The 72,089-nt window shown below is 34.4% G+C and overlaps 2 protein-coding genes, 1 long non-coding RNA gene and 2 other non-coding genes across 6 annotated transcripts; 2 read left to right on the forward strand and 3 right to left on the reverse strand.

The window, feature by feature from the left end:
- The first annotated feature begins 11,167 nt into the window (after positions 1-11,167).
- LOC141712291 (serine/threonine-protein kinase STY8-like) lies at positions 11,168-26,923 on the forward strand. Of its 2 annotated transcripts, XM_074515170.1 has the most exons (16): positions 11,177-11,608; positions 12,217-12,331; positions 14,528-14,640; positions 14,863-14,976; positions 16,437-16,512; positions 17,342-17,452; positions 17,833-17,883; positions 18,448-18,596; positions 18,708-18,815; positions 19,171-19,244; positions 20,712-20,887; positions 23,721-23,816; positions 24,352-24,432; positions 24,541-24,591; positions 26,413-26,553; positions 26,638-26,923. In XM_074515170.1, the coding sequence occupies exons 1-16, from the start codon at positions 11,427-11,429 to the stop codon at positions 26,665-26,667; spliced, it is 1,668 nt and encodes a 555-aa protein (XP_074371271.1). In that variant the 5' UTR covers positions 11,177-11,426; the 3' UTR covers positions 26,668-26,923. The 2 variants fall into 2 exon arrangements, with proteins under 2 accessions (XP_074371272.1, XP_074371271.1); XM_074515171.1 differs by lacking the exons at positions 23,721-23,816; positions 24,352-24,432; positions 24,541-24,591; positions 26,413-26,553; positions 26,638-26,923 and adding an exon at positions 23,223-23,706 and having other exon boundaries at positions 11,168-11,608.
- A 576-nt stretch (positions 26,924-27,499) lies between these two features.
- On the forward strand, positions 27,500-30,238 carry LOC141714223 (disease resistance protein RPP13-like). The gene is made up of 2 exons (XM_074517755.1): positions 27,500-29,038; positions 29,189-30,238. Exons 1-2 carry the CDS (start codon positions 27,635-27,637, stop codon positions 30,236-30,238), a joined length of 2,454 nt encoding a protein of 817 aa, XP_074373856.1. The 5' UTR covers positions 27,500-27,634.
- Positions 30,239-30,367: 129 nt separating this feature from the next.
- On the reverse strand, positions 30,368-36,111 carry LOC141712292 (uncharacterized). Its single transcript, XR_012571575.1, has 3 exons — positions 35,956-36,111; positions 34,165-34,220; positions 30,368-31,007 (listed from the first exon to the last, which is right to left on the reverse strand). It is a non-coding gene; the product is annotated as an uncharacterized LOC141712292 (long non-coding RNA).
- TRNAA-AGC (transfer RNA alanine (anticodon AGC)) lies at positions 32,825-32,897 on the reverse strand. The gene has a single exon. It is a non-coding gene; the product is annotated as a tRNA-Ala (tRNA).
- Positions 35,668-35,740, reverse strand: TRNAA-AGC (transfer RNA alanine (anticodon AGC)). Its single transcript has one exon. It is a non-coding gene; the product is annotated as a tRNA-Ala (tRNA).
- Positions 36,112-72,089: the final 35,978 nt, after the last annotated feature.

Genomic DNA, 72,089 nt, shown 5'->3' on the forward strand with positions numbered 1-72,089 from the left:
TAATATTCAATAAATAATATAAAGAGTCATAAGCCCTCGAATGAATATTCAAATAATATTCATTTAATAAAATAAAGAAGTCATAAGCCCTCGAATGAATATTCATAATAATATTCATTAAATAAAATAAAGTTATCGAATAAACCTTATTCGATTAATAGTTTTGAAAACTATAACCATATATATATATAAGTATATATATATATATATATTTATATACATATATACAAAATCTACTCGGGATCCTCGACTCCCGGTTTAGAAAATATTTCCACCTTTTGGGTCCCTATACTAAGGGTATATGCAAGTTACCGCTATCCTCTAGCATAGGTATTATCAACTGAATCAACAGATATATATAGCAAGAATACGAAACAGGCATGCATATATACCATATAACATGCTACAATATATCGCAAGAATTTGCTATAACAAATATGCATTTAACGCAAGATCATGCATATACACAAATACATCACAACAACAGTTATAACGGGTAGAAAACTTGCCTGAGCGACTTGGGGTGATAAAAGGCTCGGGACGAGTTTGGTAACCTATAAACAACAAGTAAGTTGGAATTAAACCAAAGTCACTTGTAAATCTATACTTTAACTAACTTAGACTCTAACGCTTATTCTGCGCTTACTGATTCGCTTAAGTCACTCGAGTACCCTCGGCTCCACCATTTTTAATAATTTAACCTTTACGAGTTTTAAGGCGATTCCTTCGCGAGTGTCTTACTAACTGTCTAACACACTTACCATAAATGTTTCATACATTAATTAACCCTTTTTGGTCTTTAACCTATGTTTTAAAGTAAGGCGAGGGGAAAAGTTTCGTTCGCGAAACGCCGTTACTTGAAACGGTCGTTTCTCCTAAACCGTGCATCGGAATCGAACGAACTACATATCAAAACGAAGCTCGTAACACGAACTATCTAAAAATGGCAATGGTCATAATCTAGCAGAGGATTCTCGGGTCCTAATGTTATGCACAAAAACAGTCTAAAGAAAATCGGATGTTACGACGGCTATGTTTACGCGATTTCCCAATTTAAAACCATTCAAAACCAACCCAATTCAACCTCAAATCAAACATACAACCAACATCCATCCTTATCACATCATATCAGCCCCAACCAATTCAATTTTAACATTCATACTTATGCCTAAGCTTGAATTTAACTATACTACATTCTTTTAACCAAAACAACAAGATTTACCATTCCATTTCCATACCATTTCAATCCCAAACTCTAAATCACAAACATTAAGCTACAATATCACCCTACTAATCAAAATCATCTTATAATACATAGGAATATAGGGTTTGGAGATGATATACCTTCCTTGAAGTGGTGGAAGGAGCTAGGAAGCCTTAAGAAACTTTGAGAAGTCTTAGGAATGTTTGGATCTTCAAGGAAATCAAGAAAAATTTCAAGTTAAAAACTTGAAAACACTATTCATTGTCTTCTTCATTGATTAAATGAAGAAGATTGAGAAGGAATTGATGGCTCAAACTCATGATATAGCCCTAACTAAGCATAAAGATGATTAGGGAATTATCTTACCAATTTAGGAGGCTTGGATCTTTGATTTTGAATTTCTCTCCCTTTGCAATAGTAAAAAACCGAGAGCATGAAGAACAAGGCCTTGGTTTCTTTTTTTTTGATTTTGATGAAAAATGATTTGCTTGGCTTGGTTGGTTTGATTTTGTGTTTGTTTTAGTAAATTACCTAGTTGCCCTTGATTTTGTGTGGTTAAAAAGCCACCACATCTCCTTCCTTCCCATGTCATGCCCATGTCATGTGGTGATGTCATCTTTCCCTCCTTGTCCTCTTCTCATTGGTTGGGTGACATCACTCTCTCTAATCCCTTTGATTAACTTCCTAATTGTTTGCCTAATGACCGCTGATCTGCTATACGGTTCGCTTAACTTTCGTTTTCGTTTATCGTTTGAAGGATCATACCCGGGATCTTATTACTTAGGTTCCCTTAACCTTTCTCAATACATTATATTCCTTTTTATGATCCTCTATTGTAATCCTTTAATTTAAATCCTTTTTATCCTGCTACCTTATAATCAATTATTTCCGTATCTAGTGAATTTCCGGGAAAAACCAAAGTGTTCGGAAATTGGATTCTGACGATCTTTACATACACTCATATACCATATAGAGTACTAATAAAATCTCAGAATATCCATAATAGAACCCCTACATAGTGTGGCATGAAAAGTTTTCTCATTCAGCAAAAACACTATTCATAAGGGTTTCAAAATTTTTCCAAAAATTGGGGTTATTACAATTACTGGAGCTAATAATATCATCAACATCTATGATCTGAGTATATCAGAAGAGTTGAAGGCAGCAGGCAAGAGCAGAATATCAAAGGATGGAAGATTTCTGAATATAAAAGCTGGCTCTTTATCAAGTTATAGGATAGGGATGTTAGCTAGATATCCTAAGCCAGATTTGCTGAAACTAATAGAGGCTCTAACTGACACCCCCATCCTAGAAGAATTGGAAATACTTGTGCAAATTAAGAACATGATTAAGAAAGAATTAGACAGCTCAGTCTTTACTTAATTATTGTAAACTGTCAAATATTCATTGTACAAATGTTGTATCAGCTTTTGTATTATTTTATTTTCATTCTTTAACTTGGGGTTAGTCTTGTTAACATACATGAATTTGTGATAAGCAATCTTCTCACAAATTGGAGGAGATTGTTGTGCAAGACATGCCTGTATTATAACAAGACTAAGTCATACTGACAACCCTAAGATTAGTTGTATTGTAACCTTAATCTGTAATTCATACTTGTAACACTTAATGTCTGTAAAATGTAAATGGAGCAGACTGGAGCATTTTTCTCTAAATAGTGTCAAGCCTAAGAATTCTATCTGGAAGAAGATCAAGAAGATCATGCCTCAGAAGAATTATGAAGAAGTTTTGAGTTGAATAAATCTGTTTGGTGTAAAATATTCTAAGTCAAGATCTCTACAAGTCACATAATTAGTGTTACAGAGAAATCATTCGAGAACTCCAGAATGACTTATCGAGAAGTCATTTAAGCTCCAGAGAGTACCGACGGATGAATAACATCTACCCGACGGATGAGCAATATCTACTCGACGGATGAGCAATGTCTACCCGACGAATGAGCAATATGTACTCGACGGATGAGCAATGTCTACCCAACGGATAAACAACATCCACCGGGTGTAGAGAACTCAGGAATTGCTATTGGAAATATCGATAAGTCAGATACCCATTCAAGAACTCAGAGATATCGACAAGTATATATTCATTAGAGAACTCTGAGTTATCGATAAGCCAAAGTCCATTAGAGAACTCTGAGTTATCGATAAACCAAAATTCACTAGAGAACTCAGAGTTGTCGATAAGTCAAGTTAACAATGAAGTTTCAGAGATATCGATAAGCCAACATGCCTATCGAGATGTCGAGTTCTCTACAGCTTAATTGGAGATCTCGAAGTGAAAAAATTTCTCTAAGTACAGAATTGCAGAACAGTTCAATATCCAAGGTTGCAAATCAACAAACAATTCACACAGCTGGATTGACAAGTCTACAAAAAGCAGCTTGAGAGATGTGCAAGATCAATGACAAAGATTAACTGACAGAGGAGATTAAAGTAATCACGGGATGCTAAAGATATGCTAAGCCATAAATGGAAGATTTGCTTTTCTATAAATAGAAATGACAAGTGACAGTTTAGAAAAACTAATAGCATATTTATTATCCGCCGTGTAAACCAGCAGTTAACTGAGTTATAAAGGTAACACTGGTCCTCTAGTTAAGTAGAACAATAAGAATAGAAAATTTGTGTGTTCTCTCTCAAGAAAGAAGCTAAGTTCTAAAACAAGAACTTAGAGATTTTGTAGCAAAACATTGCTTGATTTTTAATATAAAATTAAGTGAGTTTTGAAGATCTTTGTTTTACATATTTGCACAGCTATTTATGTTTAACATCCATTCTACTAAATCATTAACAACTACCAACTGCTAAAGCCTAAGTCGATCGAAAATCAAACATTTAAGCCAAAACACATTCACCCCCCCTCTATGTTGTATTCATACCTAACAAGTACCATGATCGGGGGCATTGTTCTACTCAACTAATATGTGTTTAAGCTTCCCGATTACCTATTTAGCTTAAGTATAGTACCATGATCGGGGGCATTGTTCTACTCAACTAATATGTGTTTAAGCTTCCCGATTACCTATTTAGCTTAAGTATAGTACCATGATCGGGGGCATTGTTCTACTCAACTCATATGTATTTAATAACCATGTTCAAGTAACGTTTGTAAAACTATGTTAATTCTTTACCTACATTTAGTGATTTAGATGTATTTTTACAATACATAATTGATGACATATTAATATTACTTATTTATTAACCTTTACTATAATTATTGTAACATATTTCTCAAACCGATCAACCCAAACCCAACCGAAATACAACTAATAGGATGGGATTATATGATAATTATTAGAGTTAAAAATATGTGAACACTATGTAATGGGGCTGGGTTATTGTTTATAAATCGCCAACCCTATCCGTGAGCATTACTAACTTAAGGTTCTGAATAATTTGTCGGAATTAATCTTTTATGAATGTAAATAAAATAGAAAACAGGTCATTTCATTTCATTTTATTAACATTTAAATTTTTAGTATTAGGGTCTCGCCTGTCCTAAAAAAATTAATATAAATGACACTTCATTTATAATAATAAAGAAGAAAGTGTTGGAAGTTAATTTTGAATCTTTTATACAATATGAGCTATAATATTATATCGAACCTTTATAGGAAGTAGCAAGAGCAAATAAAAAAAAAGAGTTGAGAGTAAAGAAAGAAATAAGCAAGCTGTTTGGTGCATTTTCATCTTTACCGAATGACGCTATTTATACGCAATACAAGCAATATGTACATTAAATGTAATATGAACTTTCTACTTCTATAAATCTAACCTTACTATTTAGGGGATCTTTACTTGTAGAATTTTTTTCCATTTTTCTATTTTCTGTTTTTATAAAATTTTCTAAAATTTCATTCTAAGAAAACAGATAGAATGTGTTCCAAATGCTAAAATAATGTATTATCAGTTTTCTGTTTTCTTAAAAATATTAAATAAATGACGATATAATTTGAGTAAATATATAGAAGAGTAACCAGTAAAATAATTTAAACATTTTACAATTTAATTGTATATACATATTTCGTTAACATGTTTAAAATAACGTTTTTAGATAAAATATAATTAAATATGACAAATAAAGTATAAAACAGTTTTCTGAAATGGGTTGAATAATGAAACTTTCTAATTATATGACTAAATATATACGATTTTGTAACTTTTAATAAATAATCCAATTAATAATTATATACAAATTTTTTGAATAATATTTTATGAAATAACTCATAACTAAGTTCTGTAAATCCCAAGTTTTGATGATCACACAATATAGCAAGTCATCTTATTATTATAGCTTGCTTTTAATACGTTCTGTTGATAATAACCTGCTGTATTATAGTTCTAACTTAGTTTTGCAGGTTGATAGATTTATCAGCATAATAGCAAGCTGCTATGTGATAACAACAAGCTGAACAGAGTCTGAACAGAAGCTGTGTTCTACCCGGGTTTTGAACTCGAGATTTATACAAGAGTTAGGAGTTATATATTGTGCATTCTCTGTTTAGTATATAATTTATTAAATGTTTAAACTCATTTAAATTTAATAAAATATTTTCTAAAATATATGAAGAAGATGAGAAGGATTCAAAGTCATATTTATTAACAACTTCTACTTTATCCCTAAATTATAAGAGCTGCTTTCTAAACGTTTTTCAACTCTAGAACTCCTATAGTTTTGCATCTGATTTCTCTTTAACGTTCAGAACAACGTTCACAATAACGTTAATGGAGAAATTCAGAATTATGGCCGTTATATCCTTCAATATATATATGGCTCATAGTGGTTAGAATGAGAAGAGCTAGGTAATTGGTTACATTGGTTCTCAAGTGCAAATGGTTCAGGAATAAAGGAATTCAAGGAGAGGAAGCTCACGAATTCAGAGGTTCAAGGAACGGATTGTTTGGAGAAGTCAGTGGGAAGCTAGTTGCAAGTTGCTCAAGGTTAAGGGGATAACAACAAGCTGTTTCAGTGACGGGGTAAAGAGGAGATATATTATTATTATGTAATTGTTTGTTTTTCAGTAATAATATATTCTCTTACCAAGTTGGCAAGGGACCAGGACGTATACCATTAGATATAGGGGTCGAACCTGGCTAAAATCGCTTGTGTCTGTTTTGCTTTTCTGCACTCTACTGTTTTGCTTCTGCCTGCTATAATTGTAAAACAGTAAGCTGAAATATCCGATAAAAGTTTAAAACTGACATCGGTAGCTATTTACACCTATTCACCTCCACTCTAGGTGTTATTTCAAGTTCTAGTCACGAGTCCCTTCTTTATTTTTCTAACATATAAGTTATTAGTTATTATATTATCAAGCTCCCTCTTATAATGTAAATATTAATATTAATCAAACTAACAAAATAATTGTTAACTAACAAAATAATTGTTAAAATAAACTATTTTGAAATTTTTTACTACAAATATGTATTATACCTTTTAATTTAAAAATATGTATTATAATGTTGAAAATTTATAAGTTCGATAAGTGAAGTTAGTAATATATTGGTTGTTTACTCACTGTTTTTTTTACTTTCTAAGTAAACTTATAAAATTGTTAATGGACCATATAAAGTTAAAAATAATAAAAATATAAAATGTTTTTTATATGAGAGATCCAAGCGGTTAGGTGTTTAACGTGTTTTTCATTTTTCTAAGCTTAGAAAACATCAAAATGTTGTTTTCTACACTTTTTGTATTTGTAGTTATAATTTGGAAAATACGGGGAAACCGTGTTTTCTATTTTTCTAGTTTTTTATTTTGAAAATTTTGTATTTGAACATGTTTTTTGTTTTTCCAATTTTTTTAGAAAAATTTTCTGGAAAATAGTTGAAGTAAACATGCCCTTAACTTTTGACCACATGACAATCAACTTATAACACTCCCCTTTGATTGTCATTATAGTGTAGATTATAGACTATCTCGTTAAAATCTTGTCAGATAAAAATCTAGTGGGAAAAAAAATCTGGCGAAGGAAAAAAAGTCTAATCTCCCCTATTCTTCAAAATTTTGTTGTAACAAATTATTGAGTCGATACATTTTAATATTAAATCGTAACTTCCCAAATATCGGATTCGAGAACGATTTCGTGACTAAATCTATAATATTGTCACATGATCGAAATAGGATTTGATTCACCGTTTTTTTGTGAAAAAAATATGTATTTAGTAGGTCTGCAAACAGGGAACTTGTTAGTCGGAGAATAGTGCGATTATATAATAAAATTCAGTGATGTTACGTTTAACTTATTTGTATTTTTAACTGCACTTAACATCCAATATCTTTGGAGATTCTTTCATAAACCTTATAATTATACTAATAAAAAAAGTCAAACTTTTAAATTAGGGCGGTTTAGTAATGAAAGAGAGAGGTGATAATTGACCCCAGCTATTGGGAATATCTTTAGATCAATAAATCTTATTTAAAAATATTCGTGAAAATTGAATCATTGTGTCACCTTATAAAATGTTTTGGCGTGTAGTTTTTTGAACTTTTTGAAGGGTTTAAATTTACTCCAACATTTTGCATCATGTTCCCTTTGTATCAACTTACTTGAGTAAAGTGTCATTTACGTCTTTTTACGGTATTTGCCTAAACCACACTACTAACTTCATTTTATTCGTAAGCAAAATTCTAAGAATAGAATAATTGTAACATGATTCTTAATTAGAACTGGATTCTTTAATGACACTACAGACTAATAATCTTGATTCTTGAGCAAAATCAAATCATAATAATCAAATGAAGATGTAAGCATGTAGCACAGGTGACTCGGTAATTTAAAACCAAATCTCAAAGTTGAAGCATATATTCTTCTTCATTTTAAATATTATACTGCTACTTAATTGTTAAGTCCTTAGTGCAAGTCCAACAGTATTCTAATGAGTTTTTTATTAATATTATAAAAATATTAACTTTTAGTGATTTAAGACATGATTTTGAATTTCAACTCCAACAATGATCCTTATCTTCCTTCCTTATTATTATTATATTAATAAATTTTAAAAGATATCGACAAAAAGTGGAACAAAGAAAGAGACAAATGTAAAAAGAAGAGAGAGAACTGAATTTTTTATTGCTAAAAATGTTATAAGAGAGCACTAGAATCCTTAAAGATAAAGAATGAAACTCATGTCTTAGTAATATAAGGAAGTACTAAGATATTATTGGAGTGCCATTTTTTGTCAAAATCTTTATAATTGAACTTAAGAGCTCATATAAGGTAGCTGTTGGACTTGGTGTTGGACGGACCTTTAAGTAAAGGAAAGTTCCAGTTACTTGTCTTCGAAAATTCCAAGTTGTATGTTGTTTATTCAGTTACGTGTGTTGTGCTCAAAACAGGAAACTAAAGTACTCCATGTTGGCCTATTTTCAACAATTTGAAATACTTACTTTACTTATTCGTTAATCTACCATTTTATATGCGGTCATTTTCCATAAAGGTATATTAATTTATATTTTAATTGTTTTTTTTAAAGTACGTCCTATTTGCGGGTTTCGATCAAATTTATTAGTTAAACATTTATTAATTTTAATCATAGATATACTCACCTATAATCGAATAATCTACAGATTCATCTTTTTTGATATAATATACGCTTATCATTTGACTGAATAAAAGTTTATATCGTAAATTTATCTCACACAAACTTATTAATGAAATTATTCAAAATTTAAAATGCATATTATAATAACACTAATGTGATGAACATGTCAATATTAACCTGATTAATTTAGATTATGTAATATATGAAATAGCAGTATTTGAAGAAATTCTCTTGTTATGTACTTCAAATTATTCAAATATGCACACAAACTTATTAATCAAATTATTCAAAATTTAAAACATATATTACAATGACACTAATGTCATGAAAATGCCAATATTAACTTGATTTTAAATTATGTAGCATGTGAAAATTATAGTATTCGAAATAATTCTCTTGTTATATCTTGAATTTATTAAAAAATGTAAGGGCAAGTGCACAGCACTATTTGCTTCAAAAGATAATAATAGCATTAATGTTATGAACATATCAATATTAACTTGGTTTTATATTATACATTATGTGAAGTTACAGTATTCGAAGAAATTCTCTTATTATATACTTGAATTTATTCAAACACGTGACAGACAAGTACACCGCACTATTTGTTGTGCAACTGGGTTTGAGTTGGAAATCTCAAAAGAAAATTAGTTAAAATACTTGTAAGACTAAATACATAATTTATCGAATTAAACTAGTAAATTAGTTAAAATATTAAGATTTATAACTAAATTTATAAATTACAAAATAATAGCAACATGAAACTTTTCTATTTATTCCGCATTAAAATAGTCCTTATAGTCTTTTGTCAAAACATCTATTTTAGATGTCGAATTTTAAAAAAATGAAAATAAGTGTAAGTTAAGTGAATTATTTTCAATATTTCTTATTATTTAAAATTCGAATTTTTAAAGTGAACAAAAATAAGTGAAAATAAATAAAAATTAAATATTTTTCTTCACTAAAAGATAAAATAAAAATACTTCACCTTCATATTTAAATAAAAAAAAATACTTAACATCCAAATCACCCACCTTCGTCGTTTCTTTTTAGAAACCCATAATGAAGGGTTGGTGGCCTTATATGTATGTCACTTTTGTGTAAATAATGGTCCAAATTGTCATCTTCAAAAATTAAGGCCTTATTTGTCACTTCATAACTGAAAATCGTCTAACGTTTTGATTTTTTTTTCTTAAAATTAAAACGGAACTTCGTGAACCGTTTTAGCACTTTGATTTTTTATATATATGGGCAAACAGAATTTCGTGTACCGTTTTAACACTTTGTTTTTTTTATATAGGCAAAACGTTAGATAAAACAACATTTTGGTACAAATATAACAAAACGACATATAAAGTAATGTTTTTACCTTTATTTTTTTAAAAAAATAAACAAAACACTATATCTTGTAAATTAATAAATCATAAATTAATAAAAAAATATTTTAAATTATTTCCTAAAACCCAAAAGGGAATTGTTAAACTCTAAAATGTTAAAAAATATTAAATTAAGTTACATTCTTAAATTTTATAATTATTTAATTTAAAATTAATATTTCTCGTCCTAGATTAAATTAGAGTTTAGAAGTCTAGGGTTTAGGGCCCTAAACCCTAACTCGTGTAACATTTATTAATTTTTTTAAATGTTTCTAAAACCCAAAAGGGGATTGGTGAACCCTAAATGTTAAAAATTGTTAAATTATGGTATCATTTATAAATTCTAAAAATATTAAATAAAAATAAATATTAAAATTATTAAATTAAGTTACATCCCTAAATTTTAAAATTATTTAATTTTAAATTAATATTTATGGTTCTTAGGTTTAGGGCCTAGATTAAATTAGGGTTTAGGCTGTATGTCCTCCACCCTAAACCCTAAATCGGTGTAACATTTATTAATTTTTTTAAAATGTTTTCAAAACCCAAAAGGGGATTGATGAACCCTAAATATTAAAAATTGTTAAATCATGGTATCATTTATAAATTCTAAAAATGTTCAATAAAAATAAATATTGAAAAACATAATATTAAATGATATTTTCAGACCCCTAAATAATACACTAAAAAAAGCTTAAAATAAAAAAATAAAACAGAAAAAACAGAAAACACAAAACGTGAGTTGAAGTCATACATTATAAAAAAAATAAGAAGCAAAACGTTACACGATATAGCGTTTGTATATATATTTTTTAAATTTAAAAACTAAAAACGGAAGTCGATATTCCGTTTTGCATGTATTAAAAAAACGGCTGACAATTTTGGATTTTTTACTGAAAAGTGATAATTTGAGCATTATTAATTTAAATAATAATAGTACGGGCCTTTATTTTAACGAAGGCCAAATTAAAATAGAATTCAAAATGTGAGTGCAAAAATAACGTGACAAGTGACAACCCTATCCATTACCTCTCTCTCCTCGTGCAAAGTGTTTCAGACAGTTTGCAAATTTACTTCATCTCTCTACAAAGAACTTGACAATTATAGCCAGTTCAAACGTTTTCCTTCCTGTCCCCACTACTCTCTCTCTCTCTCTCTCTCTCTCTCACACACACACACACAAATATACATACAAACAGAAAATCATCTTCCTCTCTGCAAAACAGATCATCCACTGATGTGCAGTTACTAAAGCATGTATTTAAAGCAACAAGTATAGTTATGGATTTAATTGAAGGAGTAGGTGAAAGCTCATCTCCTCCAAGAAGTGTTGGAAGTTTCGGTGGCTATAATATCAAAAACGATGTTTATACACGTTTACTGGACTCTTCAAACCATGACTTTATTTCTAATCCTCAGTCTCGTGAATTGTTTGATTTACACTTCCAGCGATTGCCTTCTAGGTATAAGATCTTTTCATACATTTGCATACTAATTTTGACTTCTATTCTCATTACTTTTGTTTTTTCTTCGAGTTTCGTTTCGGAAATCAGGTTTTGTTTACTATTTGCCTAAGCATTTAGGGAAATTGTAATGTGTTAGCCTGTTAGGTGTTGTTTTCGGATAAGAGGGTATTCTTGCGGAGTTCCATTTTGTTAGTTAATTGTTTGGTTGTTAAGCATGTAGACATAAATTGATGCTATGTTTGGAGTTACATTTTGTTTCTTGTGGAATATATCTAAGGTATAATGGTTCGAGTTTGTTATTCACACCATGCATTAATTAAGAAAAAACAAATTTGGTTGAACTCAAGTTTATTGTTATTTGTACATATGTTTGTACTTGGCAGTTTCTTTCTGCACAGTTTTTGTTCTAATGCTGTTTGTTCGTTTTACTTTACATTTTGTTAATGTTATGCTGGTTTAATTTTAATTATTTTTGCTATTTTTCTTCGGGAAAGTGTACTACGCACCTATATTTCTGTGAATGAGTTTATTGATATTCCTTTTGTGTTTGTTTCATTGACGATCAATTTGTTTATGTATTTATATCCCCCCCCTTTTTGACTCAGTTATGCATTAGATATCAATATGGATAGAGTGGAAGATGTGTTGTTGCATCAAAGGCTTCTTGCTCAAGCAAAGGATCCTGATAGTCGACCTGTTTTCAATGTTCGTTTTATGGAGGTATTGCGCATATACAATTGACATGTTATACATGTTTAATTTACAGTTGTATTGCTTTCCACTTCATGATACTGTATATAATTGATCTGTTATACATGTTTAAATTACAGTGGTACTGCTTTGCATTTTGTTTTGATATACTGTACCTAATCGCCGATTACACTATAATTTAATAGTAAAACACCGAGTTTATCCATTATGAAATGGAGGACTATCTAAGCCTGGCTAGTCTTTTAATGTAGTAAGAGTTTGCACAAGAAAGGAACATTTGGCAGGAACAACCGAACAAGCGAAAATTAGCTAGAGAATATTGTAAAACTTTTAAGGGTGATTTTATTGAATGAAATGCAGTGCATTTTCTTTTACGTGCTTTTGTTTCATACATGACTAATATGATAATATAATCTGTTTAGTTTGTTTGGAAATTCAAATATACTTAAATAGTTGAATAAATTTATCACACCATTTTTTGTATTTTTCATAATGAATCTGGTGCGGTTCTTTTGAAAATTAAAATGCAAGAAGAAGGTTATATCTGGATAATCTTACACTGTACAAATATTTTGGAATGAAGCTGTGATGCGGACAAAGTAATAATTAAACGAGTTTGTATTTAATACATATTATTATTCTTTTCATCGAGGTGTTTTACCTATATCTAGTAAGTAGAATATTAGTAATGTGTTAAATTATTACCTTAAAATCACAAAAGGAGTTGTTTCTTATTTAATTATGGCAGGTACTGGATTTTTTATTGGCAAGTAGACATGTATAATAATAAGATTTTTTTCATCTAAAGTTTACTTAGCTTCTAAGTTAAAGAATATTTAAATAACTCTTGTAATGTTCATTATTAATGAGATTTGAATTTATTTGAGACATTATGAGTTTTTTTCCATAAGGAATCTCACTTTTGATATATTAATGAGGGAAGATTTCCTATATTGCTAAGCGCAGGCTTCATGCTACATCAATTTGTATAGAACCACAATCCGCGGTACTTATTTTGAATTGTTGTTCTTAAATATTTTCCAAATCATTTGATATGAAGGTCTGCCACTTCGACATCATTATTCTCGAATGCTTTCACGGAGTCAACTATGCACGTGATATTTCCTGTTTGCGTCTAAAAGTTCATTCCACCCCATGTGGATCACCATTTGAAGATTATGATGTTGAGGTTTTCTAAAGGAAGGGAAAATTGTGTAGAAGCAATATTAACTTGGATATCATTATTTAGGGATAAATCTAATTTTGATTAATTATGTGTTTTAGTTATTACCTATATTAGGTAAATAGATTAGTAATTTTTTTTATTGTAATTATATCATGAAAAGAGATGTTTCGAATATTCATAACTATGGCAGTGAATTAGAAATTGAAACTAAACATAGTTTAGGGTCAGTGTTTCCCATGTGGTATTTACTTGGCTTTTTAATGTTTTTATAAACTAGTATAACACAATATGGTTGAGATTTGAATTAAGAATTTATGTGAGAATTCTGTGTTTTTCGTTGTGAGACATTGTCTCTTTTCAAAAAAATTTATCCGAGAAGAGTTCCCTAATTTCTAACCCTGGACTATGTCCTACACCTTGTGGTAGTTGAGTTTGACAACATTTGAGTAGCCAAAGTGAATATATTTTATGCTACATTTATTTCTAGATCCAAACGTGTATGCACATGACCAGCCTTTTCCTGATGTCATTTTCACGCCATATCTTAAATAAGTGCTTTGCCATGCAAGTATTCTTTAAAAAGTCTTGACATATGGAAGTGAGCACACGCGCACACACACACAGAAAGCATATTTGTTGAAATAAGCTTTTGTGTCCTTGCCGTCATGGCGGCTCATGCACTTGTCCACGCCTAATTAAATAATTTTTTATATATGTTTTTTGGAAATTTGAAGTATAAAATTATTTTGAACGAGTCCTCTTATTTTTTCTCCCTATTTTTTATATGGTTGTTGATAAGTATCTGCAAGAATTTTGAATATTAACATTTCTTGTTTGACCATTTTACAAAGTTAATGCTCAATCTTAAAATTTTTACATCATTATGTTGATCAGTATCAGTTGTGACCCTTTAAGACCCATCTTATTTCTGTCCATAATGAGATTCAAGGGTCACAATTTTCCTAACCTGTTGCTACACTATAGCTGTCATTTACATTACTCAATTTTGTGGTGGATAGGCATTTGACTCTGGAGCTGATGTTAATGAAGAAGATCAAGTTACTCTTTCCACATCAATGAATTTTACTAATGAAAGAAACACAAATGGAGGAATGATGCCATCACAAAACAGGTGTTTATTTTTTCTATAGAACTTATGTTTTTCTTCTTGTTATTCAGCTTAAATCTGATTTGAATGGAACACTCTGAAGATATCTGGACTTTGTTAACTGGGTTTCCCTATGCTGGACTCATTAATTAATTAGTTGTAGTTCATTGTCAGTTTTATCTCTTATTTAGTTTAATCTTATTTAGTTTATTTTGTAACAATAATTAATTCTATATCGAGAGACAGGAATTATGAAATTGACTTTGAATCTTGCTCTAAGCTTGAAGACCTAAATTTGGATGTTAGAAGGAATTCTACTGGCAAGGAGATGGCAGCTCTTGCTGAAGAGTTCCCTGGAAGGTATTATAAATAAATTTGTTGATAGCTTTCTATGAGTTCCATTAAATGAAAATTTAAGTACGGGAGCCCATTTTCTATTTAAGGTTAGGTCTGCCTCGAGAAAGCTGAGCTTGTTTATTACATGCTTGGATGGACATGAACTAGTATTACTTGTTTAGCGAATACTCTTATGTTCAGAACAGTGACATGTGATGGACATTAGTGTCATAATTAATTTGTGAAATTTTGATGTTACTTTAGAATGCATTAGCAAGATCATAAATCCGATGTCAACAATGTAGGTGAATTATATATATATATATTTATTTATTTATTTCTTTTAACAAGACATTTGCACACATACACGTACATCTATAATACATCTGTTTAACATCACAATGGTTTTTATGTTAAATAATCTCTTTACCATGAATTTGCATCTTCAGTGCAAGACAAGATTTTGAGTTAAATACACTGACATGTCAAGATCTTTTTCCTTCGTCCTGCATGTCAAATAAGCGTGTTCTGCAAATAAAAATTTGTTTTTTTTTGTTTTTGGTAATGATCAGAAGATGTAACTAATGATCGGAGAAGGGTATTCGGGGCAACCACTTGTGCTGCACTCCACTTTCCACCACCTTGTTTTATAGATTATGTTCTGCATGTCTAATTATAATTTATCTAGATTTCAGTGATGGTTGAAAATTGTTGATATATGGTTTTGCATGAGTACATGAGTACTTGTATGTGAAATTATGCTAATTATATTATATTTTTTTGGCATTTGGCAAGTATGCTCTAAAGTTCTGCAAATTATACAACGAAGTTATGCACATTATGGATAGTGTTACACACATTCTCCACCTTTTTTTTATTTAGTGAATGATTGTTATGGGGAAGATGATGACATAAAAGATTGTCAATTAATTTTTATATAATAACTACCGGATGTAATTTTGTGTTCAATCTAAACCACAAGATATAATCTAATACAACGGTTATAAATTAGGTCTCCATGGTCTCCAGATTAAATAGGTCTCCACATAACTCAACTCTCTCTCTCTCACACACACACATATATATACATATATGTACATACAGTTAGGATTTCAAGTATTCAAATGCAGGGTGTTAAGTTAGTGCAAGTATTTAGCAAACCTAAGGAGTAATGTCTAAGCTTGAGCCAACTTCAGCTTATAATAAATTTTCCAAAACGATACATTTACACTGTTAAGTTGCCCATAAGTGTTTTTTATGTGTGTAATTATTCCCTAGGTGCCTTTTTAGATTCACTGATTTGTTAGTTGTTATATACGAGAATGAGATATAAAAATAAACCTTGTTAACAACCACATCCTTTTTAAGTGAAATTTTATTTGCATTTCATGCACCTCTTAAAATGAAGTATGATTTTTTTTTTTTTTTTTTTTTAAATTAGCTTTACATTATCCCTTTCTAATATCTTTCTTTTAATGCTCTAGCTCATGCAGACAGGAACCTGTTCTGGTTCATGAAGTTATATTCTCTACTGTTGACAAACCCAAGCTTCTCAGTCAGGTATTTCTCTAGAATTTGTTATTTGGTATAATTATCATATTTTACTAAAAGGCTATTCAGATTTTCTACCTAATCTGATATTACATGTACCATAGATGATAGATCTATGAAGCTTTAGTTTATATTGTTATTTCCCGACTTGTTGAATATCATGAATGTGCCAAGATTCTTGAATATTTTTTTATTTACTTTTCGTTTTAGTTCTAATTAGTCATATAGGGGTCTCAATATGATTGTAAAAATAACAATACAATGACAGTTAAAAAACTTAAACCAAGCAATAAAACTATATGCCTTAAAAACTATTTCTTGCACATACAATTTGTAGGAACATAATTATTTTTTTTTATATATTAAGTCGTAGCATTTTGTTTTGCATGAGACGATATATAGCTGATCAACAATTTTTGTCAAAAAATAGTAGACATCTCTATAGGCTTAAAATGTTATCAGTGCATGTGTCCTGCAAGACGATTACTGTATATTGAGGACAAAATATTTTGAATGTCATTTTGAAAATTTAGGTATTTTTTTTCAAGTTCTATCAGTAAATATCAACATTTTATGCAATATTATAGGATTCTTTTAAGTATCATCATTGCCACCATATCAAAGGATGTTATATGCAATTTTTTTTGTCCTTGCTGATTGCCAGAAAGTTTTTGCAAAATCGAGTGATGTACATGCATATCTTAATCTAAACTAGGAAAAAGCTCTTGCAACACTTGTAGAAATGAGCAATTACAATATTCACATATTAGGATAAGTTGTCATATAATTATATTTGAATCACTTGCTTAATGTTACTTTTCATCTTTTTCATCTATAGCTATCTGCTTTGCTTTCTGACATCGGACTCAATATCCGTGAAGCACATGTGTTTTCAACAACTGACGGATATTCTTTGGATGTATTCGTTGTAGATGGATGGCCTGTTAAGGTATGTTCTATATCACATTTTTGTACTAAAACACAATCAATATGCTCTCGTGCAAACTCGCAATGCTTAAAAATGGAGTTAGCAATCAAAATTTTAAGAGATTTCTTCCGGTACTTTTATGTTGTAGTGATTTTATAAATTTTAAGCACAAAATTTTAGCCAGGGACTTTATAATTTTGGTTCTTTTGGAGAAGTTTTCACTGTTTTCCTAGTTTTTTGTGTGTGAAAAGATGCCTTTATATGTATGCATTTTTATTTTTTGGATTGTATTTATTTGCCAACTGAGTGCCAGTGGCATGTAATAGGGAAAATTTGAATATATTGCTTGATATAGAATATTTTCCGTGTCCATTTTTACTAATTTGCAGCATTTTAATTAGGATACCAAGGATTTGCATGACGCTGTGGTTAAAGCAATTGCTAAAAGCGAGGTACGGCAAATTGATATTCTTTTAGTGTTGTATTTGATATTGTGCTCATCTGTAAAACAAGGGTGGTGGAACTTCTGGGTAGTTAATATTAACAATTGTAATTGTCATTTTATGGTTGTTACCTTACACACACACACATATATATAAATAAATAAATAAAAAAATATAAATATATAAATAAATAAATATATATATATATATATATATATATATATATATATATATATATCCTCGACGAATACATTTAAGAAAAAAATGAAATCTTCGGTTAAGGTAGTAGTAGAATTCTTGACATTACATACTTGGTAAATTATTGCCTGGAATTAAATTTATATTTAAAAAAGCCTTGGATGATGTATCTATGTGTTGTTTTGATTAGAAATGGAAATATATGAACTAACATCGACTCACTTGATATGTTTCTACAATTCCCGTTACAATTGTGTCCTGAAATACGATTGTTAATATATCATGTATCTATGTTCTGTGTTGTACTGTTTAACTCTGTCTTATGTTTTATTGTTTAACCCTGCTAAACATTAACTAGTATTTTTAAATTTATAGCGCTCTTGGTCTGGTTCATCACATTCTCGGACAGCTACAGATAAAGCACGAGTAGCGCAAGCATCACAAGCAAAACCAGGGGACTGGGAAATAGATTTAAGAACATTGAAAATCGGTGAAAGAATTGCATCGGGATCTTGTGGAGATCTGTGAGTGATTAATTTCAATATGAACCTGAACTGAATGTATGTTGTTCATTGTTCAGCGGTCACCCATTCGTATTGCCTATCGTAACTGATAATTCTGGTTTTACATGAAAGGTTTCGGGGAATCTACTGTGGTCAGGATGTTGCTGTTAAGGTGCTTAGATCTGAACACTTGAATAACACATTGGAAGATGAATTTGTTCATGAAGTGGATATTTTAAGGTAAGTTACTTTTCAGTCAGAGTTTTAAAATATAATTTATTACAGTGATTTATGTTCCCTGTATTAATCACTAAAGAAAAACTGATGTATCATTTGCTTCACTAGTTAACAAAGTGTCTCTGTGTAGTTTACTTGCCCCAAAACAGGCAGTTTGTAAATAACGTTTTCTTGTAATCCTTCTATTGTCACGAGTTATTGCTTGTACTCTCCTTGTGCATGCAAAGTTCATTATCAATGGTCACTTCTGCTGTAAATGTGATTTTAACGACACATTTTTTATCATGAATTTTTGGAATATTTTTTAAAAAAATCTTACATTTGGGTGCCAAATTTTTATGATTGGGTTTGCTTGTAGGGAGGTGCAACACAGGAATGTTGTTCGTTTTATCGGTGCATGTACGAAATCTCCTCATTTGTGCATAGTAACAGGTATGGGCTTCTGAAGGGAAGCTTTACTCTTTGCTCTGTCCATATGCAGTTTACTTCTAGCTTCCCTGTTAAGTTTTATGCAGGATCACATATTTTTTCAAAAGCTGCTTCCACTTTGAAACCCATGTTGAAGTATGAGTAGTCTGAAACTTATATCACAAAGAGTTATCCATTTACTTCAATTTGTTATAATATGTTATCAAACCCTTCTTATTAAAATATGTAATGGATGCCATGTTTCAAGTGCCACTGAATCCTATTGCGTTACTCCCTTTCTTAAGTAAAACACTCATTCGTCAAGTAGATTAGTAGACTGTTGGCATATGAATTCCACATCTATTTATTGGTATAGGAAGCACCTTTCTTTAACAGAACCATGATATTACCCATGAACATGGAAAGAAAGCGTTTTCAGTTATGGCCCCATACGTCTGATACAAGTGACTACTGACTTGTAAAGGGTAAGGGAAAGTTTCTTTCAATTGCGATAAGCTAGTAGTGACTTGAAACTTGCAAGTCAAAAAAAGATCATTTTGATTGGTTCCTGTGACTTGCATGACCAAACAAACATGCCCATATCTATTGCCTAACGTTTCAACAAGCTCTTGTTTGTGGGTAGATACCTATTTCTTTCTTTTTTTTGTCCATTTAGTTTTTTCGTTTGTCTCTCTTCCTGAAAGAACAATGAAGTGAAGGAAAGCACATTTCAGACTTTTAGTAGTCACTACTCTCACTAGCTAAGTCAAAATGTTTGACTGAGGTGTTTATCATTGACGATGCTTTATCGTTTATCGTATCATATTTCAATTTTTTCCTCCTATTTCTTCTTTATGGCTTTGAAATATTATTGCTTTCATAATGTTTATCCTTTATATGAAGATTGATTGCTATTGATTATGAAGTGAGTGCGAGCAACGCGAGATGTTTAATGACCTGTAGAACGTAGATGCTACAGGTTATATGTGCATGTTCTGTGTTGCCTGTAGGCTGTTCTTATAGAATGTAGATGCACATGTTGGAGGAGGAATTATTATGATGTGATGTTAATAAGGACATATAAGAAAGTAGGGGAGACTATATATTATTTGGTGGAATTATGGCATAAAGTCTGTTCGGAGTGGAATATTAGATGCATGCATGTTCGTTAAGCGTTAATAAGAGTACGTTGACAGAATGCTGCACATATCAGAGTCGCATAGGTTGTAGCAGTTAGTTTTGCTTACACATTAAGTTAGTTTTCCTTCGTATTGTTGCCTTCTTTATCTTTTGTTCTTTCTTGGTAGTTCATTTGTATTTTCCTTGTGAGCTGACTTCTGCTCAAAAGTAATGTACAATAATTTTCAGACAATTTTACTGAGACAAGGTCCCATATGTTCAGGTTGAATTTAGTTATTGTTCTTCTTTTGTCACCCGACACTGTTTCCATTTATGCTTGAAAACGTAAGGAAGTTATCTTTGTACTTGCAGAGTTCATGGCTGGAGGGAGTCTATATGAATATCTGCATAGAAACCATACCACGATGGAGCTTTCGCAATTGGTGACTTTTGCAATAGATGTTTGTAGTGGAATGGAGTACTTGCATCAAAATGACATTATTCACAGGGATCTGAAGACGGCAAACCTGCTTATGGATGCTGAAAGTGTATGTATACATGCACACTCTTTTTCTTTTAATTAGTAATTACTGTTGATTGTTTTATCAATTCATAATTATTCATTTAGGAATCAGTGAACATGTAAAGTGACATTATTTTGTTGTTATAGTAGAAATGTTTGATTCACTATAAGATTGATGATATAATTTATTATTTAGCAAAATAAAGAGAGAAGATATAATCTATTGTCTACTCATATTTTAGGTACAAGGAGGGGAAACATTATATTGAAGTGAGAAGTAATCTCCATTCTAGGCTTCTAGCTATCTCAGTATTAAACATACCAAATGGTTAATTTTTAAAAACTCAATGTAGTAATTTTTTTTTATATATCTTTCACTCTGTGAAACTTGAAAAACAAAGGACCAAACTATTACTGCCAACACGGAAACACCTTATGACATGATATTAGCAAAGCTGCTTTTCTATACATAAACAAAAGTTATAAAATTTACCGGTACTCTTATCTCTGTGACCTAGTTTGTCCAATCTTAGGTGCTTTATTAGTTCATATTGCATCGTGTTATTTGCACTACTGGGAGCTCTTAACATAAAAGTATCTTTCCAAGTCTTCCAACATCTTTTGGAGATATGCTGATTTGCATGTAGGCAACGAAATAGTGCTATATCAGCTTCAAACAATAGATCTAGTCACAAAGATTTCGACTGCATCATGTAAGAAGATTCGCACTAACCAGTAAGCAATATATTCCCATTCAAATGGAGCATTAAAGAATCGATCTGGCGCCAAATGATAAAGTTGCCATGATCGGATGGCTGTATACCTGTATCCTCCTCTGTTCCCGGTGCAGTTTTGTCATGACCTTGTGTGAGTGCCCATTATTGGCACTAGGGTTCACCGGATCCCCTTAGGTTATGGGTGGGAATTTTTAATGTCAAGTATCATAACTACAAGATACTGTTGGTTAGTTGACAATTGTTAAGGACTCAGTGGCTTGAGCTTGAACCTGGGAAGCTTGGCAGAAGTTGTAGACATGTTGCCCATACTTAACAAGTTATTAATCTATCTTCCTTTCTACTACTTTTCCAACCGTATTATTTTCATATGATTTCCCACCCAGTATTTTTCCACTTCTGATTGAGAAAAAGCATGTTATGTATTTTTTGCCTACTTGCTAAAGTAAATTAACTATTCTTTTTTTTTGGCATATCAGAAGTGTGTACCTAAAATCCCTTAATGTAATCCTTATTTCTTGACATATTAGAAGAGTTTATATTTAAAATTATTAAGAGTTCTGATCCCCTGAGGACTATATACGTCTATTTCTATTATTTGTGGCAACAAAACATGTATGCTGCTTTATTCTGAAAATGGAATTCTTACTAAGAAAAATGAAAAACAATATATTTTCAGAATGATACCTATATTTTGAAATTGGAGATTTCTTTTAAGGGTTTGTATTCCCAAGTAGGACACTGTTACATTGTTTAGAAACATAATAAGAGCAAGTGGCAATATAAGTTACTAGAGGATCGGGCCTTGGATTCATGCAGTCAATGAGGCTAGTTAAAAAAAACAAAAACAAAGAAGTGCCATGTTTCCTGATTTCTACTTTTACACAGCCTCTGCCACTTTCCTTTCTACCGTATTTCAGATTAAATTCATTTCCTGGTGTGATTTAGTAGACATGATCCTGTCCAGGTCCACTTTTGTAAATCCAATCCAAACCTTCTCCCTAGACCACCCCAAAACCCAAATACCAATTCTGTATCAGATCACAATATGAACTATTAATGCAAAGATCTCCAACAGTCAATATTTCTTGAACAATTAGATATCCAAGGTATCGATATGTTCTGAGGTATTGCATAGAGACATAACGTGCAGGGTCCATTTTCTAACCTTAAACTTCGAGTCAACATGCCAGTTGTTCTATTTTCCAAACATCAAGCTATATAATGCTTTTTTCTAGGATATACATCTGATAAATAGCACTCTCACTCTTGCATTCCAGCAGTCCATGAATATGTCATCCTGCGGAATCATGAATCATTTGACCGAGTCATGTAATAAAATGGAAGCAATATGCTGAAAAGTTATTTAGCTGGGTGATTTGAACTGATGACTAATCTGAATGCTAAATAATTAAAACTGTTTAATTGAATGACTGGATGTTTGTCCAAAGTATATAGATGTTAGGGATTTTCACATTTACCAGTATGATGAACTAGTTGTTTAGAAGTATATTATGTATTGTTGTATATGCCCAATGTTTATTACTCTTTTTGCGAAATAAGCATGCATCACTCCAACAGTAAAATAAACCATGTAAAGATATTTACTATTCGTTCAATTTGTAGGGCCTCTGCCGTAAAATGAGGCTATGTGTCTGCATTTACTTCACAAACATCCTATGGCGGATGCAGCACTAGACTTGAGGGTACTCTGAATATTTTGTTGTTGAGGATGGGAACAAAACAATCAACTTGACAGACAACACTTGTTAAAATTTACTGCGTGTGAATAGGTTATATTAGAAATTAATGGTATAATGTATAAGCAACCAAAAATTTAGATCAAGATCTGAAACTCCCTTGGTTATGAGTTATGACTCGAATTCTGTATTCTGGAGAAACTCAGACATATTAAAATTTGTAGTATGTATTAGTATATGCAGTTAATATAGACCAAATCTCGGGGGATGCATAGGAACCTTTCGGTTTCATGTGGCTCCATCCCTGCTGATATTATCTTTCTGCACAAGTTTGAATTATATTATATATCCATTCTGGTTACTTTGTTTTGTACCTCTTAGCAACTTCAGGCATATTAAGTTGGCATCTTAATTTTTTCTTAAGGTTGTTAAAGTGGCAGATTTTGGTGTTGCTCGGTTCCAGAATCAAGGAGGGGAAATGACAGCAGAGACCGGAACATACAGATGGATGGCTCCTGAGGTCTGGTTCCATCTGATAGCGATTTATTGTGCTTCCTTACGCTAGTAGAAATATGAGTGCATGTGTCTTGATTAAATCATCAGCTCTTGTCATATACATGTATTTCCCATATCATGTAGACTGTTACTATGGTATATATTCATATCATATGCATTTGTTGATGCTCCAAAAATTCCACTTTCAATTTAGGTGGTTCTTAAATATGCTGATCCACTTTCAGGTGGTTCTTAAATATGCAGAGATACATTTAACTATTTAAGTCATGTGTCGATACAGCAGACATTGAGAAATATATCTAGGAAATGTATAATTTAATATGCAAGTACAATTCAGTTTTACTTTCTGTCTAGTCCATTTTACACTGCATCACTTGCTTTTGGGTGCATAAGGCAATTGAAATTGGGTCTATAATGTAATTGAGATCACCAGCCTCCGCAACCCCCTCCTGGTGCAACTGTGGTGTTGCAACACGTTTTGTGGTTCTATAATCTCCTTTTCTCTCTGGTATATATTGATTATATGCCTTATTTTGAAGGTCATAAATCATCTTCCTTATGATCAAAAAGCTGATGTGTTCAGTTTCGCTATTGTTCTATGGGAGCTTGTGACAGCAAAGGTATATATTCCCATAGTTTAGTCTAATGTAAAGTTGAATCCAATCGAGTTAAATCATAATTAATTAAGTAAAATAATGTTTACTAAGATCTCATTGTTTGATATGAAGGTTCCATATGATTCTATGACACCATTACAAGCTGCCTTGGGAGTGAGACAGGTTAGTACAGACACAAATTTAATCTTAATCTAAACAAATGCTATAATTGCCGCGACTGCTAATTCTTGTTCCTTATCCCTTTCGCAACAGTTTTCTTGTGACATTCTCTGTAAATTCCTTTTTTTTTTAAAAGGGTGCCATCAACTAATCTTAGACACTTGAAAATCTATTTACTCACTTCACAATCACTAGCTCAATTGTTTGGGGTTTCCAATGATAGGCATATTGCAAATTTTGTCTCTTAGGCTATGTTGGTCGGGTAGGATTAGAATCTTGGATTATATAGATTAAATCCAGTCGCTGATAATTACTGGCTTTATAAGTTCTCTGAAAAATTAAGTCTCATGTTTGGTTGGTTTAGGATTATAAAGGGACTGTTCATTGATTGTAGTATGTTTTTTTGCTAACATGAAAAAAATGAAAAATGCAATCCTTAGTTGTCTCTATTTCCATCTAATCCGTGTTCATTGTTTAATACATGATTCATTATGTTCAAATGTATGACTGTGGTCATTCTTTGCAAATTTGACTTGATATGATCACTAATTTCATAAAGTCCAACATAATTTTGGTAAAAAATAATGTTAAACATCTAAACTTCTGTTAGTATTTGATCTTTGACTTTGATGGCTACATGCGGCAATGACTAATACGTCGATATGGAAAGTTGTAATTATTTTATATTTAATTCTATATGTATATGTGTGTGTATATTTTCTTACTTCACTTATGTGAGATTTGAATGAATCAAGGCAATTTTGTTTGGGTTTGACTTCTTTAATCTTAAATGAAAATCAAGAAGATGAGATGTGAAGATTTTTAATAATCCCAATCATTTTGATATGTTATAATATAAAACCCACCTTTAGAATTGGGGTTATTAGTTCATTATCTACTTCATTCTTAGATACCCCTGATAGATCCGTTAGTATTACTCTTTCAGTCCTTATTTTTAATTACATATACATATAGGTACATATGCGTGCTTGTGTGTGAAGATGAATATTTGGTTTTGCATATATATGTTTATGTAAATGATTAGTTGGTGTTCTATGGATAGACGGTGAAGAACCCTAAATTGGGTTATGAAGAGCCCTGAATTTTCAATATATATGTCTTTGTTAATTATGAAGATATAAGCCATTTTACCGCGTGCACGTCACCGCTCTGTTAATTTTCGTAATAGTGGTTGACCGTTAAATATGTAGTTGACTTTGACATTTGATATCCATCCAATTGTATACATTTTTTTCAATGCTCGACACACACTTTAAGGTGAATATAAAGTATACCTCCATAATTTATTTTTTAATTTTTCTTTTTTTGTATGAAAATTCAAACATCAAATTTGTATTCAGAAGAAAAAAATTAAAAAATATTTACGGTACTATACTTTAGAGGAGCATTAAAATGCGTGCCGAGCCCCCGTCCCCCAATGTATACAAATCTTGGGGGACAGAGGAAGTATTATTTAAGAACTTAGTGATCACACCGAGTAAAATTTGCAAACAATGATCAACGTGATACGTATGGATGTAATGAGTCATGTGACTGATATTTGAACCAATCTGTAACTGATGGACCCTCATTTTTTCTGAAAGTATGTTGATCCTTATCAAAACCTTTTTGCGCTAGGTTTGAGTGTATCAACTATCAAGGACTCACTGGTAGTATGTTTATTCCAATGATAGTCCCTGAACTAGTTATCCCATTACACTTATACGAATCAAACAGGAGATGACTTTTTCCATTGTACTAACGCAGTCCCATTTAATAATTCACGTCGTGAACTCATTTTTTTTAAATGTTTACAATGCCTAGGGCCTTCGGCCAGATATTCCTAAAGATGCACATCCAAAGTTGTTGGACTTGATGCAGAAATGTTGGGAAGCTAGTCCAAGCAAACGACCGTCCTTTTCTGAGATAAAAATGGAACTTGAGAAGATCCTTCAGGAAGTTCAGGTACCAACTCTTGTGAACTATCGGCTTCATGCAAATATCATATTTAATCTTATAACCTTAATATATTCTTCTGTTAATTTGCAGGATTCTTCCAAAGCATCAAATGACAGCTGAATTCTTCAGCTGTAATTTACATAGGGTAGATCAGCCTCAGTTGTTTCTTATTCCCCCCTCTCCCTCTCTTATATAGATATAGAAGTCTAGTTGGAAAGTTAGAAAGATTGATACAGAAAGGCACATCAGGGAAAGAGATGGAGTGACTTGTTACATAGTACTTCCACAAACTTCTAAATGTTTCCGTTGTACAATCAGATATAAGATAGTGTTTTTTCTTGCAGTCAAAAGTGCAGTTTTGATAAATTTTTAATGAGTATTGTTTATCAAAAGCACCCAACATGCATATAACGAGTCTAGATCAAGAAAAAAACATTGCAAGATTGCACCCTTTGACAGACGGTACAACACTCGAGTTTTCTTTAAAAATATTACTTTGTACTTGGAAGTATTTTATTATATTTTTCAAGTACAAAGTAGTAATTCCTTACTTTTTAAGCTGTCATTGATTTATATCAAACTAATGCGTAACTTGAAGCTTTCGGATCAGTCTTTATTACCGCAAATATGATGCACACCTGTTCATCTCTGTTCTATGTTCGTAGACGACGTTAATTTAATTTGGCGAAATTTGGACATGTGTACGAGATCATATCATAGCGTTTTAATTACATAAAAGATTTTTTTATAGTGGGAAAATATATGAAATGAATGAAGGAGAGTAGCACAAATGAAACAATGCTCTTTTATTTGTATCAGCTTAACGCATATTAGTGCAAAATAACTTTCAAGAGTGTTTCTTAAATCCATGTTCCAATTAAAAAAAAATACATTTGACCGTAAAATACATGGCTTAAAAGTAGAGATCTCAATTAACAGGCTCATATTTGTCCACATATCCTGAGCTTTTGCACAGTGATTTGATAGTTGACCAGTTGACCTCTTAGTTAACGACTGTATATCATCCATGCTATCTTAACCTCTAAGTTTTGCAAACCTTACTTTGATTTCAACTTGATAGAGAAGAATGGTTGATGCAACTGTATCCTTTGCAATTGAAAAGCTCAATGATTTTCTTACTCAAGAAGTCAACACTAGGACAGGCGTAAAAGATGGTGTAAGGTGGCTCAAAGATGAACTGGGATACCTCCAATCTTCATTAAGAAATGCAGAAGCAAATCAAGAAATGAATAACCTGATCCGCTTGTGGAACGACAACGTAAGAGATGTTGCAAATGAAGCTGTGATTATCCTGGAGAGGTTTAGTGTGCTACAAGAAGAACATGCAGCTCCGAAACAAGGTTTTCTAGATCATTTGCGAAGCATTATTTGGAGCTGCAAGAAAGAAGCCAATCTTTATGATATTGGCAAGGAGATTGAGTTGCTGAAGAGAAGAGTTGTTGAGATCAAGAACAGACGAGACGAGTACGGTATTCCAAACATCATAGCAGATCCAGATGTGCAACGGAGGAGGAGAACATTACTACGAACAACCTCCTTTGAAAATGAGGTGGATGTAGTTGGTTTTAAGGATGATGTCAAGACTTTGTTAGCTGAACTTGTTAGGGAGGATCCATCCCTTGGCGTAATTTCCATTCACGGAATGGGAGGCTTGGGCAAGACTACACTTGCCAGTAACTTGTATCACTCCAGCGAGTTGAGCCATTTTGAGACTCGTGCTTGGGTGTGTGTCTCCCAGGAATATGACATCAAAGATGTTTTGAAGACGATGATAAAGTCTTTCTTCGGAAATGAACTCGATTCAATGAAGATGGACGAGGTTGACTTGCTACGGCACTTAAGGAAGTTATTGCAAGATAGTGACCACTATCTTGCTGTAATTGATGACGTTTGGGATATAGAGGCTTGGGAAAGAATTAAAAAAGCTTTTCCAGACAAAAATAATGGCAGTAGGATTATTGTAACTACAAGAAATAAGAAAGTTGCTGAGAGAGTAGACGACAGATGTTTCGTCCATGAACTCCGGTTTTTGCGAGAAGATGAGAGCTGGCAATTGTTTTGCAAAAGAGCAACACCATCCCATAATCTGGAGAAGTTGGGAAGGGAGATGGTACGTAAATGTCGAGGTCTACCACTTGCAGTCGTGGTATTGAGTGGGCTATTATTGCATAAGAAGAACTATGAGGACTGGGCAAAGGTGAAAGACCATATTTGGAGACATTTGAAGGGAGACTCCGTTCAGATCCAAGAAATATTGAGCTTGAGCTACGATGATTTGTCTTCTCAGATGAGACAATGTTTTTTATACTTTGCAAGGTATCCAGAAGACCATATTTTTCGAGTGAACAAGTTAAAGCTGTTATGGATTGCGGAGGGATTCATATCTGAAGCTGAAGAAGTAGATGGAGTGGTCATGGAGGATGTGGCTGATGATTATCTCAATGAGCTGATTAATCGCAATATGATTCAGGTAACAAAAATGTTTTGGAACGGTCATGTTTTAAAGTGTCGTATCCATGATCTTGTACGCGATCTTGTAATACAAAAGGCCACAGAACACAAGTTGTTGGGAATTTTCGATTCAAGTAAACAACATCAAAGTCCTATCCGTTTGTTGCAGGGACAATCAAGGCATGCCATCTACAATGGAATTGGTAAGTACTTGAAATTACTTGGGCCTAGTTCCGATGACTTAAAATTGCGTTCATTGGCAGTAATTAATAATAGAAATGATAGAGTTGAATTAGAAGAAATCAAGTTGTTGTACACTAGATTTATATATCTCAAAGTGCTAGATTTGATGAGTGTAAAATCACACGGGATAGGAGAAGAAATCGGTGATTTGGTTCTTCTAAAATTCTTAGGCTTACCAGATAACCTATGTCCTGAACCTATAGTAATTCCTCCAACTATAGGCAAGCTGAAAAAGCTACAAGTGTTGCGTGGTTCATCTTTTTCTAGTTACGAATTTCCTAGAGAAATATGTGAGCTAAAAGAGTTGAGACATCTGAGATTTCTAAAATTCCCCCAAAAACTATCTAGAAGAAGTTTGAATATTGGTAGCCACCCAACAAAGCTCCCGACTCTAGGTGCTATATGGTATGAAGATCTGATCCAGATTGATGCTGCCAATTTGCCGAACCTCCGTACTTTAGTAGTAACAAATAAATCAATAGCAGGAAACACATACACTTTGGACTACATAGGTAATTTAACAAGACTCCATTCAATTTCCCTCAAATTTCGAATTGCTGTTATTCCTATAATCAAACCTCTTTCATATTGCAAACGTCTCAAGTGGGTCTTCTTGTGGGGTAAGATTAAAGATCCATCAGACTTAAGTTTTTTGCCAGATTCAGTCACTAATTTGACACTAGTCAGTAGTGAGTTCACCATGGACCCAATGCCTACTTTGGGATGTTTATCAAATCTGACTGGCCTTGATTTGTATAAGGTGTATGTGGGGAAGAAAATGGTCTGCAATTATGATGCATTTCCAAGTCTTCAGACTTTGAGATTAAGATATCTACCTAATCTGGAAGAATGGCATGTTAAGGATGGGGCTCTGCCTTCTCTAAAAGCCTTTCAACTAGATCATTGTGAAAAGTTGGATATGGTTCCAGAACGAGTAAGATGCGTTCCTCCCATACCTGACATATACACTCATTAGTTTCTAAGTTGCAAAATTACTATAGTATTATTTCTTAGTGTTATAAATCTGATGTTGTTTTATTATAACCATACTTGATTCTGAATTTTTAGACATTATATATTACAGAAGAAATACGATTCTTTGAATTTAAATTTTTGAGGCTGGTTTAATACTTCTGCGGAAAGTTTTATAAAATCCATTTCTGGAGAAGGTTTAATAATTCTCCTCTAGAAAAGTATAAAATCCAGTTCTGCAGAAGATTTTATATAAAATTCCTGAGCACAAAAAATTATTTAACACCCTTTAGCTAATTGCATCATTAGCTGTTCAACCTTTTGTGGAATTTTGATCAAACAAGTGCATGATATCTTTTATCTCACTAAGGGAATCAGGAAAACATTTGGGCGGACTAACGACCTAGATATGGGTGGCTCTGCCATGTCCCATCAACATTTGGTTCACAGGCTTGGACAGGCTTGGTCCTAAAATATCATGTTTTTCTCCAGACAATTTAATTAAAACAAAAACTGTACTTTTGAATTTTGACAGACCAACATTAAAATGTAATCAATTGATCTTTTGGCAAAACAACTTATGACTTATAGAGAGGAGACTGTGATTTACCAGTTATCTTAACCTCTCTCCAGCTTGAGTTGCACAGAAAATGTTGCATATACCATTCTTTGAAGGATCTTTTCGTTCCCTGTCTCGAGATCAGAATAATTATTGAGCATCTTCCTGTCTTCCATACGAACTGATGGTCTTGCCATCAGCAGAGTCCACATACCTAAAGGAAGAAGATGAATAGAGACATACCTTCTAGGAGTCGATTTTCGCCCAAATAAACAAACAAAAACTAATTAAGGAAAAGTGGCAAGGTAAACTAAACTTTATAGAACATGGATTTGAGAGGGAAGAACAATAAGTCTACAAAGGTAAAAAAACATATATAAACAATGAGATGTCCATGATCTGTGCATATTTCATTACAGACATTGTAGTCTACAAAGTAAATTTTACATGCTCACTAGAAGACAAAATGCAAGGTATCACTTATAAAAACATTTAGCATAACAAAATATGTAGAATAGATTCTTAATGCTAGCAGGTCTGTATACAAATTTTATGTTTGCTAATAAAAGAACGAGTATTCAAAGCAACCACACCAGTCTGGTTTGCCTCTTGCACAGTTGAGGCTACTCGCTGATAATTGTCTGATTATGATTAAACAGATCTTAAACACCCATATGTGTATGACCAATTACCACCTCTTACTAAAAAGATAACAGTGGTGAAGTCAATAAAGGTACCTCAATTCTGTAGTCACCAGCCTAGTTTTGTTTAGAACTTGCAGTTACACATTTCTTAGGTTTGGAGAATCATTATCGGATGGCTATTGTTGTTTGAGTGAAGTCATTAATCAAAAGTTCAAAACAAGTTTAACCAAGAGAGGACCACTGCACTTTGATGCACAGGTACCCAGATCATGCAGGAAATTAGTAGGTTTATAAACTTATACCAAATTCTTAACGTCAAGTTCCAAAAAGTGTTACCGACATACTGGAAAAATTACCATAGCTTCCATCATTATTCATCACGATGTGATGAGTCTTTCCTAGCTTTAGGACCAACAAGCCATCAACCAAGATACTTACCGCTTTGACGTATCAACATGAAAGTATTGAAATTGTGAAAAAGAATGGAGATGCGGGGTATCAATCCCCGTACCTCTCGCATGCTAAGCGAGCGCGCTCTACCATCTGAGCTACATCCCCATGATATATAACATTTCTTGGTTTCTGGTCTAAATATTTCTCATACAGTTTGCCGAGTAAATTGAATCAGATTCAATTTATAATGTAATGACTAATAGCTAAACAACTGAGTTAATACCTTTTTAACTATTTTTTTTAGAAGTATGGCCTATAAAGCTTTAGGTACTAATTTCCACCTAAATTTCAAGGCCAAGAAATTAAATCACAAATTTCATGAGAAACTGGGAATTCAATTCACATGGATGCTAGAAAAAAATAGTGTCCGAGGGGATGAAGAGTAACAGATTTGTGTTGGTTAATATAGAACTAACCAAGAATAAGAATTATCTTATAATGCTAGCAAGTGGCAAGAAGCACACTGTCAAAAACTCACAAGAAGATATATACAAGAATCAATCAAAGAAAAAAGGTTTTTCATTTAGACCACTAACAAGTATCAACCAAGATCACGCATACCCGTAGACGCTTAAAAGTTGGATGATGCGGACTGTAAAGATGTTCCAATAACATTCATACAGGAAGAAAATGAACCAGCATTAACAAGGGAAAAAAGGAATGAAAAACCCGGAAGTAAATATGATTTTGACATCATTCTCGTATGTTTTCTCTAAAAAATTTTCAGGGTCAGTAATACAAAATCAACTAAGAAAAATACCTAATACCTAATATGCTTGAGAGTTGCAAGGCACACATGGAATTTAAAGGACAAACTCGTACTAAAAAATAAGGAGTATCGACAAGAGATGTCATGTGGGCCAGTAATACACAGAAACAAAGAAACAACATAGTCATTCGTCTATATCCCCCGGACCCTTGCAAAAGGATAAAATGGAGATGCGGGGTATCGATCCCCGTACCTCTCGCATGCTAAGCGAGCGCTCTACCATCTGAGCTACATCCCCAACTTGATTTTGATGTAACATATCTCAGTACTAATGCTAAAGCACATATGTACATTCTACTATCAGATTTATATAAAATATAGAATAGAAAAAACTAAACAGAAAGCTACAAGAAAATATAGGTTAACTATACAAGTACATGTATGTAAGTAAGAAAGAGTAAAATTGCAATTAAAATACTGAAACTGAATTAGACTATAATGTTAGAATCAACTGAAGATATATACAAGCATCAATCAAAGAAAAAAGTTTACTGTTTATTGATTCTAATTTTTGGAATTAAAATAATGATTTTTGGAATTTAGTAAGAAAGAGTAAAATTGCAATTAAAATAGTGACAAATATGACATGTTAAATTGCAGAATTAGGCATGATCAGATCAAAATGAGACGAGGAATAGGGAGAGAATTAAGTGTACATATGTATCAATGTATGTAAAGGTAGATAGTTATATAGAATATTGAGGATTTTTGTTGATGAAGTTACGAGGATTTTTGTCGATGAAGTTACGTAGCGAACAACTAACCAACAAGTATTTTTGGACTTTTTATGAAAGCCCAACACCAAAGTTTTAATTATTTTTTTAATATTAAAAAAAAAAGCAGACATCCACTTTTCTTATAACAAAATTTAAAATTTTGACCTTTCTAAAGAGAGGGAGGAATAGTTATATTATGATAAATAATGTAACAAGTAATAGCTAAACAACTGAGTTTATACCTTTTTAACTATTATGTTGGAAGCAAGGCCTATAAAGCTTTAGGTCCTAATTGCCACCTAAAGTTCAAGGACAAGAAATTAAACCTCAAATTCCATGAGAAACAAGGAATTCAATTCAGTCAGATGCTAGAAGAAACAGTGTCTAAGGGGATGAAGAGTAACAGTTTTGTCTTGGTTAATATAGAATTAACCAAAAATCAGAATCATCTTAACTGCTTGCAAGTTGAGAAGCACACTGTCAAAAACTTAAAAGAGCAAATATTCAAGCATCAATCACACAAAAAAGGTATTCCTCTGTCCCAAAATAAGTGTCGCTTTGACTTTTGACACGTTTTTAAGGTACTAAAAAAAGATATTTGCATATATTTATTTTCAAATTTTTTTTCCTGAATTAAAATTTTACATTTATATTTTTATTTGAAAAAGAAAATTTATAAAAAAAATGTACACAAGTACCTTTTTTACACCTCAAAATACGTGTCAAAAGTCAAAACGACACTTATTTTGGGACGGAGGGAGCATCTAATTAAGAACAGTTACAACTTACAAGTACCAACCAAGAATCACGCATACCCGTTCACGCTGCAAGTTGGAAGATGCAGCCTGTCAAGATGTTCCAATGACATTCATACAGGAAGAAAACAAACCAGCAATTATCAAGGAAAAAAAGAAGTGAGAAACCGGAAGTAAATATGATTATGACAATAATGTCATATGTTTTCTCTAAATTATTTTTAGGGTCAGTAATACACAATCAACCAAGAAATGCCTGATAATATGCTTGGGAGTTGCAAGGCGCATACTGCCAGCTGCCAGCCAGGAGTTTGAAGGACAAACTCATACTAGTAAACTAAAGGAGTATCAACAAGAGGAGTCATGTGGGCCTATAATTCACAGAAACGAAGAATCACTCTTCTATATCCCTCGGACCCTTGCAAAAGCAAAAAAGGAAAAATTATGCCAGCCAGGAGTTTGAAGGACAAACTCATACTAGTAAACTAAAGGAGTATCAACAAGAGGAGTCATGTGGGCCTATAATTCACAGAAACGAAGAATCACTCTTCTATATCCCTCGGACCCTTGCAAAAGCAAAAAAGGAAAAATATGGAGATGCTGGACATCGATCCCCGTACCTCTCGCATGCTAAGCGAGCGCTCTACCATCTGAGCTACATCCCCAACTTGATTTTGCTTCACCATATCTTACTACTAATACTAAAGCAAACATGTTCAATCTACTATTAGATTAGCATATAGAATAGACAAAAACTAAACAGAAAGCTACAAAAAAATATAGGTTAACCATAAAAGTACATGTATGTAAGTAACAAGAATAAAAATTGCAATTAAAATACAATTAAATTAGTATAAACGGAGAAATATGACCTGCGAAATTGCAGAATTAAGGAATTAGGCATGATAACATCAAATGAGTCGAGGAATAGGGAGACAATTAAGTGTACGTATGTATCAATGTATGTACACATAGATAGTTATATAGAACAATGAGGGTTTTTGTCAATGAAGTTATTTAGTGAACAACTAACTGAAAAGTTTTGGCGCTTTTTATGACAGCTTCTCCTTCTTTGTCAACACCAATGTTTTTTTTAAAGCAGACATTCACATTTTTCTTTAACTACGTCATTTCGACCTTTTCAAAGGGAGGGAGGAATAACTAGATCATGATAAATTCAGTATGTAATTACTAATAGCTAGACAACTGAGTTTGTACCTTTTTAACTATTACTGCACTATTCTATAACGATTTAGGTCCTAATTGCCACTCTTAAGAACTCACATAAACATACATACAAGTATCAACAAACAGGGGCTTCTCATTTGGGCCAGTGATAAGTAACAACCAAGAATCACGCATAGCCTGTTGACCACGAACAAAGTGTTAAAAACGGAAGTGAATATAACCATATAGGGTTATTGATTCATTCTTGATTTTTGGTTGATTCTATATTACTCACCCCTAAAATCAACTTAGATTGGACATGAAACAATGACTTATATCACTCTCTTGCAAAAAGGGGAAAGGATAAAAATGGAGATGCGGGGTATCGATCCCCGTACCTCTCGCATGCTAAGCGAGCGCTCTACCATCTGAGCTACATCCCCGAGTGCTTTCAAATTTAACTTTATTACAACTTATTTTAGAGCACACATGTTCGATCTACTGAAAAAATAATTATAAATAAAAAATCAGCAAAAGCCCCAAAAACACAAGAATTTGAAAAGACAATTAAATCAGCTTGATGAACCATATGATTACATGTGTAACGAGAATAAAATCACAGAATAAAAAGAAGACTGAAAGTAAAATAGATATGGACCTGTGAAATTGCGGGATCAGGCATGATCCGATGAGAATGAGTCGACCGTATAGGGAGACAATTGAAGTATAGGGATGTGATGTATGTATCGTGTATATACATACATACAATACAATGATGCGAGTTTATGTTATTTACCGCAAAACGAACTCACAAGTCACACAACTAGACCACCTCAAAACGTTTCCGTTATTGTGCTAAAAAAAAACGTATCAATTCTTAAACCCGAATCCAAACTGGATTTGTATTCATATATCAATACTAATTTGGTGACACTAATCCGGAATTAATATATTCGTGTTTACCCGTTTTAGTACACTAAAATACACAGATTATATATGAAAAAAATTACTCCCCCCCGTCTCTGCCAATTCTTTACGTTTGGTTTGGGCACGGAGGTTAAAAAATATATATAAAGTAGTGAAAAAGAGAAAGAAAAGTGAGTGAAATGGTGTGACCTATTGATTTTTAATGTATAAAAGAGAGATAGTGGAGTAAAATTAGTGTGAAAAGGAAGGAAAAGCGGGAAAGTGGCGAGACCCATTGACTATTTTTGATAAGTTTTGAAATGTAAAGAATTGGATGAGACATCCTAAAAAGGAAAGCGTAAAGAAATGGTTGAGACATAGGGAGTGATTATTAAAAAATGAAATAGATAATAAAATGGTGAAGTCAAAGAGTCAAGGAACAATAACATATATTTTAATATTTACTGTTGTATATATGTTATTTAGAATAAGTAAAATTCACATTTGAAATTTAGTATAGATATGTATATTATATATTTTTAAAAATTTAAAAATTTATTTATTCCGTTTACTTTCGTTCCGTGTACCCATATCAGAAATCCAAACCCGACACTAATTATATTCGTATTTTTTCGTGTTCGTGTACTTTCGCGTTTGTATACAAATTTTTGAACCCAAACAATAATTATTCGTGTCATTTCGTACCGTGTTCACGTGTCGTATACTAGTTATGCCAGGTCTACTCATAACACAAGTTTTGGCACCCCTCCTCTCTCCTCTCCTCCCTTTGTTAAGGACCAATAACTTGTGATTATTTTTTCGACGTCGATTTTTTTATCGGAGTGATAAAAAATTTGTTTGATGATCTCAGTATATTTGTATCCTTTATTATATTCGAATTATATTACCAGAATCTACTTTGAGGAACTATTTTTTTTATATCAAAATATCCAATTTTTTTAGTGGGACAAATATTACATGTATTACATATTTATAGGGGTCCTAATGGACCTCCTCACAAGTGAGTCTTTCGGGCCTTCCCTAAAATATAATCTACTTTCTATTTCCTAACTTTATTTTGTTTTGTGCTTCCTTCCTCCTTTCTTATTCTAACATTTGCCCCCTAAAATGTCGTAACATCTTTAAATTTACGTTTTGTTATTTTCTATATATTTTTTGAGGTACAAAGGATATTGTTGTAAATATGAAAAACGAAAAGAAATAGGTATTGTGGAATTATTTGTTTGGAGTGGTGAGGTAATATTTTACAAATATTTGTATTTTTATTTCCAGTTCGTCTCTCTTCTCTCTTCTCTTTCTTCTCTTTTTTATTATATATTTTTTATTTGGTAACTTTGATTGATACATAACCGTTTTGTCTTCCCGCCTTCTTCAAACATAAGGAGTATAATTCAAATTGGAAGTGCGACATCTTTTCGTTTCTCTCTATCTCGCATGTAAGTAATTTTCTTTCTCATTTCCTTTTCCGTTATCTAGTAATTCTTGTTCTTGTTTTAGTTTATAGTGTCAGAGGCTTTATTAATCTGTGTTAGTGTACATTTGGGTGTAATTATATAATTATGACCGATGTTAGCTTTTCATCTTCTATAACTTTGCATAGAGTTGATCGCGGCAAGCTTCCTCTTGAAGAAGGGGATGAAGAATCCTTGTTTAATCTTGATAATTTGGAGATTTCCAACTTGGATTTATGCAATTCTTTCGACTTTATAAATGAAGAAGAATTATTTTCTGAAGTTGGGATAATGTCAAATTCTTCGCTACCATTGAGTCCCAATATTGTCGCTTTCAGAGAAAAGGTTGCAAAAGAGAGTTTCGAGATGGGCCGGGTCGAGTTTCCGTGTGGTTGCAATATTGACCATATTAGGCATAACTACTCATAAGCTAAATTTAAACAAATTAAAAATTTGGGTCGAGTTTAAGAATGGGTATAAGTATCGAATACCGAAATCGGAAGATAGGGGGTTTGGATGATGCCTGAACACGACGTGTATGGAATTCCTTCGATATCATTTGAATTTGGACTTTGGCTGTCTATGTACCCTTTTCATCTTGCGATGCACGAGGCAATTGGGTGTGGTGTTTCTCAACTGACCCGATTGTCGTGGCTCTGATTAGCGGTTTATTGCTCTTTGTAATGAGAAAAATTGGATTCCTTCAATTAAGTTATTGGTCTCGATATACGGTGTTCGATATCAGAATGGGCATGTGTACTTTGATACCGGGACTAAGCGTTCAAAGATTGTTAGCGTTCGCTCGACATATTCTGGATATAATCCTCAATGGGTGTACGTGGGGGGTCCTGACTTGGAGTTTGTGAGACCCTGTCACCGGATGACTGATGGTTCCATTGATTATCTGAACGGGTTAAAAAAAAGTGACACGGATGATTTGGATTCTTTTCAAGGGTCGAGGCCCGTCTATACTCACAATGACCTGAAGAATTTAAGCTTTTAGAGGGCCACCATCGTAAGGGTTGATGTCATATATTTATATATGTTGTGTGTCCTGTTGCATTTGCGTGTGATAATTTACATTTTTCTTCTTTTTTTCTATTTAATGTTTCACGCTGAATGTCGTCTCTTATGTTAGTTTTCCTTTGTTAATAACATTATACTTTATTTTGTTTCTGTTGTTACCGGAGAACCTATGGAAAAAGTTGTTGAATTGTGGTGTTGGTAAATGGATAAACAAGGCTATGATGATGTTGGTGAAAAAATCGAGTTCTAGGGCTGTCAATCGGTTGAGGGTCGATGTGCCTAAATTTGGTAATTCAGTTTCTATCGAGCCGTTGGATGAATCAGGAAAAGAGGTTGTTGATGGGACAAGAGGATTAACCTCTCTGCCTGTGATCCGGAGAGTATGTCTCGTAAGCGGTCAAGGGTTGATGACATGTTATCATTGTCGAAACCTGGTGTAGAAAATGTTGGTGGGAGCGGTATGAATAAGAATTTGACAATTATCGGTAACCAGGGGATTATGAACTCTACTGTGGACCCAAATGCGAGTAAGAAAATTGTGAGGGTTGGGATTCATCCTTCAGAACGTTGGACGGGGGCGGGATCTACTGTGCCTATTCGTGTTTTTTGTGTTTTTAATCTTCCCACTGCTTATATAAGGAGGACACGAAAGGAGCTAGTTGATCGTTGTTTGAGTCGTGCTGGCCGAGTATGAGTTATTATCTTGTTGTTTTGTATTAACTGTTTTGTATTAACTATTAATGCATCTGCTCATTACTTATATTATGTGTTTAATTCTTGCAGTATATGTTCGATGTGATACATATTCTTGAAGAGTTTAGGACTGAGGAGGACCATAAACTTGGACTACCTGTTGGCGATGATATTACTACTATGAATGAGGAGAATGTGATGATTGAGAATGAAGTTCGTGATTTAAGGGGACTGGTAACAGACCTGTCCAAAGCGAACTCGAGTTATCGGGCGAAGGTACAGTTGCTTTTGTTTTTTTATATAGAGTCTATGTAAACTTCATGTGCTGACAGGTTAATGACTTGGAGGTTTCTAATACAAATCTGAATAAGGAACTTGATGATTTGAAAGAAAAGTTTAATGAGATAAAGTCGTCCCGAGATGAGGAGCGGATGAAACGAGAGACTGCGAAAAAGAGTGTAGCTGATCTTCGCGAAGTTTGTGAAGGGCCACTAAAGAGAGTGAAGGTTTGAAGGCTGAATTGTAGAAGAATATCGAGGATATTGGAAAAGCATTGCAGGATGGTTATGGCCGATACATCGCGAGGTTTGCTGCATCCGGAGTCGACATGACTGGGCATGCTTTTGAGGATTATCTTTGCGATTATGATGCCAGTAACCCAGCAAACAAGCATGAGTAGATCATGCTTCTCGAAGGAGAGGGATGCCTTGTGGGTTGATGTAATAGTTCTTTATGTCTTTTAATGTTGAACAATGGAAGATTATGTTTGTGGATTTTTGTGACGACCATTCAAACTTTGATATTTAAATGTTTGATGGTATCGTTAACTGATTCAAACGTATTGCATTGTTAACAGTGTTCTATTTTCAAGGTGATTATGTTGCCTGTTTGAATTTATTATGAAAGTAGTCATCTGTGTCTTACGATGTTTATATATTTCTGCTTTATCAAGCAATAAGCTTTTATGAGGAATTGGTTATTTGTATCTTATATACCTTTAATAGGCATTTTTTGTGTTGGAAATAGAGTTGTGCGTGATAACAATTTGTTTGTTTTGCATAAGAACTTGAAAAGTTTGTTTATTCATAGATGGACGAGATTTTATTCCGTTTATCTACTTTGTAAAACTTTATCGTTACAAATTTTGTTGGAATGTCATTGAATAATTCATGATGAATAAGCAGGAGATAATGAAAACAAAAAAAGATATTTTTATTCATAATTTAATGGGATCTCAATGAAGGCCTCATATCGACCTCATTGCATTGAGACCAAGTTTGTAGGCAAATAGAGTACATCCTTAATACGAAAATGAGAAAAAATAGAAAAATAGTTGATTAATGGTAAAATTTATTCAGATAAATTCCATTACAAGTATTCTTGATGGGTGAGCCGTTGATGTTTTAGAGTTGATAAGTTCTTGGTACTACGATCTTTAAGATTTTGTAAGGACCTTTCCACAGTGCTTTGAATTTTCCCAGAATAGTTGGCTGAGAAGTGGCGGAATCTCACATGACGAGGTCACCCACAACAAATTACCGTGTTTTGACCTTTCTATTGAAATATGTGACAATTTTTGTTTGATGGGATAGAGTTCTTGTCGCGGATTCATCTCACACTTCTTCTACAAGGATATTATGGAGGCGTAGGCCATCCATCGAACACTCTGGATCAAAAAGTTTGACCTTAGGGGAACCTAGACTTACCTCGATAGGTGAGACTGCTTCTACACCGTAAGTCATCCTGAAGGGTGATGTCTCTGTAGCTGATCGAGAGATGGTTCTGTAGGCCTACATAATATTTAGGGGTTCATCAACCCAACACCTAGGGATTTCATTAATTCTTTTTTTTAAACCTTGCATAATAATTCTATTGAAGATTTCCACTTGATCATTAGTGTTAGGATATGCTGCTGAGGCCTTGGTATGTTTGATTTGGAGTTGTGTTAAGGTTTATGTGAATTTCTGTCCCGCAAACTGGGTACCATTGTCGGTGACTACAATCCTTGGTACACCGAATCGGAAAATGATGTATTCCTTGAGGAATTCTGTCATTTTTTCACGAATCTTGGCTAAGGGTTTTGCTTCTATCCATTTGGTCGCGTAGTCAACAACTACCACAATATATTGTGCTTGATTTTTGATCGAGGAAAATGTCACACTATGCTGATGCCCCATTGGAAGAAAGGGCATTGATTAAGTACCAGATCAATTCAGTGGTTGGCCGATGACTGACATTGGTGTATAATTGACAAGATTTACATTTTTTGACATGTTCCTTGCAGTCACACCTCATCGTTGGCCAAAAAACCCTTATCTGATTATCTTCATCGCAAGATTTTTTTCTCCCAGGTGATCACCGTATAAGCCAGTATAAACTTCAATAATTAAGGTTTGCGCTTCCTCGGTGTTGAGGCATCGTAGGAATGGTTTGACCACAGAATGTTTGTAAAGCTTGTCATTCAAGACACAATAATTTCTTGATTAATAAATTATTTTTATTACTAGGCTTTTATCCTATGGCACCTTATCATGGATTATGTAGCCTTGAAAAGGTTGTTGCCAATCCTCTAGTGAATTAATCGCATTTGTGACCGAGATGTCGATAGAAGGTATATGACGTTCCTCCACGTATATTGGCTCACTGTTCGAAGGTAAGGCAGATGAGTCTAGTTTGGACATGGCATCTGCCTATTAATTTTCCTCTCGTCGGATATTTTTGATCGTCCACGATTGCATGTGTTTGAGCAGGGAAAGAGACTGAGTCATGTATGCTGACATTCAGTCATTATGAGTTTTAAATTCGTCATTCAGCTATTTAGCCATGAGCTGTGAATCCCCAAATATGTCAATTATTTTTACTTTAAGCTCAGTAGCTAACCGCATACCGGTAATGGGAGCTTCATATCCTGTCACGTTGTTCGTGACACGAAATAAAAACTTGAGAGCTTGTTGAGTTTTGAATCTGTCTGGGATGATCAAGATAACTCCATCCCCTCCCGACATAAAAGTAGATGAACCATCAACAAACAATGTCCAAGCTCTTGTTGGTTGGAGTTCTCGCATTATAGGTGAAGAAGTGAATTGACATTCCACCACGAAGTCTGATAAAGCTTGAGCTTTCATGGCTGTTCAGGGGACATATTCAATTTTAAATTAACTTGACTCGATGGTCCAAGCTGCTAATCGACCCGTTATGTCAGGCTTATGTCTGATTCGCTTTAGCGGTTGGTTGGTCATTTCCTGAATTAAACGTCCTTGGAAATAATAATGAATTTTCTGCTTGCAATCACTAGGGAATAGACCATTTTTCAACTTGAGGGTATCGAGTTTCAACATCTTTCAATATGTGACTAATGTAGTACACATGTACTTCTCTTCCCTCGACATCTCTGACCAAGGCTGTGGCGACGGTTTCGTCGCATGTCGATATATTTTCAACGTCTCACGAGGTAGTGCCCTTGTTAAGATAGGTGTGCTAGTAAAAAATTCCTTCAGTGTCTGAAAACTGTGTTGGCATGCTTCATCCCACATAAAATTTTATGATGTGAAAGCAACTTTGATGACTTAGAATAAATGAGAACATCTTTTCGAAGCTTGTGTGGGATGAACGTCGGAGTGCGGTGATACACCCTCTCAGTTTCTGGACTCCCTTGATCAATATGGGGCCATTCATTTCCCTGATTGCTTTTATTTGAGATGGGTCAGCCTCAATGTTGTGTTGAGATATAATAAATCCTAGAAATTTTCCTAATGTCATGTCAAAAGAGCACTTAGATGGATTTAGACGCATGTCATTCAATCTAAAATTAGCAAAGGTCTCCCGAAGATCAATGGCATATGTAGCCGCAGACTTTGATTTTGCTATCATATTGTCGACATATATTTTAAAATTTCTATCAATTTGAGAGCTAAAAATTATGTGCATCATCTATTGAAAGACTGCGCTTGCGTTGATGAGACCAAATGACATGTTTCGATAGCCGAAATCTCCTTGTGAGTAATGAACGCAGTTTGTTCCCAATCTTGGTTGTACATCTTAATTTGATTATAACATGAGAAAGCATCCATAAAAGATAGTAGCTCGTGCCCCACTGTAGCGTCAATTATTTGGTCGATGTATGGAAGGGATTAATAATCTTTGGGGCACGCTTTATTGAGATCTAAGTTATCGATACACATTTTCCAATAACTGTTGCTCTTCTTGACTAACACGATATTTGCAATCCAAGTGGGGAACTTCACTGGTTCGATGAATTTAGCCTCGAGCAACCTGTTTAGCTCATCGTCGATAGCTGTCGCTTCTCTTCTGAGAAGACACGCTTCTTCTGGAAAATATGGGTTAGGATTAAGATGAAGAGAATATTGAGCTATTATTTCAGGAATCCTCAATATGTGGTTAGGAGTCCATGCAAATATGTCTGCGTACTCGAGGATTAAAGCCGTTATTTCTATCTTTAAAGGCGCGGGCAAATTTTTACTAATTCTTGTAACTTTGTCTAGGCAACCCTCGATGACCATTATATCATCAGTTTCACCGAGAGGGGAACATGTAACTTCCTTTGGGTATCTAGAGCTTCTTTTGGGTCGATCTCAATGACCTGATTTATGGACTGATCGTTTTCTTCAAATTTTTTTCGGGATAACGGTAGGTAAATAACATTGGCGGGACAAGGCTTGATCTCCCCATATCTCCCCTATGCCAAATTCAGTTGGAAATTTCATCTTCAAATGTGGGATAGACGTTATTGCTCGTAAATCGGAGATCGTAATGCAGCCTAATATTGCATTATGGGTGGAAGAGGCACTAACACATGGAATTTAATAACTTTCCAAATTTGGCATGATGGTGTACCCAACAAAATAAGGAGATCAATGGTGCCAACGACCTTGACTTTATTACCTGTGAATCCTTATAACAGAGTATGAGTATTCTCTAACCTTTAGTCCCCTATATCCATTTGCGCAAAGGCGCGGTGATATAAAATATCGAACGATCTACCATTATCGATGAGAATCTTCTTGACGGTGTTCGTGTCGACTTTGGTTGTGATAACCAAGGCGTCTTGATGGTCAGGAATCATTCCGGGGGCATAATCATCATTTGAGAAAGAAATAATAGGAGAAAGGGTAGGTCAAGGCCTTTTAGTGAGGTCCGTATTGATGTTGAATATTTCCCTTGCATAAGATTTTCTTGATGATCCGCCGTCGATATGTCCATCAAAAATCACGTCGATGACCTGATTGTCACGGTGTCTACTATTTTGTTCATGATTCCCCCTTTCAATGTAATGGACGAAATGTCTTTTTCTTATTTTAGCTTCGATGAGATTGCTTATTGGATATCATTGCTCGGTAGTGTGACATGTATCTTCATGATAGTCATAGTATCGAGAACTAATGGGCGACCGATTTTCATCGCCTCGGTGGTCTAATTAGGCTATGTCTTTAAGATAGCCAAGGTTGTGGCCTTATCGACGGTGAGTTTTGTGAACTCTTTTTCTTGACTGTCGCATGATTATCTTTTTTGGTCGGTATGTGACCTATACGATGGTCTATCTCGACGTTGCGGGGAATGTTTTTCTTCTCATTTGGTTTCCCTTTTGGGGGAAGATTTTCTGGGAGACCTAGAACGGTAAGTCCTCACTTTGGGTGATCAAATACTATAAGTTCTAGTACGATCGTATATTTGATTTGCCCGCCTTGGTGATCTTATACTGCCTACAACTTCTTGCAATGTCATTCAATATTCGACGAACTAAAATGCTGCATGGAGATGTTGAGGATGTTTCTCTATGAGTTCTTCGAGCAATACTGCATGGCAAGCTCCATCAATGCTTGCTACTAGTAGTTGACAGCTAAAGGTTCCTCTAAATCAGTGATTTCCAGAATGGCTTCACGGAACTTGAGCAAATAATTCCGTAATAATTTATTGGGGCGTTGTCGCATCATTATCAATGATGCAGTAATTTTACCTCTCTTGTAGTTTCTAGAGAAACGTGTTTGGAACTTGCTCTTTAAAGTGGCCCAGGAGTCAATTGACCTTGATGGTAAATTATTGTACCATCATGGGCGGTGCCTTGTAGGCATGTAGAGAAGAACTGGCAGTATGCTGTTTCTGAGTGCCATAAAAAGCCGTTCAACCATCAAATGCATTGAGAAAGCCAAACGGGTCCGTGGATCCGTCAAACTGATCGAGAGCTGGAGTATTTACGGTTTTGTCAATCTTTTCTTTTTCAATGCTTCGAGAGAGGGAGGGAACTTTCGGCCGGGGTATCGAATATTGACTGAGTACGCACCAGGTTCCTTAATTGAGCCATGTCTTCTTGCATTCAGAGAAAATCTTCCTAGGATATGGTTTCTGTTGACTCTGTTTGCTATGATGTGCCTCCAGACGAGGTCATCCTTGTTCGAAGAAACCTCGAGTAGATGGATTCGGTTGAGACTGCATCGTCATCGTAATAATAATCCACATCCTTAGATTCTTGAAAACCATCGTGGTCCCCGTCTTTTTCTCGATTTAAAGAGGTCTGTTTTAATTTTAATTGTAGACGGTGTGTTTCCCTATTTTTTCGAGTTTGTTTCTAAACATTGATTTTCTTCCTCAAGTATCTTGAGCTCTACATCTGATCCCTCTATTCCCTCCATTTTCTTTTCTCTTTGCTGCTTTCTCCGTTACAACTTTTGTAAGTGCAGGCGAGCATCACTGGCGAAGACATGTTTTCCTTTTTCTATGTACACTTGCATGCAAGTATCTTTCTGAAGCCTTTTCCGTCTCTTTTTTTTTGCCAGAAGCCTTTTCTGTCTCTTAACTGATGGCTTTTGCTGCTTGGATCCTTCCAGCGGGAGGTCTTCTTCCACCGGAAACAACCGTTTCGGATGCAGAGCGGAGGGTTCATGAGCTTGATCAAGACGAGTGGCCAGATTAGATCTTGGTACGGTCTGAAATTTCGTTATTTTGCCGTTTGTCACCGAATCTGTTTCTTCAATAATCATCGTTACGATATCAATTTGAAGAGCTCCTTCTAACACCAAATGATGATCCTAGTATTATTAGTATTGTTTATTATATTCAAATTATATTACTAGAATCGTATTTAAAGGAACTACTCTTAATTGCTATCTAATTATCCAACCCTTTTTTAGTGGGGCAAGTGTTATATTTATAGGAGGTTCTCAAATGGGCCTCCTCAATACGCTATTTTACAAGTGGGCCTTTTGGGCCTTCCCTAAAATATAATCTACTTTCTATTTCCTTAGTCTTTACTTGGTCTTGGGCTTCCGTCCTCCTTTCTTGGTCCCACATTGTTAATTAAGACTACCTTCTTACCGTGCTACAAATCACTGAATCGTACTTTATTAACCGTATTATAATAAAGTAATATAAAATATTTAAATTTAAATATAAAATCATTCATACACAATAAATGATGTCATTATATTACTAAACTATATATATATATATATATATTTTATTTATATGTAAAGAAATTAGTTATTATTATTTCTTAAGTAGATTGTGCAATTGGCCCACTGATAAATTGATAATTATTAAAAAATTAATTAAAAAAATATATTTTTGAAAGTAAACTAAAAAATTGATAAAAGCTTCCCATTTTGTAACACCCCCAAATCCGGGGTCGGGGATCCGGGTTGTCACGAGTTCCATTTCCCTTAATAATATCCAATCTTAATAAATAATCAACTACTCTGTACCGTGACCCCACAATAAACACACACACCACAAGTTATAGTCTCAGAGATGAATATCCAAAAATAATCACAAGTCGTTTTATTCCACAATTATATGCCAATACACCTTAAACAGGTTTCTAAATAAATTTACATTTCTTTGCCATTATTACAACTCATAATATACATAAGTCTGGTACATCATTAGTTGAAAACTTAGTCTATTGGTAATTTCTACCTCAGCTACAGCAGTCTCAACGCTTCCAGAAAGCTGCGGAACGTTTCCTATCCGCTTGCGAATTGGGAGCTTGGTCCTGTTCATCTTATCTATCAGATGTTGTGTGATGAAAGAAGAAAACAAGGGTGAGCAACAAGCCCACCGAAATAATATGTATAATAATTTACAATATATGAGCATTCTCATAGTACTCAAGAAAGTCTTGGTTAAGAAGAAATGAACCAAGTTGATATCTTAACGCGACCAAGTCGCAAAATATTCAGTATATATATATACATATATACTTTTCAAAATATTGGAAGTCCTCTTCCATGCATAATACACACAGAGTTCCAGTGTATAACTGTATAAAAATACCGTTGCAAGGTGATCTCATATATCTAACCTTGTCTCAACGTTTTTCTGAAAATCTTTGTCATGCATAAGATAATCATTTACTAGATATAAGTTTAAAAGATGAAGTTACAAGATACTCCAATATACTTATATCTTTTCCAAATACTTATATCTTTTCCAAATACTACTTGAACTACCACCGGTCAAGTTATAATTAGTTCAAAAGTTCATCACATAGATGAGACTACAAGATAATACTTGAATAGATTCAACCTTTAAAATATCATCAAAATAAAATGAAGTTATGAGATACTTCATTTGATGCAAACATCATTTTAAAAACGTGACCCTGCCAACACTCAACAATCGCCTAACCGTAGCCTTTCTATCGAAGTGCTCTTGGTAGTGTTGCATAAATATCCAATTGGATGATGAACTCATTACGGGAGTTTGCCGCGCCAGGAAGACCACTTACGATGATCAGTCGTAGTAGTACAACCCCACCATTTTCTACATGTAGAGGAGAACCTGTCGGATTTACTTGTCAACCGAACACTGAACTCCTAAGAAATGGACCGCCTTAGCGGAACTTCCAGGCCATTTGGGCCAATATAATAAGGCTGGGCCGGCGCTACTCGACCACTTACGCCACTCCTAGTTCAGATGAAATCCATGACTCTGAAACGTAAAGCTCGTCCCCACTTTCCCCAAGTAGAAACTTGTTGATACGGCTCCACCAAGAAGTCATATCTAGTTGGAAAGGAAAACTCACCGATATTTCCCAGGCGATGCCTGTTAATGGATTAACTTGTTCCAAGAATTTTACTTCCCGAGTGTTGGGTAAGTAATCAAAAACTCTTTTATCAAGACAGCAACCTTGTTGCGAATATAAAATACACCACAGAGCCGGATCCCTCCGGTTTTGAGCGAGTATTTAAATCCCCTTTTTAAAAGGAAGATCTTAAATATAAAAATGAGTTTTGGGATCCGCTCTAACTTTTGAAATTCATTTTAAAGACTTGAAAACACTTTAAAGAGTGTTTGGAATAATGCTGATTTAATAAAGTAAATCAGTCTCAATATAAAGAAATATCTGAATATTATTATTTAAATAATATTCTCATAAAGAGTAATTGTAACACCCCCAAATCCGGGGTCGGGGATCCGGGTTGTCACGAGTTCCATTTCCCTTAACAACACTCAATCTTAATAAATAATCAACTACTCTGTACTGTGACCCCACCATTAAACACACACACCACAAGTTATATCCTCAGAGATGAATATCCAAAAATAATCACAAGTTGTTTTATTCCACAATTATATGCCAATGCACCTTAAACAGGTTTCTGAATAAATTTACATTTCTTTGCCATTATTACAATTCATAATATACATAAGTCTGGTACATTATTAGTTGAAAACTTAGCCTATTGGTAATTTCTACCTCAGCTACAGCGGCCTCAACGCTTCCAGAAAGCTGCGGAACGTTTCCTATCTGCTTGCGAATTGGGAGCTTGGTCCTGTTCATCTTATCTATCTGATGTTGTGTGATGAAAGAAGAAGCAAGGGTGAGCAGCAAGCCCACCAAAATAATATGTATAATGATTAACAATATATGAGCCTTCTCATAGTACTCATGAAAGTCTTGGTCAAAAGAAATGAACCAAGTTGATATCTTAATGCGATGAAGTCGCAAAATATTCAGTATATATATATACATATATACTTTTCAAAATATGGGAAGTCCTCTTCCATGCATAATACACACAGAGTTCCAGAGCATAACTGTATAAAAATATCGTTGCAAGGTGATCTCATATATCTAATCTTGTCTCAACATTTTTCTGAAAATCTTTGTCATGCATAAGATAATCATTTACTAGATATAAATTTAAAAGATGAAGTTACAAGATACTCCAAAATACTTATATCTTTTCCAAATACTACTTGAACTACCACCGTTCAAGTTATAATTAGTTTCAAATGTTTATCACACTGATGAGACTACAAGATAAGACTTGAATAGATTCAATCTTTGAAATATTTTGAAGGAAATGAAGTTATGATATACTTCATTAAGTCCCGATATATATATACACCTATATATATACATACTTTTCCTGAAAACCTCTGTCATGTAAAGTATGAACAGAATTGCAATATCCAATAAATTTGAAAAGGAAAGAATTTTGGCATAAACCTGATATCTTGCTGATCAGGCAAAGATACCAATAAGTAACCTTTTCTACTAGTAGATGGACGAATTCCCCACTGGTCATCACCCTGGTCGCAATAGGACCTAATGCTGGACTGCCACTCAGCCACTTATGCATTTGATGGACTCCCACTGAGCCACTTACACTATCATGGACGCCCACTGAGCCCATGTTGCTTATGCCGACTCGATAGATGGACTTACTTCCCGAACGGTGGGTAAGTAATCAATTCATTTACCAAAACTGCAACCTTGTTGCGAATATAAAATACACCATAGAGCCGGATCCCTCAGGTTTTGAGCGAGTATTTAAATCCCCTTTTTAAAAGGAAGATCTTAAATATAAAAATGAGTTTTGGGATCCGCTCTAACTTTTAAAAATCATTTTGAAGACTCGAAAACACTTTAAAGAGTGTTTGGAGTAATGCTGATTTAATGAAGTAAATCAGTCCCAATATATTTAGAAAATGTCTGAATATTATTATTTAAATAATATTCCCATAAAGAATAATCTTTATACAAATAATTGAAGTAAAAGTTGTAAGACTTATACTTGAAATGAGTATTAAATAACCAAAGATATACTTATACGAAAGTAATATCTTTATTTGAATATCAAAAGTAAGTTTGATTATCGAACATTATTCTTAAATAAAATAAAGAATATTATTAAATAATAAGCGGAGTCATAATACCTCGAATGAATATTATAAATAATATTCATTAAATAAAATAAAGGAGTCAATACATCCTCAAATGACTATCCAATTAATAATCATTAAATAATATAAACTGAGTCATAAGCCCTCGAATGAATATTCGAAATAATATTCAATAATAAAATAAAGGAGTCATAAGTCCTCAGATGAATATTCGAAATAATATTCAATAATAAAATAAAGGAGTCATAAGTCCTCGGATGAATATTCGAAATAATATTCAATAATAAAATAAAGGAGTCATAAGTCCTCGGATGAATATTCGAAATAATATTCAATAATAAAATAAAGGAGTCATAAGTCCTCGGATGAATATTCGAAATTATATTCAATAATAATATAAAGGAGTCATAAGTCCTCAGATGAATATTCGAAATAATATTCAATAATAAAATAAAGTTAAAGTTATCGAATAAACCTTATTCGATTAATAGTTTTGAAAACTATAACCATATATATATATAAAAATATATATATTATACTCGGGAACATCGACTCCCGGTTTAGAAATATGTTCACCTTTTGATCCCCTATACTAAGGGTAAATTCAAATACCGCTTATCTCTAGCATAGGTATTATGCAACTGTAAGCATTTTAACCAACAGATATATAATCCAAGAATATGAAACAGGCATGCATATATACCATATCACATGCTACAATATATCGCAAGAATTTGCTAATAACAAATATGCATTTATCGCAGGATCATGCATATACACATATAAATCACAACAACAGTATAACAGGTAGAAAACTTGCCTGAGCGACTGGGGGTTACGAATGGCTCGGGACGAGTCTGGTAACCTATAAGCAACAAGTAAGTTGGAATTAAACCAAAGTCACTTGTAAATCTATACTCTAACCAACTTAGACTCTAACGCTCGTTTTGCGCTTACTGATTCTCTTAAGTCACTCGAGTACCCTCGGCTCCACCATTTTTAATAATTTAACCATTACGAGTTTTAAGGCGATTCCTTCGCGAGTGACTTACCAACTGCCTATTACACCTTACATAAATGTTTCATACTTCAATTAGTCCTTTAAGGTCTTTAACCTATATTTCAAAGTAAGGCGAGGGGTAAGGGTTCGTTCGCGAAACGTCGTAACTTAAAACGGCCGTTTCTCCTAAAACGTTCATCGGAATCAAACGAACCACATATCAAAACGAAGCTCGTAACATGAACTATCTAAACATGGCAATGGTGAAAACCTAGCAGTGAGTTAAAGGGTTCTGATGTTAAGAACAAAAAAATAGTATACGGTAAATCGGGCATTACGACGGCTATGTTTACGCGATTTCCCAAATTTATACCATTCCAAATCCACCACAATTCAACCCCAATTCACAACCCAATCAAAACTCCATCCAAACTACATCATAACAGCCCCAACACTCAATATTAACAATTTATACTTATTCCCCACATGAACTAAAAGCTTTACTTAGGTTCTTTAACTAATTATCAAGATTTACAACTCCAAAAATACCACCAAACCAACTAATCTCTACAAACTCAACCAAACTTTAAACAAACAAGCATCATGCTTCACATATACTATATCAAACATATTCATTCCTAATTACTCAAAACTAAAACTAGGGTTTGTAGTTTATACCTTCCTTGGAGAGTGGAGAATCAAGAGAATGGCTTGGAATCACCCTTAAAGTCCTTATCCAAGCTTAATCTAAACAAAACTTCAAGAACCCAAATTTTAGTTCTTGAAAAACACTATTCACCATCTTCTTCCATGATTTATATAAAAAGATTGGCTTGGATTAGAAGCTTAAACTTATAGGAAGTATATAACTATCCATGGGGAAGCTTAGATAAATACCTTGCTAAATAGTAAGTGGTGGAGCTTGGATCTTCATTTTTTTAAGAAAGAAGCCGAGAGATTCATGAAGAAATGAAATATCTTTGTGTTTTGTGAGTTGTTTGCTTGGTTACTAGCTTTTGATTTTGGTAATTTACCTTTTTAACCATGAAATTTATGTGGTTATTAATCAACCTCACCTCCTTCCCTTATGTCATGCTTAGGTCATCCTCATGATGTCATCCTCCCCTCCTTGTCCTCTTCTCATTGGTTGGGTGACATCATCCTCTCTAATCCCTTTGATTAACTTCCTCATTGTTTGCCTAATGACCGCTGATCTGTTATACGGTTCGCTTAACTTTCGTTTTCGTTTATCGTTTGAGGGATCATACCCGGGATCTTATTACTTAGGTTCCCTTAACCTTTCTCAATATATTGTATTCCTTTTATGATCCTCTCTTATAATCCTTTAATTTAAATCGTTTTTATCTTGTTACCTTATACTCAATTCTTTCCGTATCTAGTGGATTTCCGAGAAAAATCAAAGTGTTCGGAATTGGATTCTGACGATCTTTACATACACTTATATGTCATATAGAGTGCCAATAAAATCTCAGAATATCCATAAAAGAACCCCTACCTAGTGTGGCATGAAAAGTTTTCTCATTCAGCAAAAACACTATTCATAAGGGTTTCAAAAATTTTCCAAAAATTGGGGTTATTACAGTCTCCCCTCCTTAAAAGGATTCTGTCCCGGAATCAGATAGAAAATGAATAGGGATACTTTCTTAACATTGCACTTTCTAACTCTCGAGTAAATTTTCCCACATTGTGGTTCTTCCATTAAACTCTGACTAGTTTAATAACCCTTCTCCTAAGCACTTGTTCCTTTTCGATCTATAACCCTTTCTGGTTGCTCCCTATAGGTTATGTCTGGTCGCATGCCTATGCGCTCATATGCCCCTATTTATCTGGCATCCGAATTACACTTCCTTAACATTGATACGTGAAACACGTTATGACTTGCTACATGTTCGGGGGTAGGGCTAGCTCATATGCTAACTTCCCAAACGTCTTAATATATCCAAGGGTCCAACAAATTGTAGACTTAGCTTTCCTTTCTTTCCGAACCTCATCAATCCTTTCCAAGGGATACCTATAACATTACTAGGTCCCCTATTTCATACTCTTTGTCCTTTCGTGTCAAATCAACATACTTATCATGTCCATCTTGGGCTACTACCAGCCGTCCTCTGATTAGATCTATCATATCCTTGGTCCTTTGGACCACTGCTGGTCCGTGCATCTTGCGCTCTACAACTTCATCCTAACATAAAGGAGATCGACATTGTCTTCCCTCAAGGATCTCATAAGGCGATATCTCAATACTGACATATGATCTATTGTCGTAAGAAAACTCAATCTGTGTTAAGTGATCATTCCAATTTCTTTAAAGTCTATTGCACAGACTCTCATTATAGCTTTTAGCATTAGAGCTTTTGCTTCTCAATACCCATTCTTTTCCAGTTCGTAATCGCTACTACCTTCCGTTCCTAATATTATACTGGTTATACTTTTGCTCATTAGCGTTCTATAACCTTTTAATAACCACGTCAACCTTAGTATCACGAATGTGTTTCCATTCCTAATACCACCATAACTTTACTACTCCTTTTTCAGCTGTTTCTATTTTCCAAAATTTGATCAATCATATAGAAGTAAAGGAATTTGTTGAGAGATCACTATGATCATGAACACTTGTTCTATTGCATAGTTAGTATAGAAGGTGGCCAGCCTTTAGTACTTGACAAGCAATTAAACAATAGCTGGTATCCTACTAGGCTTCTATCACACAGATAGATAGTCATTCGGCAATACCTCCCCTTCTGAAAGGGTTGTTCTTCTCAGCTTATACAAAATGAAAAGAAGAGAAAAGAATGAATTGAAGAGAATTGTATATATGAAAAAAAAATATATACTGCCACAAAATATCTGGCTTGGAACCTACCTCTGAATTATAGAGGTTTGTCATAGGAGAATAAATCATATACGTATATATATCAACATCAAGTATTATCGCATCACATTTCACATGCTTAAATATTTTTGCTATTCCGTCCATCATTCTATGGACCCATGCTCTTCCTCAAGCTTATACACAATCACCTTTGAAACTCCCTCGATATTGAAAATCGAATCTGGGATCTCATTCTAGACATCATCGTTACTAGAATTCTATGCTTGCATCGCAACCTTCCTCGTATAGTCATACGACCCTCAATTGATAAGGAGGAATAAATATTCAATAGGTAAATAATCTACTTAATTAGTCTATTCAATGATAACTTATACATCACCACGACCCGATTAGTGGTACTTAATCTCAACATCCATTCCAATACAACTCTCATGGTTGTAATCGACTCATTACTCGCAAAATCATTGCTGCACTACTATGGTCCACCACTGACTTATTGTCGTCATTCATTTTCCATGAAATCTTAATATCTAACCATACGGAGTCCATATATGTCGTATAAAATTCTTCTAAGGAGGTAACCTAATCACCATTCATGATTCATGAAGAACACTCCTGATCCTGACATACATACATGACATGAAGTAGATAAAATTGCAGAAGAGTTTCAGTCAAAGCAACGATAGCAGGTGAATACCATTCTTAATCGTATGCCTTAAATAGAAGACTTAACTCAAGGTTCGTTTAGTCCTTTTTGAAATATGGTCCTGGATTATTCTCAAGATAGTACCTTCTGAGATAGATAGCCCGCTCATGGCGATTACACGAATTAAACCTTTACCAACCACTATTACGGTTGGGTATTGCACAGTCATCAGAAGGAATGTCAATCTTCCAAACCATAATACAACCTGCATAGCTTTAACCATCATCACTGTATTCCTTTGGCACAAGCGCCTATAATTATCCTCTTACCTTTAAAGTGTCGGCCACCTCTTTGGCCTTTCCTGATAGTAAAATTTCCTTACAGTCAATGTCATTTTAACCATCTCCAAATAAATTTTCTACCTTATTTCAATCACAGCTTATGTGAAGATGTTTTTCTTAAAATCTGATGAGTAAAAAAAAATTTACCATTTTTCCATAAATTATTGCCTCAGTCTTTAGAGGTTAATCACTGTCATGACTGACTCTCAATCATAATTAGAACATCTTTTATCTTAAGTCCTAATTGCCCTGAACAATTTCGACCATTACTGGTTCGATCCATACCTTCTCGTGGTTTAACACGTGCCTCACTTGGCATCAATATAATTACGTCATATTTCCTTTATCAACATTTCTATTCTTGAAAATTTTGAATTTTACCTTTCTCCTTGTAAAACCTCTAAGGTTATCCTTGAATCGTTCCTCCTGTATTCCCTAGATACAGGGCATATCAAGATATCATTTATTAATACCAGAATCATTGTTTATATATTTCTGAAAAAATTTCTCCACTGATTCTTAAAGGTTGTTATTACCTTAATCCTTTCCAATTCATACTGTCAAAACTCATACTATCCCTATTAAGGGTGAAATGCCAACCTTTATGCATTCCCCTAGGTTTCATTTTAAGTTACCGATGTTCTATCCTTAATTCCACCTTTAAAAAAAAGTACATGCATCCTTCCATGGATAAATCAAGTCATATATCCCTGATAAGGGTGTCTTATTCAATCATTCCCACCTCGATAGTATATGCCTAGTTTCACAATAACATCTGTATTCAAAATGAGGTCAATCAATATGGCCTCCAAAAGATAACAACGGTTATCCGCTTTTCTTGCCTAATTTGGTAACGATAACAAGGATGTTCTGGATGATATTGGTCGTGTTCAACGTGAACCTCTTCTTAATAATTCCTTATTTACTTTTGTTGTTTATCTCAACAGTCACCTCAATGTTGGGATATCTTTCATACTTGGCGTCTCCGTTTCTGGGTATCAAGCCACCGGTCTTACACTTCACATTCTTGAGGGTCACTTCCTTCATCCAATTTTCCTAATTTCTTACTTCCTTGTCTCCTCAGTCTATCCGCGTCTCATTATTTATCCTTCGAACTATCTCAAGGTTTCCTCGAATCCTCCCAACTTACAGGGGATAAGATATATGTATCTCTTGTTCCTTCAATCATCAACTTTAACTCATGGTGAATCACCCTCATCCTGACGATCACATACTTTTCTATTTCTATTGCTATGAGTCTTTAGGGTTTCCTCATACCTAACTCCCTTATCATTCTTCAAACTCTATTGCCTTTATATTCCTTTCCACTTCAGTTTCTTTTTATTTTTCTTTCTCTTATCATTAATTCATGAACCCACTAATCATTGACTTCAAACATCACATCGTTCTGGGATTTTTGTCATCCGAACGAATCTTGACAACTTTTACAACTTAGCTTCATATTTCATCATACTCGCCCGCCTTTGTTCTGGCTCTAAAGATTTTACACTATCTCCATAACCTTGGGAATTACTTTCCCGAAAACAATTGACTAACTTTTAATCAGTTTATTCTAACCTCTGGCTCTGTGCCTTTCTTGGTCTTTCACCAGCGGGTGGCCTCTTTCTTAGGAGGGTAAGTGACAAAAACAGTCTTTTGTGATTCGTCCATCATTTATAATCTCAAATGATTCCTATATTTTCTTTAGCCAGGCTCTCGCCTCTACTGGGTTCGCTTGTTCCTTGGAACTCTGAGAGCTTAGCGACTGAAAGGTCCTGAAAGAATTTCCCACTACATTGTTTCCCTCAAGGTGGTGGTTGGGAATAAAGTATAAGTTCTGTTTAGACAGGTCCATGAATTTCCGTATAGGAGTACCGTCTCGGGTCTCCTTATCTCGCTCGACTTTTGTTTTCTTAGTCTAAATATTTCTTCCTACTCCCCATAATTGGGGTCATCTTTTAATTTAAAATCCTCGTTTTTCACTTTATTATATTCGGGGTTCCTTATATCTTAATTGCGACCTCCCTGATTATCACATTCAAGGTTTGACCCTAATCTTATTCCTTGTGGGGGCATATTACTTGGAATTTTTGTTTTTTTGAGAATCTCTGGATATTTGTCTTACTTACTTTGCTTAAGTCTTTCCCTCGTTTAGTCCTTGCACGATTGCAAATTATGAATTCTTAAGTTCGATAAACTTCATGACACTCTCTTAAGTGTTAATAGTGCATTTAACAATGTGATCTTATCACAAACAAACTGATTTGAACTGAAATTAACGGATATATACATAACCATTTGTTCGAGGGTACAACAACTGAACATATTAAAGAGAATTACATCATTTGATCTGATCGCTTATAACCCAAAAGTACTACCATAGATAATCATCTAGTCATTAAAACTAATCATCCATAACTTAGGCTAATCCTCCAAAAGCGGTGCTGCATGAAATTCTTGTCTGATTGCTCTAGCTCTGCACACTACCATGGATCAAGAAATGCGAGCACACACGACATCCCTAACCTGCTCCATCACAGAAGTGATGGGGTCTAAGATTATTGCAAGTAGAGCCGGATCAATCTGACCCTCGAGATGGCCTCTAGCTGTAACACGGGTGGTAGCCTCAATCCTTTCCATGCTATGAGCTAATCCTGCCGGAAGTACCCCACCCTCAATCCTCGGTGCAGTAAGTCGATCCAACAGATCACTCCTAACATTACGGGCCTCAGACAGGCCACCCAAAGTCATATGATAATTGGCGATAAGAGAAGCCCGAGTGGTAGCATCTAGCAGTCCATGGGGTGCAGGTGGTACAGACCCAGGAGATCCAAATGGATAACCAAGCACGGTATCAGGTGACAATGGTGCAGGAGATAAAGGTGGCATTTCCTCAGTAGGTGCTGGGCTCTGTACCGGGGATGGAACAGGAATTGGTGGAACCTCATGGATGTCTACAGGAACCTCTGGAAGAGGGTCTGATACTGGTATAATTGGGGTCGTGGAAGGCCCCACTCCTTCTGCCCTCATTAACCTTTGTGCCCTTGGTAACTCTTCATCCTCTAGTGCCACCCTCGTGGCCATTTTTGCTCTGGTAGTCGCCCTGACTACGGTCATCAATTCCTCAGCGGTCCTCTCTTCATTCTCATCAGGATCCTCCATGAGATCCTCCTCAGCCACAATCCTTTCCGGAATAACATCCTCAACCGCAACATTCTCAATATGAATCTCATCCGGTCCCTCATTAGGGTACTCCATCAGATTTACAATTTGATCTCCAGCTTGTAATAAAACATCCTCATGCTGATGCTCCTGAACCTCAGGGTTCGGTGCCCCGCTGCCCTATACGAGAACGAACTATGTTACTATCACGATATTTATAAGGGTTCCCGTAAGGGTTTTAACTGTCAGTACTACGTTAGGTAGCCCGACTATGAACTTGGCAAGAGTTCTTATTTATCTTAGTGTACTTATTATCTTAACGTCACTTCATCTCTGAGGTTTATAACGCTTAGCTCTGATACCACTTCTGTAACACCCCTAAATCCGGGGTCGGGGATCCGGGTTGTCACGAGTTCCATTTCCCTTAACAACACCCAATCTTAATAAATAATCAACTACTCTGTACTGTGACCCCACCATTAAACACACACACCACAAGTTATATCCTCAGAGATGAATATCCAAAAATAATCACAAGTCGTTTTATTCCACAATTATATGCCAATGCACCTTAAACAGGTTTCTGAATAAATTTACATTTCTTTGCCATTATTACAATTCATAATATACATAAGTCTGGTACATTATTAGTTGAAAACTTAGCCTATTGGTAATTTCTACCTCAGCTACAGCGGCCTCAACGCTTCCAGAAAGCTGCAGAATGTTTTCTATCCGCTTGCGAATTGGGAGCTTGGTCCTGTTCATCTTATTTATCTGATGTTGTGTGATGAAAGAAGAAGCAAGGGTGAGCAACAAGCCCACCAAAATAATATGTATAATGATTAACAATATATGAGCCTTCTCATAGTACTCATGAAAGTCTTAGTCAAAAGAAATGAACCAAGTTGATATCTTAATGCGATGAAGTCGCAAAATATTCAGTATATATATATACATATATACTTTTCAAAATATGGGAAGTCCTCTTCCATGCATAATACACACAGAGTTCCAGTGCATAACTGTATAAAAATATCGTTGCAAGGTGATCTCATATATCTAACCTTGTCTCAACGTTTTTCTGAAAATCTTTGTCATGCATAAGATAATCATTTACTAGATATAAGTTTAAAAGATGAAGTTACAAGATACTTCAATATACTTATATCTTTTCCAAATACTACTTGAACTACCACCGTTCAAGTTATAATTAGTTTCAAAAGTTCATCACACTGATGAGACTACAAGATAAGACTTGAATAGATTCAATCTTTGAAATATTTTGAAGGAAATGAAGTTATGATATACTTCATTAAGTCCCGATATATATATACACCTATATATAAAGTATGAACAGAATTACAATATCCAATAAATTTGGAAAGGAAAGAATTTTGGCATAAACCTGATATCTTGCTGATCAGGCAAAGATACCAATAAGTAACCTTTTCTACTAGTAGATGGACGAATTCCCCACTGGTCATCACCCTGGTCGCAATAGGACCTTATGCTGGACTGCCACTCAGCCACTTATGCATTTGATGGACTCCCACCGAGCCACTTACACTATCATGGACGCCCACTGAGCCCATGTTACTTATGCCGACTCGATAGATGGACTTACTTCCCGAACGTTGGGTAAGTAATCAATTCATTTACCAAAACTGCAACCTTGTTGCGAATATAAAATACACCATAGAGCCGGATCCCTCAGGTTTTGAGCGAGTATTTAAATCCCCTTTTTAAAAGGAAGATCTTAAATATAAAAATGAGTTTTGGGATCCGCTCTAACTTTTAAATATCATTTTGTAGACTCGAAAACACTTTAAAGAGTGTTTGGAGTAATGCTGATTTAATGAAGTAAATCAGTCCCAATATATTTAGAAAATGTCTGAATATTATTATTTAAATAATATTCCCATAAAGAATAATCTTTATACAAATAATTGAAGTAGAAGTTGTAAGACTTATACTTGAAATGAGTATTAAATAACCAAAGATATACTTATACAAAAGTAATATCTTTATTTGAATATCAAAAGTAAGTTTGATTATCGAACATTATTCTTAAATAAAATAAAGAATATTATTGAATAATAAGCGGAGTCATAATACCTCGAATGAATATTATAAATAATATTCATTAAATAAAATAAAGGAGTCAATACATCCTCAAATGACTATCCAATTAATAATCATTAAATAATATAAACTGAGTCATAAGCCCTCGAATGAATATTCGAAATAATATTCAATAATAAAATAAAGGAGTCATAAGTCCTCAGATGAATATTCGAAATAATATTCAATAATAAAATAAAGGAGTCATAAGTCTTCGGATGAATATTCGAAATAATATTCAATAATAAAATAAAGGAGTCATAAGTCCTCGGACGAATATTCGAAATAATATTCAATAATAAAATAAAGGAGTCATAAGTCCTCGGATGAATATTCGAAATAATATTCAATAATAATATAAAAGAGTCATAAGTCCTCGGATGAATATTCGAAATAATATTCAATAATAAAATAAAGTTAAAGTTATCGAATAAACCTTATTCGATTAATAGTTTTGAAAACTATAACCATATATATATATAAAAATATATATATTATACTCGGGAACATCGACTCCCGGTTTAGAAATATGTTCACCTTTTGATCCCCTATACTAAGGGTAAATTCAAATACCGCTTATCTCTAGCATAGGTATTATGTAACTGTAAGTATTTTAACCAACAGATATATAATCCAAGAATATGAAACAGGCATGCATATATACCATATCACATGCTACAATATATCGCAAGAATTTGCTAATAACAAATATGCATTTATCGCAGGATCATGCATATACACATATACATCACAACAACAGTATAACGGGTAGAAAACTTGCCTGAGCGACTGGGGGTTACGAATGGCTCGGGACGAGTCTGGTAACCTATAAGCAACAAGTAAGTTGGAATTAAACCAACGTCACTTGTAAATCTATACTCTAACCAACTCAGACTCTAACGCTCGTTTTGCGCTTACTGATTCTCTTAAGTCACTCGAGTACCCTCGGCTCCACCATTTTTAATAATTTAACCATTACGAGTTTTAAGGCGATTCCTTCGCGAGTGTCTTACCAACTGCCTATTACACCATACATAAATGTTTCATACTTCAATTAGTCCTTTAAGGTCTTTAACCTATGTTTCAAAGTAAGGCGAGGGGTAAGGGTTCGTTCGCGAAACATCGTTACTTAAAACGGCCGTTTCTCCTAAACCGTTCATCGAAATCAAACGAACCACATATCAAAACGAAGCTCGTAACATGAACTATCTAAACATGGCAATGGTGAAAACCTAGCAGTGAGTTCAAGGGTTCTGATGTTAAGAACAAAAAAACAGTCTACGGTAAATCGGGCATTACGACGGCTATATTTACGCGATTTCCCAAATTTATACCATTCCAAATCCACCACAATTCAACCCCAATTCACAACCCAATCAAAATTCCATCCAAACTACATCATAACAGCCCCAACACTCAACATTAACAATTTATACTTATTCCCCACATGAACTAAAAGCTTTACTTAGGTTCTTTAACTAATTATCAATATTTACAACTCCAAAAATACCACCAAACCAACTAATCTCTACAAACTCAACCAAACTTTAAACAAACAAGCATCATGCTTCACATATACTATATCAAACATATTCATTCCTAATTACTCAAAACTAAAGCTAGGGTTTGTAGTTTATACCTTCCTTGGAGAGTGGAGAATCAAGAGAATGGCTTGGAATCACCCTTAAAGTCCTTATCCAAGCTTAATCCAAACAAAACTTCAAGAACACAAATTTTAGTTCTTGAAAAACACTATTCACCATCTTCTTCCATGATTTATAGAAAAAGACTGGCTTGGAATTAGAAGCTTAAACTTATAGGAAGTATGTAACTATCCATGGGGAAGCTTAGATAAATACCTTGCTAAATAGTAAGTGGTGGAGCTTGGATCTTCATTTTTTTAAGAAAGAAGCCGAGAGCTTCATGAAGAAATGAAATATCTTTGTGTTTTGTGAGTTGTTTGCTTGGTTACTAGCTTTTGATTTTGGTAATTTACCTTTTTAACCATGAAATTTGTGTGGTTATTAATCAACCACACCTCCTTCCCTTATGCCATGCTTAGGTCATCCTCATGATGTCATCCTCCCCTCCTTGTCCTCTTTTCATTGGTTGGGTGACATCATTCTCTCTAATCCCTTTGATTAACTTCCTAATTGTTTGCCTAATGACCGCTGATCTGTTATACGGTTCGCTTAACTTTCGTTTTCGTTTATCGTTTGAAGGATCATACCCGGGATCTTATTACTTAGGTTCCCTTAACCTTTCTCAATATATTGTATTTCTTTTATGATCCTCTCTTATAATCCTTTAATTTAAATCCTTTTTAGCCTGTTACCTTATACTCAATTCTTTCCGTATCTAGTGGATTTCCGGGAAAAATCAAAGTATTCGGAATTGGATTCTGACGATCTTTACATACACTTATATGTCATATAGAGTGCCAATAAAATCTCAGAATATCCATAAAAGAACCCCTACCTAGTGTGGCATGAAAAGTTTTCTCATTCAGCAAAAACACTATTCATAAGGGTTTCAAAATTTTTTCAAAAATTGGGGTTATTACAGTAATTGAGGTAGAAGTTGGAAAATTATACTTGAAATGAATAGTAAATAATCAAAGATATACTTATACGAAAGTAATATCTTTATTTGAATATCAAAAGTAAGTTTGATTATTGAACATTATTCTTTAATAAATAAAGAATATTAATAAATAATAAGCGGAGTCATTATACCTTGAATGAATATTATAAATAATATTCATTAAATAAAATAAAGGAGTCATACATCCTCAAATGAATATCCAAGTAATATTCAATAAATAATATAAAGGAGTCATAAGTCCTCGAATGAATATTCAAGATAATATTCATTAATAAAATAAAGTTATCGAATAAACCTTATTCGATTAATAGCTTTGAAAACTATAACCATATATATATAATATATATATATATATAAAATCTACTCGGGATCCTCGACTCCCGGTTTTAGAAAATGTTTTCACCTTTGGGTCCCTATACTAAGGGTATATGCAAATTACCGCTATTCTCTAGCATAGGTATTATCAACTGAACCAACAGATATATATGGCAAGAATACGAAATAGGCATGCATATGTACCATATCACATGCTACAATATATCACAAGAATTTTCTAATATAACCATCATGCATCTATTACAAGATAATGCATATACAAGTGTATACATCACAACAACAGTATAACGGGTAGAAAACTTGCCTGAGCGACTGGGGGTGATAAAAGGCTCGGGACGAGTCTGGTAACCTATAAACAACAAGTAAGTTGGAATTAAACCAAAGTCACTTGTAAATCTATACTTTAACTAACTTAGACTCTAACGCTTGTTTTGCGCTTACTGATTCTCTTAAGTCACTCGAGTACCCTCGGCTCCACCATTTTTAATAATTTAACTATTACGAGTTTTAAGGCGATTCCTTCGTGAGTGTCTTACCAACTGCCTAACACTCTTACCATAATTGTTTCATACACTAATTAACCCTTTTTGGTCTTTAACCTATGTTTTAAAGTAAGGCGAGGGGAAAAGTTTCGTTCACGAAACGCCGTTACTTAAAACGGTCGTTTCTCCTAACCCGTACATCGGAACCAAACGAACTACATATCAAAACGAAGCTCGTAACATGAACTATCTAAACATGGCAATGGTCATAATTTATCAGGGAGTTCTCGGGTCCAAATGTTATGAACAAAAGCAGTCTAAAGTAAATCGGACATTACGACGGCTATGTTTACGCGATTTCCCAAATTTAAACCAATTCAAAACAACCACAATTCAACCCCAATTCACAATCCAATCAAAACTCCATCCATATTACTTTACAACAGCCCCAAATCAACTCATTATAATCAATTTACTTAATCCTAAAACTTGAATTTAAACTATACTACATTCTTTAATCAAATCATAAGATTTCAACATTCCAATCTCCACCATTCCAACCCAAACTCTTAAACAAATAAGTTTCAAGCTACTCTTTACTCTAACAACCAAAATCAACCTAATATAAAAATTAAAGCTAGGGTTTGGAGATGATATACCTTCCTTGAAGTGGTGTGAGTAGCTAGGAAGCCTTAGGAAGCCTTGAGGAGTCTTAGGAAAGCTTGGATCTTAAAGGAAAAGCAAGAAAAATCAAGTTAAAAACCTTGAAATCACTATTCATTGTCTTCTTCATTGATTTATTTGAGAAGATAGAGAATGAATGGGATGCTTAAACTCATAATATAGCCATATCTATGCATAAGGGACACTAGGGAATTATCTTACCAATTTAGGAGGCTTGGATCTTGGATTTTGAAAATTCTTTCCTTTGAAATTGTAAAAAGCCGAGAGCAAGATTTTGTTGAAGAGAAATAGATTTCTTTTGTTTTGATGAAATGATTTGTTTGGCTTGGTGGATGTAATTTTGTTTTTGTTTTGGTTAATTACCTTTTTAGCCTTAACTTTGTGTGGTTCTACTTCAACCACATCTCCTTCCTTCCCATGTCATGCTTATGTCATGCTATGATGTCATCTTCCCCTCTTTGTCCTCTTCTCATTGGTTGGGTGACATCATCCTCTCTAATCCCTTTGATTAACTTCCTAATTGCTTGCCTAATGACCGCTGATCTGTTATACGGTTCGCTTAACTTTCGTTTTCGTTTATCGTTTGAGGGATCAGACCCGGGATCTTATTACTTAGGTTCCCTTAACCTTTCTCAATATATTATATTCCTTTTATGATCCTCTCTTATAATCCTTTAATTTAAATCCTTTTTATCCTGTTACCTTATACTCAATTCTTTCCGTATCTAGTGGATTTCCCGGGAAAAATCAAAGTATTCGGAATTGGATTCTGACGATCTTTACATACACTTATATACCATATAGAGTACTAATAAAATCTCAGAATATCCATAACAGAATCCCTACATAGTGGGGCATGAAAAGTTTTCTCATTCAGCAAAAACACTATTCATAAGGGTTTCAAAATTTCCTAAAATTGGGGTTATTACAGTCTCCCCTCCTTAAAAGGATTCCATCCCGGAATCAGATAGAAAATGAATAGGGATACTCTCTTAGCATTGCACTTTCTAACTCTCGAGTAAATTTTCCCACATTGTGGTCCTACCACCAACTCTGCCTAGTTTAATAACCCTTCTCCTAAGCACTTGTTCCTTTTCACTCTCTAACCCTTCCTGGTTGCTCCATATAGGTTACGTCAGGTTGTGTGTCTATGTGCTCATATGCCCCTATTTGTCTGGGATCCGAATTATACTTCCTTAACATTGATACGTGGAACACGTTATGACTTGCTACATGTTCGGGGGTAGGGCTAGCTCATATGCTAACTTCCCAAAATGTCTTTATATATCCAAGGGTCCAACAATTGGTGGACTTAGCTTTCCTTTCTTTCCGAATCTCATTAACCCCTTCCAAGGGAATACCTATAACAACACTAGGTCCCTCCTTTCGTGTCAAATCAACATACTTCTTATGTCCATCTTGGGCTACTACCAGCCGTCCTCTGATTAAATCTATTAAATCCTTGGTCCTTTGGACTACTGCGGGTCCGAGCATCTTGTGCTCTACAACTTCATCCTAACATAAGGGAGATCGACATTGTCTTCCCTCAAGGATCTCATATGGCGACATCTCAGTAATGACATAGGATCTATTGTCGTAAGAAAACTCAATCCGTGTTAAGTGATCATTCCAAATTCTTTCAAGTCTATTGCACCGGCTCTCATAATAGCTTCTAGCATTATAGCTTTTAGCATTATAGCTTTTAGCATTAGAGCTTTTGCTTCTCAATACCCATTCTTTTCTAATTCGTAAGCGTTACTATCTTCCGTACATAATACTATACTGGTTACACTTTTGCTCGTTAGCGTTCTATAACCTTTTAATAACCACGTCAACCTTAGTATCACGAATGCATTAGAATCGGAATACCACCGTACTGATACTACTTCCTTTAGCTGCTTCCATCTTCGAAAGCTTGATCCATCATATAGAAGTAAAGGAATTTGTTGAGAGATCACTATGATCATGAACACTTGTTATATCGCATAGTTAGTACAAAAGGTGGCCAACCTTTAGTACTTGACAAGCAATTAAACAATAGATGGTATCCTACTAGGCTTCTATCACACAGATAGATAGTCATTCGACAATACCTCCCCTTCTGGAAGGGTTGTTCTTCTCAGCTTACATGAAATGAAAAGAAGAGAAAAGAACGAACTGAAGAGAATTGTATATTCGTAAAAATTTTATTGCCATAAAATATCTGGCTTGGAATCTACCTCTGAACTATAGAGGTTTGTCATAGGAGAACAAAACATATATGTATTTATATCAACATCAAGTATTGTAGCATCGTATTTCACATGCCTAAATATTTTTGCTATTCCGTCCATCATTCTATGGACCCATGCTCTTCCTCGAGCTTATACACAATCACCTTTGAAACTCCCTTGATATCGAAAATCGAACCTGGGATCTCATTCTAGACATCATTGTTACTTGAATTCTATGCTTGCACCGCAACCTTCCTCGTATAATAATACGACTCTCTATTGATAAGAAAGAATAAATATTCAATAGGTAGATAATCTACTTAATTAGTCTATCAATGATAACTTATACACCACCATGACCCGATTAGTGGTACTCAATCTCAACATTCATTCCAATACAACTCTCATGGTTGTAATCGACTCATTACTCGCAGAATCATTGCTGCATTACTATGGTCCACCACTGACCTACTGTCGTAATTCACTTTCCATGAAATCTTAATATCTAACCATACGGAGTCCATACATGTCGTATAGAATTCTCCTAAGGAGGTAACATAATTTCCATTCATGATTCATGAAGAACACTCTAGATTCCTAATGTATATACATGACATGAAGCAGATAAAATTGCAGAAGAGTTTCAATCAAAGTAACGATAGCAGGTTAATACCATTCTTAATCATATACCTTCAATAGAAGACTTAACTCGAAGGTTCGTCTAGTCCTTTTTGAAACATGATCCTGGCTTATCTCAAGATAGTATCTTCTGAGATAGATAGCCCGCTCATGGCGATTACACGAATTAAACCTTTACCAACCACTATTACGGTTGGGTATTGCAGAGTCATCAGAAGGAATGTCAATCTTCCAAACCATAATACAACCTGCATAGCTTTAACCATCATCACTGTATTCCTTTGGCACAAGCGCCTATAATTATCCTCTTACCTTTAAAGTGTCGGCCACCTCTTTGGCCTTTCCTGATAGTAAAATTTCCTTATAGTCAATGTCATTTTAACCACCTCCAAATAAATTTTCTACCTTATTTCAATCACAGCTTATGTGAAGATGTTTTCCTTAAAATCTGATGAGTAAAAAAAATATTACCATTTTTCCATAAGTTATTGCCTCAGTCTTTAGAGGTTAATCACTGTCACGACTGACTCTCAATCATAATTAGAACATCTTTTTATCTTAAGTCCTAATTGCCCTGAACAACTTCGACCATTACTGGTTCGATCCATACCTTCTCGTGGTTTAACACGTGCCCCACTTGGCATCATTATAATTACGTCATATTTCCTTTATCAACATTTCTATTTTTGAGAATTTTGAATATTACCTTTCTCCTTGTAAAACCTCTAAGGTTATCCTTGAATCGTTCCTCCTGTATTCCCTAGATACAGGGCATATCAAGATACCATTTATTAATACCAGAATCATTGTTTATATATTTCTGAAAAAATTTCTCCACTGATTCTTAAAGGTTGTTATTACCTTAATCCTTTCCAATTCATACTGTCAAAACTCATACTATCCCTATTAAGGGTGAAATGCCAACCTTTATGCATTCCCCTAGGTTTCATTTTAAGTTACCGATGTTCTATCCTTAATTCCACCTTTAAAAAAAAGTACATGCATCCTTCCATGGATAAATCAAGTCATATATCCCTGATAAGGGTGTCTTATTCAATCATTCCCACCTCGATAGTATATGCCTAGTTTCACAATAACATCTGTATTCAAAATGAGGTCAATCAATATGGCCTCCAAAAGATAATAACGGTTATCCGCTTTTCTTGCCTAATTTGGTAACGATAACAAGGATGTTCTGGATGATATTGGTCGTGTTCAACGTGAACCTCTTCTTAATAATTCCTTATTTACTTTTGTTGTTTATCTCAACAGTCACCTCAATGTTGGGATATCTTTCATACCTGGCGTCTCCCTTTCTGGGTATCAAGCCACCGGTCTTACACTTCACATTCTTGAGGGTCACTTCCTTCATCCAATTTTCCTAATTTCTTACTTTCTTGTCTCCTCAGTCTATCCGTGTCTCAATATTTATCCTTCGAACTATCTCAAGGTTTCCTCAAATCCTCCCAACTTACAGGGGATAAAATATATGTATCTCTTATTCCTTCAACCATCAATTTAACTCAAGGTGAATCACCCTCATCCTGACGATTACATACTTTTCTATTTCTATTGCTACGAGTCTTTAGGGTTTCCTCATACCCAACTTCCTTATCATTCCTCAGACTCTATTGCCTTTATATTCCTTTCCACTTCAGTTTCTTTTTTTTTTATTTTCCTTTCTCTTATCATTATTTCATGAACCAACCCAACATAAGCATCGATTTCAAACATCCCGTCATGCTGGATTCGTGTCCTCAGAACGAATCTTGACAACTTTTACAACTTAGATTCATAATTCATCATACTCGTCTGCCTTTGTTCTGGCTCTAAAGCTTTTACACTATCTCCATAACCTTGGGAAGTACTTTCCTGAAAATAATTGACTGAACTTAAATCAGTTTATTATAATCTCTTGCTCCGTGCCTTCCTTGGTCTTTCACCAGCGGGTGGTCTCTCTCTTAGGAGGGTAAGTGACAAAAACAGTCTTTTGTGGTTCGTCAATCATTTAGAATCTCAAATGATTCCTATATTTCCTTTAGCCAGGCTCTTGCCTCGACTGGGTCAACTTGTTCCTTGGAACACTGAGAGCTTAGCGATTTAAAGGTCCTGAAAGAATTTCCCACTACATTGTTTCCCTCAAGGTGGTGGTTGGGAATAAAGTATAAGTTCTGTTTAGACAGGTCCAATAATTTCTGTATAGAAGTACCGTCTCAGGTCTCCTTATCTCGCTCGACTTTTATTTTCTTAGTCTAAATATTTCTTCCTACTCCCCATAATTGGGGTCATCTTTTAATTTAAAAACTCATTTTCCACTTTATTATATTCCGGGTTCTTTATATCTTAATTGCGACCTCCCTGATTATCACATTCAAGGTTTGACCCTAATCTTATTCCTTGTGGGGGCATATTACTTGGAAAATTTTTGAGAATCTCTGGATATTTGTCTTACTTACTTTGCTTAAGTCTTTCCTTCGTTTAGTCCTTGCACGATTGCAAATTATGAATTCTTAAGTTCGATAAACTTCATGACACTCTCTTAAGTGTTAATAGTGCAATTAACAATATGATCTTATCACAAACAAACTGATCTGAACTGAAATTAACGGATATATACATAACCATTTGTTCGAGGGTACAACAACTGAGCATATTAAAGAGAATTACATCATTTGATCTGATCGCTTATAACCCAAAAGTACTACCATAGATAATCATCTATTCATTACAACTAATCATCCATAACTTAGGCTAATCCTCCAAAAGCGGTGCTGCATGAAATTCTTGTCAGATTGTTCAGACTCTGCACACTATTATGGATCAAGAAATGCGGGCACGCACGACATCCCTAACCTGCTCCATTAAAGCGGTGATGAGGTCTAGGATAGTTGCAAGTAGAGGTGGATCAATCTGACCCTCAAGATGGCCTCTAGCTGTAACACGGGTGGTAGCCTCAATCCTGTCCATGCTATGAGCTAATCCTGCCGGAAGTACCCCACCCTCAATCCTCAGTGCAGTAAGTCGATCCAACAGATCACTCCTAACATTACGGGCCTCAGACAGGCCACCCAAAGTCATATGATAATTGGCGATAAGAGAAGCCTGAGTGGTAGCATCTAGCAGTCCATGGGGTGCAGGTGGCGCAGACCCAGGAGATCCAAACGGATAACCAATCACGGTATCAGGTGACAATGGTGCAGGAGATAAAGGTGGCATTTCCTCAGTAGGTGCTGGGCTCTGTACCGGGGATGGAACAGGAATTGGTGGAACCTCATGGATGTCTACAGGAACCTCTGGAAGAGGGTCTGATACTGGTATAATTGGGGTCGTGGAAGGCCCCACTCCTTCTGCCCTCATTAACCTTTGTGCCCTTGGTAACTCTTCATCCTCTAGTGCCACCCTCGCGGCCTTTCTAGCTCTGGTAGTCGCCCTGACTACGGTCATCAATTCCTCAGCGGTCCTCTCTTCATTCTCATCAGGATCCTCCATGAGATCCTCCTCAGCCACAATCCTTTCCGGAATAACATCCTCAACCGCAACATTTTCAATATGAATCTCATCCGGTCCCTCATTAGGGTACTCCATCGGATTCACAATTTGATCTCCAGCTTGTAATAAAACATCCTCATGCCGATGCTCCTGAACCTCAGGGTTCGGTGCCCCGCTGCCCTATACGAGAACGAACTATGTTACTATCACGATATTTATAAGGGTTCCCGTAAGGGTTTTAACTGTCAGTACTACGTTAGGTAGCCCGACTATGAACTTGGCAAGAGTTCTTATTATCTTAGTGAACTTATTATTTTAACGTCACATCATCTCTGAGGTTTATAACGCTTAGCTCTGATACCATTTCTGTAACACCCCCAAATCCGGGGTCGGGGATCCGGGTTGTCACGAGTTCCATTTCCGTTAATAATATCCAATCTTAATAAATAATCAACTACTCTGTACTGTGACCCCACAATAAACACACACACCACAAGTTATTGTCTCAGAGATGAATATCCAAAAATAATCACAAGTCATTTTATTCCACAATTATATGCCAATACACCTTAAACAGGTTTCTGAATAAATTTACATTTCTTTGCCATTATTACAACTCATAATATACATAAGTCTGGTACATCATTAGTTGAAAACTTAGTCTATTGGTAATTTCTACCTCAGCTACAGCGGCCTCAACGCTTCCAGAAAGCTGCGGAACGTTTCCTATCCGCTTGCGAATTGGGAGCTTGGTCCTGTTCATCTTATCTATCTGATATTGTGTGATGAAAGAAGAAAGCAAGGGTGAACAACAAGCCCACCGAAATAATATGTATAATAATTTACAATATATGAGCATTCTCATAGTACTAAAGAAAGTCTTGGTTAAGAAGAAATGAACCAAGTTGATATCTTAACGCGACCAAGTCGCAAAATATTCAGTATATATATATACATATATATTTTTCAAAATATTAGA

Source organism: Apium graveolens, chromosome 3 (assembly GCF_009905375.1).
Source record: "Apium graveolens cultivar Ventura chromosome 3, ASM990537v1, whole genome shotgun sequence".
NCBI lineage: Eukaryota > Viridiplantae > Streptophyta > Magnoliopsida > Apiales > Apiaceae > Apium > Apium graveolens.

What these genes read in the sequence shown, in the direction of transcription:
- LOC141714223 (XM_074517755.1), top strand. Translation starts at nt 27,635, where the DNA reads ATGGTTGATGCAACTGTATCCTTTGCAATTGAAAAGCTCAATGATTTT. An exon ending in TTAATCGCAATATGATTCAG is followed by an intron (nt 29,039 to 29,188) that starts GTAACAAAAATG and finishes CGTTTGTTGCAG; the next exon opens with GGACAATCAAGGCATGCCAT.
- LOC141712291 (XM_074515170.1), top strand. Translation starts at nt 11,427, where the DNA reads ATGGATTTAATTGAAGGAGTAGGTGAAAGCTCATCTCCTCCAAGAAGT. An exon ending in GGGAGCTTGTGACAGCAAAG is followed by an intron (nt 24,433 to 24,540) that starts GTATATATTCCC and finishes TTTGATATGAAG; the next exon opens with GTTCCATATGATTCTATGAC. An exon ending in CTGCCTTGGGAGTGAGACAG is followed by an intron (nt 24,592 to 26,412) that starts GTTAGTACAGAC and finishes TACAATGCCTAG; the next exon opens with GGCCTTCGGCCAGATATTCC.